This window comes from Petaurus breviceps, unplaced genomic scaffold, assembly GCF_028583685.1.
Source record: "Petaurus breviceps papuanus isolate PSGF00001 unplaced genomic scaffold, PetGlider_PUasm1.0 151, whole genome shotgun sequence".
Lineage (NCBI taxonomy): Eukaryota > Metazoa > Chordata > Mammalia > Diprotodontia > Petauridae > Petaurus > Petaurus breviceps.
Genome location: NW_027185712.1, coordinates 8,168,022 through 8,240,110, shown reverse-complemented (window position 1 = coordinate 8,240,110; position 72,089 = coordinate 8,168,022).

The following is a 72,089-nucleotide window of genomic DNA, read 5'->3' as shown; positions in this document are numbered from 1 at the left end:
CAGCACAGTAGCATAGAATGGTAGAGGGAAAGCTGTTCTCAAATCAAAGAGGATCTTGGTTCAAGATGCACCTGTGTGACCCTGCAAAAGTCATCTAAATGCTCACTGCTCTAAACAAATTACTAAACTTAAAATGTGCTAAATACAAATTGTAAATAGAACATCCTCACCTGAGAGTTACCAACATCAATGAAATCCATTCCAGTTTCTATCTCTATTGGCCAGAGACTAAAGTACTAAGTCCAGAGAAGGAGACTAATAAGAAAATATGAGAGAGAGACAGAGAGAAAAAAGATAGATGAACATTTGATATGGCAGTTTTTTTTCATTTATTAACAGTCTTGATTTGGAAGAATTCTTACAAAAACAGATTTTATGTTCTTCTTAAGTTCCTCTCTGAAAAGCTTTGAATCAGAAGCTTAAGGTGAAGAGAGAAGGAAAAAAGAAAGAGAAGAGAAGGAAGCAAAGAAACATGAAGAGATAAAGAATAAAAAAGAAAAGATTCCTTTTCATATATCCAACCAAACTACAATGAGATATTTAAGAGGTTCAAAAAGGAAAGTCACAGATTAAGATGACATCAAGTATAATTATGATAATTTAATATAATAAAAGTCAAAAGAAATTTACAGTATCTTGAAAATTAGGGATATCAAGTTGATAATTGTGGTTTCTATCCAAATGCATTTCAGGAGAGATTTTTCCACTCAGAATGAGAAAGAAGGTCAGAAAAGAGAAGCAGATGCTTTCATGTTTTTATTTTATTCATCTTGAAATGGTACCATGTAAATGAGAATTTGCATAGGCAATGTAAGGCAGGGCACATACTCCTTTCCTATGATATATATTTGTTGTTATTCTCTGATTCCTTGTCCTTCTGGGAATAGAAAGCTTTATGGAGATATAGTAGAAAGAAAAGCTGCTTAATGGGGCACACTACAGCAAACATTATTGATCAATTTTGTTTTACTTGTAAGAATGATTGAATGCACGAGTAATTGAGATGTCATTTTGTAGCTGGAGCATTTTATTTTCCAAAATGTGTATTTTCTTGGAGTGACTTTATCCAAGAGAAAATAAAGAACACGTTGATCTCTGCCCAGGGAAAGGATATCAATTGATAAACAAATTTGTCTGGACCACCGTCTTGACACCCCCATTTTCTATTACCAATGGGATCAAGAGTTAAAGACCCTTTCTCAGGGCAAAATTATGACGTCCATAAAGTTTGTCTTTCACTTATGCTAGTTATAGCTACTTTTACCCATTCATATGGAACAGTCTCTACCCCTACCACATCCCAAATCCACATAACCAGAAACCCTCATGCTCTTTCCCTTCCATCAAAATATGTTATCTTGAGAGAGTATGCTCAAATTATACATATTGATGAATAATCAGCCTTTTGCAATATCTTCTAGAGGGATATGGGCATTTATACGCAATAAGAGGAATGTATGCATTTATGTGGTCATAATGGAAGAGAAAGAATCACATAATTCCAGAATTTGTACACATGAGTACATGGAAGTCCAGATAAGTTAAATGCCTTGAATGAAGTAATAAAATAATTTGTGACAAGATTAAAATAAACATCTTCTTCATCTCAAGCTAATATCATTTCTAGTACATAGCACAGAAGGGATGATTCTGATATTTTAAGCCTACATAATGTGGAAAATTGTGGTGCCATTAGCAGATCTTCAGGATATAGGAGGAGTAACACATTCAGGAGTAGACATTATAGAATTATCTGATAATATACTTAAAGTAGTATGGGATACTATAGACCATTGAGTCCCAATCATTATATTATTTGTGGAAAAACTGAGTCTCAAAGAAATTATGTAAATTGCCCACTATGATACAGCAGATATGTACCTCTGATAATCTGAATTTAGTGTGTGGGGGGCGCGGGGGGCAGAGTCAAGATAGCAGAGTAGAAACAGGACTTCCATGGGGCTTGTGATAGTAATGGCAATTAAAGATTCCCCTGTATTGGCTTGGTTTTCAAATTGATGGTGTTAAAACCCAGAGCTTGTTAATCCCACCTGTGGGATGGACTTGTTGATGTGAAAAGAGAGTCCTGAACTGGGAGGAGCTGGTGATGTAGATTTGGAGAGACAAGAGAGAGGCAGAAGAACTTTTTGGAAGCAGCACCCACGTGGAGGCAGAGAGAGAGACTGAGAAGGATTGCTGGGGCCACTTTGAATCGCCCTGGACTTTTGAGACCTGCCCCCTGAGCTGCCAAGGCCTGAGGAGACATGGCTGTTTTGCTGGTACTTTGTCTGTCTGTTTTGATGTTGTTTTGCCAGATTTGTCCACTGGTGAAAGACTGTCCTGTTGAAGAAGTCCTGGAACCTGGCTTTTGGTTAAGAAGCCCTGAGACTGTCCTGCAGACGGAGAGTGAATACTGTCCACTGGTGAAGGACAGTGCTCTTGTTGCAGGGGTCTGGAGACTGTCCTGCAGACAGAGTGACTACTGTCCACTGGTGAAGGACAGTGCTGTTGTTGCAGGGGTCTGGAGACTGTCCTGCAGACAGAGTGAATACTGTCCACTGGGAAGGGCAGTGCTGTTGTTGCAGGGGTCTGGGAACCTTTCTGTTGGTTCAGAAGCCCTGAAGAAGGATTTTCTTGTTGTATGTTTACAGAAATCCTGGGAGAGGGTTTTGCTAATGTTTTCAGGGGTTCTAGGACTGTTCTACAGACAGAGGATGAATTAATAAAGGGACTGGCAATGTATCTTGTGGCCTTGCTGAGCCTTGTCTCCCCAGGAACTAAGATTGCTGAGAACTTGCCTCTTGTCAAGATGAAGAAAAGACCTCCATTTGGGTAATAAGTGCTGTGCTTAAACTTGATGTAACTCTGGGGTAGATTCAATTGTGATCCAGGGGTGGGGAACTTTTGACCTTTTTGTGTTCTATGGTTGAGCAAATGAATGTACTTTACTTATGTTTGGAAACTAATCTCCATTTGAGAAGAGGGGTTTTGTGATGGACTAAATGAAGGTACAGCGTAGGGGTGGAGTAGTATTTAGAACAGGGACTTTGTAATTGATTGAATGATTGGAAGGTCCTGGGGTGGGGTAGTACTTGGAGATTATTTAATCACACTTAGTAAATGCTGTATTTTGAATGATGTCATGTTTTGATCTTCTCTGTTCTTGGTTTGTCACTGAATAAAATGGAGAGCACCTATGCTGGTATTCTGAACCTTGGGAAGTTGCCTTTCCTTGGCATTATATTACAGGGCTCTGGCTCTCACCAACTCCAATTCATGTAAAAGTTGATTCTGAAGAAAATTTGGAGCTACAGAACCCACAAAATGACACAGAGAATCAAATTCCCACTCAGGACAGCCGGGTCAGCTGGCAGCAAGCAGCCAGTGCAGCGCTCTGGGAGCTGACCCCAGCCCCTTGTGAGCCCGAGGTTTTGGCCCCAGGGCAGGCCTGACCAGCCTTAGGCTTGAGGGACTTCAGATCACCAGCAGCTGTTGCAGTTTCCAGAATTATCAACACATAGATGCTAAGGACACAGTGAGAGGTCAGTGTAGTGTGGACTTTGGTATCCAGTAGTTGGGAGTAAGGTCGGCCTCTGCCCCTGGGGCAAGAAGCCACTGAGGAGCCATAGCCATGCAGCTGCATCCACATGGCAGCTTCAGCTCATAGTCTGCAGTGTGTAGGGGGACCAAGAAACCAGTCTGAGGGGTAATCTCTCTTGCTTTAACCTGCTTGGATATGGATTGTGGTCTAGGTTAGAGGTCCTGGGATGTGTGACTAGCTTGGCAGAGTGTGTGGAGACTTTAGAGAGGGCACCCAACTAATACCTCAGGCAGCTGAGAAAGCTCCAATGTTTGGTACAAATCTCCCCTGTCTGGTAGCAGAGTCCTATTGTGGCAAAAAGACCAAAAGTCAAGTAATTGAGTGGCAACATGAGCAAACAAGGAAAGCAAAGAAAACAGACCAACCCAACTTTACATTCCTGTTTGGGGACAAAAAGGATCAAAGCATAGAACAGGAGGATGACAGTGAAGTCAGAACTCCTGCACCAAAAGCTTCCAAGGAAAATATGAGCTGGTTACAGGCCATAGAGCACCTTAAGAAGGATTTTGAGATGCTGCCCCTCATGGGCCACAGTACTTAACCGGGGCCTGCTCCCTGAGCTCAGCACCAGCACCAAGATGGTGGCCCTGGGCTCGCTGGCCCGCATGTGTAGGCCCTTTTGTGGGAGCTGAGGTACTTGAGCGTGGCCACAGACCAGCCCTACAAGGACATGACAATCTGTTGGTACCTTGTGGAAGGCACCAGGTCACCAGTGAGAAGTTCTGCAGAGCTCAACATGAGCTACATTTTCAAGCTGCTACCTATCTTTCTCTCCTTTGAAGTACTTGGAACCAGGTGACCCTTCACCAGGAATTTCATGGCAAGGGTGAGTGTTCTGTGGAAGAGGCTGCAGGTGTGGTGGCTCTTGAGTAGCCCCAGCAGCCTGGAGGGAAGGGCTGGGAGTCTTGAGAATTCAAAGATTCACTGGATGATGCTTTCATACAAGAACTCACAATTATCCCTGTTTTTCAACTTCTATTGATGATTAAATTTAGAAATGTGTTCACAACAAAAAGAAAAAAACAGAAGGATTATGAAAATCAAATAAGAGAAGTGGAGGAAAAATTGGAAAGAGAAAAGGGAACTATACAAGAACATTATGAAATGAGAGTCAACAACCTGACAAAATAGACTAACTCAAATGGCAAAAGAGGCTCAAAAAGGCAATGAGGAGAAGAATGCCTTAAAAAACAGAATTGGCCAGATGAAAAAAGAATCTCAAATGCTCACTGAAGAGAATCATTCCTTCAGAATTAGATTGGAACAAATGGAAACTAGTAACTTTATGAGAAATCAAGATATTATTAAACAGATACAAACAAATGAAAAAATAGAAGGCAATGTGAAATATCTCATTGGGAAAACTATTGACTTGGAAAATAGATCCAGGAGAGATAATTTTAAAATTATTGGACTACCTGAAAGCCATGATCAAATAAAGAACCTAGAAATCATCCTTCAAGAAATTCTCAAGGAAAATTGCCCTGTTTTATAATCAGAGGGCAAAATAGAGGCTGAAAGAATCCACCAATCACCTCCTGAAAAAGATCCCAAAAACAAAACTCTTAGGAATATTATAGCCAGGTTCCGGAATTCCCAGATTGAGGAGAGAATATTACAAGCAGCCAGGAAGAAACAATTTGAATATTGTGGAAACACAATCAGGATAACCCAGGATCTGGCAGCTTCTACACTGAGGGATTGAAGGGCTTGGAATATGAAATTCCAGAGGTCAAAGGAGCTGGGATTAAAACCAAGAACCACCTACCCAGAAAAATTGAGTATCATGTTTCAGGAGAAAATATTGTCATTTAGTGGAATACAGAAATTTCAAGCATTCTTGATGAAAAAAACAGAGTTGAATAGAAAATTTGACATTCAGATACAAGAAGCAAGAGAAGCACGGGAAGGTAAACAAGGAAAAGAAATCATAAGGAACTTATCAAAGTTGAACTATTTACATTCCTACATGGAAAAATGATAATTGTAACTAGTGAAACTTGTCTCAGTATGAGAAAAATTGAAGGGAATAGAAATATATATATATATGTGTGTGTGTGTGTGTGTGTGTGTGTGTATACACACACACATACATATGTATGTCTATATAGGAGGGTATATGGGCATATGAATACATATGTGAATGTGTGTATATATGTGTACAGGTATACATAGATAGAGGTCACAGGACCAATTGAATAGGAAGAGATGATGCTTAAAGGGTGATATTAAGAGGTGAGAAAGGAATATAATGAGAGGAGATGGGGACAGACAGAATGGGGTAAACTATCTCATATAGAAGAGTCAAGGGAAAATGATTACATTGAAGGGGAAGAATAGGAAGGCAAAAGGGAATGAGTCCACCTTATTCTCATTGAATTTGGCTCAGGGAGGGAATGATATACAGACTAAATAGGGTATCTCAGTCTATAGGAGAGTAGGGGGGAAGTGGATAAGAGGGGGTATGATGGAAGGGAAAGTAGGCTGGGGGGGGTGTAAATTGGAAGCACCCACTTTTGAAAAGGGACAGGATCAAAGTAGAGAATAGAATAAGTGGAGTTGGGATAGGAGGGAGAGAAATATAGTCAGTCTTTTGCAATGTATCCACTATGGAAATGTTTTGCATAGCTATACATGTACAACCTATACTGAAAGTTTTAAAATCAAATGTTTAAAATATACACAAACATATATATATATATATACACTATTATTAATATTATTTTACATGTAACTGGGAAACAAGACATACAGGCACTGGGGCATAGAGATCCACCATGCCCTACTGGAAAGTCAGAGGGTGTATGGGAGAAGATATGGGGGAGAGTAGATTAGAGGAGGAGATTTTTTGGGGTGGTGGGTAGGAGAAAAACAAGGAGAATATTTGTAACTCAAAATATCGTAGAAATGAATGATGTAAACTAGAAGTTAATAAAGCATTTGATTTAAAAAAAAAAGATAATCTGAATTTAGGTCTTCTAACTCCAGTACTTAAGTACTAACAGAATTTGCAAATTCTTTGCAAAGGAGGTTAAAAATATAGGTCTGCAGTTCAAAAGAGAGGCCATGGTTTGAAAAGCATGATTAAATAATCTAAATAAATTTAGACAAAAGAATAAACTCTTTTGGAGTTAGAAAAAAATATTTTTCCTAATATAAAGAAGGGTAATATTCTACTGTTTCAAGTTCCATGGAAAATGAGGAGTTAATGTCCAGCTATTGTAGCCTAGGGGACTAGACTGAGGTTCAGTGGAAGCAATAAGATTGAGAGATGTTTTGGAAAGTAAAAAAAAAAAAAGCCAAATTCAAGGGAATAGGCAGAAATGGAAATTAAGAAATATACAAAGTGGAAATGAAGTGAATTGCTTGCTTTTATTAATGTACAACTCTTTCTGACCCCATTTGGGGTTTTCCTGGCAAAGAAACTGAAACTTGGCAAAGATAATTAAGTAGTTTGCCATTTCCTTCTCCACTTCATGTTACAGATGAAGAAACAGAGGCAAACAGGGGTAAGTAACTTGCCCAGGGTCACATAGCTAGTAAGTGAGTGAGGCCACATTTGAACTCAGGAAAATCTTCCTGACACTAGACCCAAATTCATTAAAAAAAAAGAAAAGAAAAGAAAATCTCTATTCACTGTGCCACCTAGTGGTCCCATAAAGTAAATAGAGCAGTCAAAATGCAAATAGAAGAGAAAACACAATATTCAAACTAGAAACTAGTTATCAAGAAACTAGAAAAGAGGCATGCATGCATGAAACAAGTGATCACAGGTAAAGTGAGTTGTATGACAAAGAATCTCTCTGACTGTGAATCAGGATGGAAGTGTGTTGTTTTGTAGGGAGGGAGGGAGTCAGAGATTTCATATGGTACACAGAGCTCCCAATGAAGAACTTTATTATCCTTTATCCTTTCTCTGAAACTTTAGAGTTTTATAATTACCTAAGTCACTGAGAAGTTGTGGTTTGCTTTTGGTCAATCCCATTGCACCTCTAAGGAGTAACTATGTTGGGCTATCAGAGCCAAATATCCACGGGCCCAGAGAGTTAACTAGTACCAGCAGAGGAATGTCACAAGCACATTGATTAATGTTCATTAGAAGAAAACCCTTTTTAACACTGAGAGCTAACCAAGAAATTAATGAGGTACCTGAAGGAGCAGCAAAATCTTTCACACAGATATTCAAGAAATGGGGCTGGACAACTAGAAAGTAAAAGGAATTAAGGTTGAATTGCAGTTAACTTGGTTGTAGCAGAAAAACATATTACATACAACTAGGTGAAAACCCTAACTCAGTAACTGCTCATTCATTCCAATCGATCTAAGCTCTACCTTTCCAGGGTGACATTTCTTTTCTTAAAACTTTAATGATGTGCATATTCGCTTTATCTCGTCCTCTGCCACATTCTTCATAAACTTTTTCTTTAGCATTACCACCACTATTACAATCACTACCACCATCACCACTTACTCCACGTATTTCTGTCCTTCCAGAACATTGTCCATATTCTGAGTTCATTTTTCTCCCTTTTAAACATTGACTCTATGGTTAAACATTTCAGCTTTGTACTTTACTCATACAGCCCTTAGAGCCTTGTTCCATACCAGGATAGTTTTACCATTTATTTTCACTTCTAGAACCTAACTCCCAGGCTTGTTGTGAGGATAAATTGAGATATTTTTAAAGCCCTTTATATAGTGTTTGGCACACAGTATAAATGTTGTGAATGGTGATATTGTTGCTGTTGTTACTATTATTTTTGATATTTTATTAAGGTGTTGTTGAGTACTGCTAGGGAATATTAGACAACTACATTGAATTGTTCCACTATACATTTCTTCTAGGAACATATGGACTCATTATCTTTCCCCCTAAACCTTCCTACATCCTACATTCCCTATTACTATCTTGGTTTTGTTGTTGTCGCTGTTGTTTTGTTATATTTATCTGGTTCTGAGAGAGGAAAGTTGTCACCCACTAGTATACTTTTGCTGTCAATCTCCTACTGTAACTCAATTAACTTTTCCTTTAAGAATTTGGATGCTATACCATTTGGATCATATATGTTTAATATTTATATTACTTCATTGTCTATGGCACCTAATAGCAAATGTAGCCTCCCTACATATCTCTTTAAATTAGCTCTATTTTTTCTCTTTCTTTGTCTGAGATCATGATTGCTACATTAGATTCTTCTCTAGCTTCTTGTCTTTACTCTATTTGTCTCTCTCTCAAGTGTCTTTTTCATAAAGAACATATTGTAGGATTCTGGTTTTTAATCTACTCTATCTGCTTCCATTTCATGGGTGAGCTCATCCCATTTACATTCTCAGTTGTGATTACTGTGTTTCCCTCCATTCTATTTTTTCTGCGGTTTATCCTTCTCTGTATATCTTTCTTTTCATACTATATCTCCTCAAAAATCTGTTTTACTTCTGATCATTGCCTTCCTTAATCTTTCCTCTCTTCCATGAGGCCCTCTTCTCTTCTCTTTCTCTCATTCTACTTCTCTGCAGAGCAAGAGAGATTACTATACTAGTTGAGTGTATATGCTATTTCCTTTTTCGTCCAATTCCAATCAGAGAAAGGTTCAAGTGTTGCCTACCAAACCCATTTTTCCCTCTATTGTGAAAATTCTTCCTCTCCTGTTTCTTTTTTATGAAATAATGTACCTCCATTCTACCTCTCCCTCCCCTTTCTCTGAATGCATCCTTCTTTCTCACCCCTCAATTTTATTTTTTTTAAATTATCCCATTTTATTTTATCTCTCATTCTAGGATATCAGAGTAGTTTTCCATGATAACTTCTTGAAATATGATGTCTAGGCTTTTTTTTAATCATAGCGTTCATATAGTCCAATATTTCTTAAATTATCTCTCATCCATTTTCAAGGTCAGTTTTTTTAGTGAGATGTTTCACATTTTCTTCTATTTTTATTCTTTTGATTGTGTGTTATTTTTTTCTTAGTCTCTCCTAGATTCACGAGCTTCCACTTGCCCAGTTCTAATTTTTAAGAATTATTTGCTTCACTGGTTTTTTTTTTTTTTTACCTTCCTTCCCATTTTGCCAATTCTCCTTTTTCAGGAATTCTATTTAGTGGATTTCTGTACCTCTTTTACCATTAGGCCTATTCTATTTTTTTAGATATTAATATTTTTGTGCTTCCTTTACCAAGCTATTGACTTTTTTTCCAAAACAAAAAAATTATTGTATTACCCTTGTTTGTTTTTTTCCATCTTTTCCTCTACTTCTCTTATTTGATTTTTAAAACATTTTTGAGTTCTTCCAGGAATTCATTTTTTTTTTTGCTTCTGACCAATTTACATTTTTCTTGAAACTTGTCACATAGCAATTTTTACTTTATTGTCTTCTTCTGAGTTTGTGTCTTGATCTTTTCTATAACCATATTAACTCTCTATGATCATATTATTTTTGTTATTGCTCATTTCCCAGACTATTTCTTGAATTTTAACTTTATGTTACAGTTAGGTTCTGTTCCCAGGGCCTAGGTAGAAATATCCTAAGCTTCAGCCCTTTCTCACTTCTGTTTTCAGATCTAGTTATGGGAGTTTAGGTTTTTAGTGTTTCCAAAGAGGTATGACTTAAGGAGAGGTATAGTTGCTGCTCTCCTGGCCTGTATTCTGATCTTTGAGTGACTACAAGCACTCTTCTCAACCCTGCAACTGCGACCAAGGGCCTTGCTCCCATGTGGCCACAAGGGCAAATATTCTAGTGTTCCTCATCTCCTTATCTCTTCTCCAATCTTATAGATTGTTCCATTAGCAATGCTCCATCTCTTGCTTCTAGAAATTTTCTCTGATTTTCCACATACCTTTTTTTAACAGAGATTATTCCTAACATCTCTTAATTCTTGTGGCTTTCCTCATCTGTCAATTATTTCCTAGTTAACTTGCATATAGTCTGTCTTTACATTTTTTTACTTGTCATGCTCCCCATTAGATTGTGAGCCCCCAAGGAACTCCCTTGGGGCAGAGAGTCCCTTGTGCTTCTTGTTTTTGGGTTTTTTTTTTTTTGCCTTTTGTAGGGCAATTGGGGTTAAGTAACTTGCCCAAGGTCACACGGATACGTGTGTGTGTGTGTGTGTGTGTGTGTGTGTGTGTGTTAAGTGTCTGAGGCTGGAACTGAACTCCAGTCTTCCTGACTCCGGGGCTGGTGCTTTACTCACTGCGCCATCTAGCCGCCCCTTCTTTCTGTATCGCCAGTACTTAGCATACTATCTGGCACATGATAGGCTCTTAATAAATGATCATTTGCTAAATGACTACACAGTCTCTGTTGAAGAGTTGGAGCTTTTCATTAGCACAGACAATTCTCACTTATGCCCTTGATCTCATCCCACTGTTTCCTCAAGAAAGTTGCCTTCTCAAATATCATATCTCTTTCTAGTCTTCAATCTCATTTTACCCCCAGTTCCTTCCCTGATGCCCACAAACATCCTCATATCTCCACAAAAACAAAACCAAAAAGTCTTTCATTGGACTTTCCATTCCATTCAGCTATCATATTTTAACTCTCCTCCCTTTTCCATGCATGTCCTTAGAAGAGAAAAAAAAAAACTGCTTTCACTCACTGCCTTCACTCTCTTATTTCTCAGTCTCTTAAACTGTGTTTCCTAGCCATAAAACTTGAATAAAGGGGCTCTCTCCTATGATAACAGTGATATCTCATTCAGCAAATCAATGACCTTTTCTGACCTTTCATACTTGTTGACCTGTCTGCAGATTTTTATGTCTTTGACCATGTTCTCCTCCTAAATATCTTCTCTTGCTTATGCTCTCTCCAATTTCTTCTACTTTTCTCCACTCTCTCTCTATGATCTCATTAGCTTCCATGTTTTCAATTATCATCTGCAAGTATATAATATCCCAATCTATCTGCTAGACATTGTTCATTATTTCTCTCCTGGGCTTTAATCCCACATTACTATGTGATAAAGACATGTCAGCATATAAAATGGGCATATATAATCCAATGTGACTACACCAGAATTTATTTTCTTTCTGCTAAATATGCCACATCATCTTAAATTTTCTGGATACTCAGAGTCACAGCCTTGCAGTTATCAATGATTTTTTATTCTCTTGTTTCTACATACAAAGCATAGCCTATATGTGTTCTTTGCCCACAATGTTTACTAGGAGGGAGTAAATTCTTTATTCTACTGTAGTATATTATCCATTCAAAGGAGCACAACTCTAGTTTAGGCCTTCAACGTTTTTTTAAACTTTTTTTGAATTTTTTTTTAATTGTCTAAAACTACAGTAAGTTTTAATTGGTCTCTTTGTTTCTAATGCCCTTTCTCTCTAATTCACACTCTACAAATCTGCCAAATTATGTTCTGTAGCACAAGTATGACCATATTACCTTCAAGAGTTATTAGCGATTTCCTATTGTTTCTATGATAAGATACTAAGTTCTTTGTAATTTACAGAATTTCACAATCTGGCTCCAACATAGGAACTATACTTATTTCACATTATTCCCCTTCATATTCTTTCCAAACATTTCAGCCAAAGTGATCTACCTATTACTCCTTTAATATGACATTCTATCTTTTGGCCCAGTTGGTAACTTTATATACCCTGGCCCCTGTGTCTGGAATAGTTTCCATATTTATATCTGGCTCTTGGAATCCCCACTTCCCTTCAAGGTTCAAGTTCAGGTGGCCCTTCCTACATGAGGCTTTTTCTGATACGCCCCCATTACCCATGCAAAAAAGAAAAAAAATACCTCATATGTATTTTGTGTTTATCTAAGCTTATGTTCCATGCTTTCCCCCAAAGAATCTTAGCTCCTTAAAGTGACTTTTTTCTTTTTTTCTTTGTATTTCAAATGCCTAGAATAGATTCCATGTGCATAAAAGATGATTAGTTCATAATTTGAAAATTAAACTGAATTCCCAAAATGGAAGGAATTATTTTTAAAAAGTATCTAATTGACTTCTTTTTTTTTTTTTAAAGCAATTGGGGTAAAATAACTTGCTCAAGGTTACACGGCCACTTATTTCTGGGTGTGGTGCTAAGTATCTGAGCCCAGATTTGAACCCAGGTCATCCCGACACTAGAGCCAATGCTCTTACTTTCTGAGCCACCTGGCCACCCCTAAGCAATTGGGGTTAAGTAACTTGCTCAAGGTTATACAGCCAGGTGTTTCTGGGTGGGTGCTAAGTGTCTGAGCCCGGATTCAATCCACAAGTCATCCTGACAGTGGAGCCAGTGCTCTTACTTGCTGTCCTACCTGGCCGCCCCATCTAATTGACTTCTAAGGAATGATAACTTGGATCCACAAGTGTGTTAATATGACAGACCAAGAAGGGCACTAGGGTTAGAGACCTTGTGAAGATGTATCTATCAGACACTACCAACAGAGTATCAGACAGGGTGTTTAATTAGAAATTGATGAATTATTTCCAAAATCTGGCTAAATTTGATGGTTAATATCTAACTCTAGGGACTTAGAGGAGAAACAATAAAATTATCATCAGAAGGAATATAGAAAGTATTATGAAGGGTTATTAATTTGTTGATAATAAACTGAACACACTGGGACACATACCATTTTCATTGCTGCTAAAAGTCAAGGGTTTAAGTAGTGAAAGGCTGATGTTGCAATTAAGTGGTAAAGAATTTGGTTTATGAGTAGAGATTTGGCTTTTAAAATTGCCTTAAAAGTATAGAAATAGACTCCAAAAAGAGATGGAATGTACTTAAGTATAATTAAGTATAATAATTCTTATTTGCATAAGAAATGAAAAGTGGGGAAATCACCTACATATTTCATGTAAACAAGATACTACAAGGAATGCTTAAAATGCAGGAAGAATAGAATTATTGATGCCCAGTAATACATAGGATAAAAAATCCATGAAAGGTGCATATGATAAAATACATAACTTCCAATATTTAGAAACAAAAAGCTAAAATGTATGTAACAGCCAAGGCAAGCTATAGACCCTAATGCTTAAATAAATATCCTAAGTACAGATCCTAAGTATATTTGAACTTATGGGCATCTTTTGGTATGTTGTGAGCTATGTCTTGAATATGGCTTTGGAATTTAAAAGGTCTGTTGATTGAACCTTTGCTCCATGTCTTGAATACATCCCCTTCTCTCCTCTGATACTGCCACATCCCTAGTAGAAGCCTCTTCACCTTGAATCATTGCAATAATCTTCAGGTTGATCTGCCTGACAAAATGTTCCCCTACTTGATTCCATCTTCCACTCAGCCAACAACCAAAGTAATTTATTTTTTTTTCTTCAAAGCAAAGGTCGAACACATCACCTCTCTACTCAATAAACTCTAGTGGTTTCCTGTCAAATACAGAATCAAATGCATAATACTGTTTGGCATTCACAGCCCTTTATAACCTAGTCCCATACCTATGTTTTTAGCCTCTTTGCACCTTATGTCCCAGTACTCCCTGGTACTCTCAGACATGGTGGCAATAACCTCTTTGATATTCCTCCATCAAGGCACTCCAATGTCCCTACATTTTCACTTGCTGTCCCTCCACATCTGGAATGCTCTCCCTCCTCATCTCCACCTTCTGGATTTCCTAGTTTCCTTCAAATCCCAACTTAAATTCCATATTTTATTGGAGTCCTTTGACAATCCCTCTTAAATATAGTGCCTTCCCTTTGTAGATTGTTTCCTATATATCCTCTGTACAGCTTTTTTTTGCAGAATTTTAAGATGTTATTTCCTTTATTAGATTGTGAGCTGCTTGATACAAGGATAGTATTTCTGTTTCCTTTATATTCCTAGAGTTAAACACTGTGCCTGGAACAAAATTGGTGTTTAATATTTACTGTGTGACTGAAAGAACAAAATAGATCAACTATAGAATAGAGCTGATTTAAAAAAAAATTAAGAACTATATTTATGTGAGAAAATGTAGGACCTAGGAAACTAGAACACAGTGCAAAGAACTCAGGTGAAAATCAATGGAACTTTAAGTAGAGTTTGAGAATAATTGCCACCTGAGAATACTACAGATCACTTAGGCAGAAGGAGGAAATAGATGAGAATTTTAAGCAATTGAAAAAAATATAAATATGCACTTTCTCTGAAAAAAAAGTAGACATGTACTTTAAATCTATGAAGGATATGCTATAAAGAAAGAAAATAAATTGGAGCCACCTAGGCTCCAATTGAGCTAGATGGCTTAACAATATAAGGCCCAGGGACACAACAATCTCAAAAAAGATTGAGGCAAGAAGTGACAATAATAACTATTATTGATAAAGAGGTATAGATTAGTGATAATGAGGGGTTAAATGCCTATGAGTAAAAAAAATAGTGAGAATAGAAAAAGGAATTTTTTGATGTGTTTTACCTGTTATACTGTGAATTATTAAAATTTGAAGAATTGGCTTCTTATATTGTAAAATTAATGGGTTTGATATGATGAACTTTAAAATCTTTTATATCTCTAATCTATAATCCCGTGAAATTGAGGAAGGTCTTAGAAAAGCTCTTGATAGGTAAGACAGAAGGAAAAGAGGAAGAGCGTTATATGTAGGACCCCTAAGCTGTCTCCACTACATTTCCCTATCACTGTAGAGGGTCGCACATTCCTTCTAATCTCAGACTCACAGCCTAGAAGTTATGCTGGATACCTCGTCTTCACCAATCAACCCCCACCCATCAAATCCAATTTGTTGCAAAGTCCTGTTGATTTTACTCCAAACAACATTCCTTCTATATGACTCCTATCCTCTGACATTGTAATCATTTCAGTTTAGTATATCATCATGCCTAGATTATTACAATAACCTCCTGGTGGGTCTACCTGCCTCAAGTTTCACTTTCGTCCAATCCATACATCATTTTGCCACTAAAGTGATTTTCCTAAAGCTCAGATCTGACCATGTCATATACATCCCCACCTCCCCCAGTGAATTCCAGTGGCTTCAGATTGCCTTCAGGAGCAAATACAAAATGTTCTCTTCAGCATTCAAAGCCTTTCAAAACCTAGTTCCATCCTACTTCTCCCATCTCTTTATATTTTAAACCTGGACATGAGATGACACTGGTCATAGATTTAAAGTACATGTCTACTTTTTTTTCAGAGAAAGTGCATATTTATATTACAGCTGTAAATCTTGGAGGAGGAGGAAGAGGAGAAGGATGAGAAGGGGGAGGAGGAAGAGGAGGAATTTCATTTCTAGTTTTGTGGTAGATCGAGTTTTACTAATTCCTGTGACATAAAAGAACTATACAGGAAAGATCTTAACATCACCGATAACCATGATAATATAGTTACTGATCAAAAGCCAGATATCCAGGAAAATGAAGTCAAGTGGGATTTAGGAAGTATTGCTAACAGTAAAACTAATAGAGGTGATAGAATTCTAGCTAAGCTATTTGAAACCCTAAAAATGCACTATGAACAATGGTTCAGTAACTCATTTCACATGCCAACAAGGTGTAGCTTAAGATTCTGAGAGGTAGGCTTCAGCAATATGTGAACCAAGAACTACCAAAAGAGTAGAGTGGTTTTTAAAGAGGAAGAGGAAACAGAGACCAAATTGCCAGCATTTGCTGCATTATGGAGAAAGCAAGGGAGTTCCAGAAAAAAGTCTACTTCTTCATTAACTACACTAAAGTCTTTGACTGTGTGAATCACAATAAAATGTGGCGAGTCCTCAGAGAGATGGGAATACCAGATCATCTTATTGGTTTCCTGAAAAACTAGCATGCAGACCAAGAAGCAAGAGTTAGACCCGAACATGGAACAACTGATTGGTTTAAGATTAGAAAAGGAGTTATGACAAGACCATATATGGTCGCCTTTTTAGTTAGCTTATGTACAGAGCATATTATCTGAAATGCTGGGCTAGAGGAATCAAAAGCAAGACTTAAGGCAACTAGGAGAAATATTAATAATCTCAAATATTCAAGTGATAACACTTTTATGGCAGAAAGTGAAGAGGAATTAAGAAGCCTCTTGATGAGGGTAAAAGAAGAGAATATAAAAGCTGCCTCAAGCTTAACATAAAAAAAAAAAGATCTTAGAAACTAGTCCCATCATTTCCCAACAAATAAAGGGAGAAGAAATGGAAGCAATGTCAAATGTTATACTCTTGGTCTCAAAGATCACTGTAGATGGTGACTGCAGCCATGAAATTAAGACATTTGCTTCTTGAATGGGAACCTATGGCAAATGTGGACAGCATTCTAAAAAGCAGAGACATCACCATGCCTACAAAGGTACATATAGTAAAAGGTATGTTTTTTTTTTTTTTCTGGTAGCAATGTATGGCTGTGAGAGTCTTTAGCCATAGTAACAACACTTTTGAATTTGGTGCTGAGGATTTTTGAGAGTCCCTTGGTCAGCAAGGAGATCAAATCAGTCTATACTTAAAGACATTAATTCAGGCTATTTACTGGAAGGTTAAATACTGAAGCTAAAGCTTAAATATTTGGGTCACATAATGAGCAGACTGGACTCATTGGAAAAAACCTTGCTATCTGGAAAGACTTAAAGCAAAAGGAAAAGGGTTCAGCACAGGATGTGATAGATAGTATCATGCGAACAACAAAATGAACTTGAACAGATTTTAGGAGACAGTGGAGGATAGAAGGGTTTGGTGTGCTGTGGTTCATGGGGTCAAAAAGAGTCAGACACGACTGAACTAGTGAACAAAAACAATAACGTGCCTGAGATCTTGGTAATGTTGCTGCAGTACCCCTTATAGTAGACCCTTAAGATGTGTCGGGAAATTGATATATCACAGAGATGAACACAGGAAAAAAAAAGATCTTTCCACTTACAGAGTAACATGTTCCCCATATCTCACTGTTTTAAGGGAAAGCTGAGAAATGAAATGATTTTTTGTTTAGGTTGTTGTTAGTGATTAGGAATTCTATTTAGGAACTTTAGGAAGTACAAAGCTTGGTATACCTAATACCGAGAGGACTGTAAGCCAGTCAGATTGAGATATATACTAGAACACAGGAGAGGCTGTGAGTGAATATAATTTTGAGGTGCGCTTTTCTGTATTAATAGCTGATATTTATACCACATTTTAAGGTTTTCCATGTGCTTAATGTGTATTATCTCTTTAATTTTTATAATACTCAAAACAATATATGAAGTAAATGTTGTTACAATCTCCATTTTACAGATAAAGAAACCAGGGCACAGAAAAGTTAGGAAGTATGCCATTTTCTCACACAATTAAACAGTTTTAAGAGCAAAATTCAAATTCGGTTTTCTCCCGACAGCAAACACAGTGCTTTTAAGAATTACTTTACTCTGCCTTAGCATCAGAATAGAAAATGAGTGATTATGAATGAAAACAGAAGCTGGGAACTAAAAATATTTTTGTCTTCCCCTGTGTAAGAAAAACCTTTCTCTTATATAGTTATTTTTGTGTACACGGATGTGATAGCAGATGTCTCTCTTATTCAAGGCTTGTGACAGTTGCTAATACTCACTGTGCAATGTATACCAATATTGATGGTAGAAGGAGAACAGTAAGAACTGATTCTCTCCTAGACAACTTTATCTGAATCTTGGGCACTTCCCTATGAATTTCTGTTTCCAAAAGAAAATTCCTTGGAAGGAAGGGCATAAGATAGCCTAACATCATCGATGGCCCGTATGCATTAATGGGATTTTCTTACTTATCTTGATTCATAGTTCCTATATAAGAAACTTGGGAAATATCTATATGTATTGTACTCTTTAATTTCTTGTAACCAAATTCTTATTTACATGCATGTAGTTCATGATCTTAGAGAAGAAAAATAAAATTGTATTAAAGCAAAGAGAAAGAAAAAAACTTTTGAATCAATAACAATTATTCAAAAAGATATATTTGAATCCCCAAAGCCTTTTAAGCATTCCCAGTATGAAAGATCCTCTGGCAAAGCCTTCCCTAATAAATGTGGCTTTGTTTACTCCTCTATGTTGGGTGAAAGCAGACATAGTGGATTTTTTTCTCCTTCTCTAGTTTCCTGTCATTCATTATAAGTCTCACCAACTTCATAATATACTCACTTAGTCTACACATTTTCTCAGGTAAAGAGAAGAAAAACCTCTAGGGTGATGGTTCATCAACCTTTCAGTATTAGTCACCTATTAAAATGTGAGGGCAAAATCTCTGGTATCCTCCAATGCAAACTCTACCAGATGCCATATATAATGTTCATATAAAATGCATTTGCATAGAGTGTATGAAATACAGTATACAGTGTTCATTCACAGTAAATCCACATATAGTAAATTGTGCACACACTCCATCAAAAACTCACCATTCTTTCCAATATTCACTATTCAGCTTCGTGCCAGCAGGCAGGTGCATGCTATATGGTGACATCCTTACTCATTGCCCCCAGGGCATCATACATTAGTCTGGGCAGTGGCTGAATAATTCTAACATGTCTATGGTGGCTTACTGCCACTTTAAGATATTCAGTCTCTATTATTTCTGCAAAAGAATATGCTCCAGGCACACTGGCAAGAATTTGGGTTTCTGGGCCTATCTATACTTAAGGACTTTAGGGCTTCCTATTGCAGATACCTAAAATTACAGGTGAGTAGTTGTTGGAAATGCAAATACATATATCTGTGTGTGTGTGTGTGTGTGTGTGTGTGTGTGTATTTTTCATGAAACCTCTAACGATGGTGAATTTGTCTGTTCAGGATTTAGCTTCTCATTTTTCTCTTAGGAACTTTTCTACAGATTGAGATGGAATATATAATATTTTGTATTCCCTCACAGAGTTCACACAGATTTGCTTTTGTCTTCATTAGAATATTGACCCAATTCATATTGGATTTTTCTACATATAGCTATGTTGCAGTAACCTGTGAATTGAAGCTTTGCTAGGTTCAGTAACAGTTTTGTTCATTCAGTGGCCCCATTAGGCTGGCTATGGACACCAAGTAAATGCAATGCATTATCTTGGAAAAGACTTGAACATCATGATATTTTGCAGAATGGCAGAATTCCTAGGCTTGTGATTTCCTTATATTTTGTGGCTTTCCATCAATCACCTATCTTTTTTTTTCCAGTGTTCTGGGGTTGATTCATAGTTGATGTAATGTGGTATGATTGAGATGTTCCTGCTAGGGATCTGGTCAGGTGAGAGAAGATAGTTCTCCAACAATTAGAAATCTTCTCTTAATATTACTTGTACTTGCTTATAAGTAATATATATATATACACATAATATATTATATGATAATATATTATATATACATAATATATTATATTATGTGTTATATATACATAATATATATTATATATACATAATATATATTATATTATATGTTAGATATATACATAAGTATATATAGCAAACCCACCAGTAGTATGTAAGCAGACTGCAGTCAGGGACTATTTATTTTTGTCTATCTACAGTGCCCACCACATATGTACACAGTAGCATGCATATTGCAGAAATGTAATGTGTTCATTGAATTGAATTCTAAATTTCTTAATTCCTGACAAAGTCATTTTCTGAGCAATTTACTCTCAAAAATGTGATTATGATTAAACTGACAAGAAATCATACACTCAGAAATTCTTCTCTCATAATTCATTGACCAGCACAGAAACTCTGATACTGAATTGCATTTGTCTTTGTATATCTGAAAAAAGTCCCTACTGGAATGTGACAAGTTCTTTCATGTCCCCTCAAAAGGCTAGAAGTCCTTGTCTACAAATACAAATATAAAATCTCCAATTACTTCTACTGATTAATAATAATATATAGCACCTACTGTGTGCCATGCAATGTTCTACTTCCTTTACAAATACCTCATTTGATTCCTTCAACAACCCTAGTAGACATGTGCTATTATTCTCATTTTATAGTTGAGGAAATTGAAGCAAAGAGAGGCTAACTGACTTGCCCAAGGTCACACAACTAGTAAGTGAGGCCACTTAAGGTAACATTTGAACTAAGTTTTTTCTGACCCCAGGCCTAATTCTAATTCTAATTGATGCCTGATTATGGAGTTGAGGTAAGATACTTGGGTGGTCAATGCTATCCCCTGAAAACACATCAACCTGATTTCAAATTTGTGCACAAGGTGAAGGCAGAAGATTTAGGTTCAGATTTAACCAAAAGTTTCATTTTGCCAAAGCATCCAAAATAATTATGGATGGCTTTGTATAGAACTAATTGCATTCTTATATGAAATTTTAAAATATTACCATTTAATAAAATAATCAAATATGCAAAAGTTTATTGGTTTCATCAACGTAGAAAATTCCTACTGTGAAAATGCTAAACTGAAATAGATTTTAACTTCTTTTTGACTTAGTAGACAAATATGATGGTATAGCCTAAGGCACAGAGCAGTGCTAGAAATTTCCCAGAATCAAACAGCTAGTTAAGTGTCAATAAAAAAAAAATAAACCCAGTTCTTTTTGATAAGGAACTCAGAGGTACCCACTACACCACATTGGTGCAAATTTACCACTTTTGTGACTGTATTTTGCCTTCAAGTAAGCCAATTTTTTCAGCATTTTGGTCAATATTACAATTTCTTATCTGGTCATTCAATCGTGTCTGACGCTTCATGACCCTGAGGACTATATTTGTCAGTGGGGTTTTCTTAGTAAAAATACTGCAGTGGTTTGCCATTTCCTTCCCAGAGGTCATTTTCTTCTCCAGAGTATTACAGTGGATGTCATCAAATCTTGTATTTGAACCCAATGCAGGAAATCCCTCTTCAAAATGCATCTGGAAAACTGGATCAGGTTTATATATTTTGCTTCCATTTATGGGGATAAAAGTGTCTAGGAACAGTCCCAGATCATACAATCAGCATGACAGAAAAGTAGTTTTCTAAAAAAAAAAAAAGCAAAAAGCTTAAAACAAACAATATATATTTTATTGAAATATATGAAATATATTGAAATATATGTCAAATATGGATTAAAGTTGAAATCACAAAAAGACAGAAAATTTAAATGGTAAGACCTCATGAAATAAAATCACAAAATGGAAATATTTAAATATGTTATTCACTCTCCCCACCAGTCACTGCATACTGGATATTAGTCATAGTCAACACAAGCTATAAATATGTTTTAGGTTTCAGATATGGGGGTACCTAACTTGTTTCCTAATAGCAATAATTTAGCCTGTCTTTCTATTCCACAAAAAAATGGATTATTTGATTCTGCTATGCTAGCAAAATAAAAATATGCTTGCATGTAAATTTACTTGCATATAAATGTAAACATTTGGGTATGAGGCAAGAAAATGCTGTGTATCATGAGGAAAAGTCATATATGTTCAAGGGAAAGACCCCAGAAAACCTAACTGAGACTTGTTTTCTTCTGGAAGATTACTATTTTGCAAGGATACAATACTTGAACATCTCAAATTCAAGAGGTTGAGGGCACAGCCTGAGTCTCCATACAGAATCAGACAGGAAGGGCCAAAGAGGAAATAGTGAGGCCAGGAAAAAAATTTTTGCAAATATAGGAAAAAGTCTAAAAGACATAAAGTCAAAAGGGAAAAGGCTAAAGTATAAGACTAGCTCCCAAACAGAAAAATCAATAGTGAAACTAATAAAAATTGAGAGAAAAAAATAGTAAAACTTCATTAAGAGTCCAAAGCACTTTGAATAAGTATTGAACTATGAAAGAAAATGAACAAAGAAATCCCCCATAAAATAAAACAAAAAACATCAAAGAGCTATCAAAAGGGCAAGGAAAATGACTTAGATGAATTATAGGTAAATTCTACCAAACATTTAACAAGCAATTAATACCTCTGCTACATGAATTATTCTTGATAGGAGAGAGAGAGAGAGAGAGAGAGAGAGAGAGAGAGAGAGAGAGAGAGAGAGAGAGAGAGAGAGAGAGTTATATGAGAGAAATGTGCTTTTAAAACCTAAACCTTGGAGGGATAAATCAAAGATTGAAAACTATATATTGTTCTTACTGGTTAATATTGATTTCAATAATTTAACTAGAATACTAAAAATTAATAATTTTACTAAAAAAATCACTGTGTCTAAGATGTATTTTTTACAATAAATTAAAAAAAATTTCAACACTGGGAAAACAGTAACACATATTAAGAAGGCTAAACACCACCAACAACAACTAAAATCTTATGACTATCACTAGATAGAGAAAAAATCACTTGATCAATTATGAAAAATGTTTAAAATGTTCTAGGTCCTGCAGCATCAAATATTCTGTCAAGATTTAATTTTTGTGTAAAAATAAACAAGCCTATCTATTTCATTAGTAGGAGAATTTGCTTTCATTTTTAATAAATGGTAAAATTATGTATACCAAAGAATTGTTTTAAAATAAATTTCTTTATGGTTTATTATCAGCAAATGTTTGATTCATATACATATTTTACATACCTATATACCCAGGGTTACATAAAAATTTCTCAGGTGAAAAGGGGTCATGACTGGAAAAAGTTTAAGAAGCCCTATGAGATACAACAAAGAACATTTGAAATCTTCCCTATTGTAGTATAAAAGAATAATAACCTTTTCCTGCTATAACTTGACATAATCTGAGAAATGTTTATGCTCCCAAAAAGAAAATCAATCAATTAAATCAACCAATGAACAGACACTTACTTATTGTTATGTTTGGGCTAGTCACTGTGCACTGGAAATGAATTTTTTTTCTAATTGACACACACTCCCTCAGGGAACTTATGTTCTACTTGGGTAGACAACATACACTTTTGAAAATATAGACAAATTTCAAGTCCTGTATATCTAGTACTTTTGATTGGTAAAGCACTACTACTTTGGAGAAGCAAAGACTTCAGGTGGTAGTTGTGTTGAACTTAGATGGAAACTAAGGATTGAGATGAAGTATATTCCACGCAAAGGTATAGAGAAAGAAAATATGTGAGGAAGAGCAAGAAAATTAGTTTTATTGGACCATAAAGAGCAACAATGTGCATTAAGCCTGGAAAGATAAGTTAGAACCAGGTTGAGAAGGACTTTTAATGTCAAACAGAGGAGTTTGTATATGATCCCAGAGGTAATAGGGAGTCACTGGAGTTCATTGAGAAAGAAAAAAGGTCATTCATATTGATGAAGAAGAGTTGAAACTGACTAAAATACAATATAATCACCTGCTTAAAAAAAACAAAACAAGAAGTCAGCAATGAGACTAATTGATAAAATTCTGATTCCCTTTTCTATGACCCAGATTTTCCAAATATTCCTCATCATCCTCACCTATTCATCCCTTTGGCATTAAAGTAGCCAATTGTAAAACAAAATAGTTTAGAAGGTATCACTGAGATCTTTGTTGTATTTATCTACCTCTTCATTCTCTCTAAGTAATGTGGGTTCTTGTTTTTGTTTTTCAGGGGTGTTGGACTCTACGGTATCCTATGGACAATCCATGGGGTTTTCTTGGCAAAGATACTGAACTGGTTTGCCAATTCCTTCTCTAGTGCATCCTCCTTTTACATCTGAGAAACTGGGACAAATAGGTGTTAAGTTACTTGCCCAGGGTCTCAGAGTTAGTAGGTGTCAGCTTGGATTAGAAATCAGATCTTCCTGACTCTAGGCCAGTGTTCTATCTACTCCACCACATAGCTACCACAATAAATGTGGGCACATTAGGTAAATTATTTTCATGATGGTCCTTCTGCAATTACTTAAGAGATGTTTAATTCAAAATGGACAAATGGCACATAAAATCATGTTTATTGTTGCCCTTAGATTGCCTCTTGTTGCCAATAATACAAACTCAACCAATCCCTAGAGAACCTGAAGAAGCAGATAAGAGAAATGGAAGAAAAAATGGGAAGAGAAATGAGAACAATGCAAAAAAATTATGAAATGAGAGTCAACAGCCTGACTGAGGAAAATAACACTTTAAAAAACAGACTGACTCAAATGGCAAGAGAGGCTCAAAAATGCAATAAGGAGAAGAATGCCTTAAAAAGCTGAATTTGCCAGATGGAAAAAGAATCTCAAAAGCTCAATCAGGAGAATCATTGCTTCACTATCAGATTAGAGCAAATGGAAGCTAATGACTTAATGAGAAATCAAGATGCTGTTAAACAGATGCAAACAAATGAAAGAATAGAAGGCAATGTCAAATACCTTATGGGAAAAACCACTGACCTGGAAAATAGATCCAGGAGAGATAATTTAAAAATTATTGGACTACCTGAAAGCCATGACCAAAGTGAGAACCTAGAAATTATCCTCCAGGAAGTTCTCAAAAAAAAACTGCCCTGATGTTTTAGAACCACAGGGCAAAATAGAGGTTGAAAGAATCGACCGATCACCTCCTGAAAAAGATCCCAAAAAGAAAACTCCTAGGAATATTAGAGACAGGTTCTGGAATTCCCAGATTAAGGAGAGAATATTACAAGCAGCCAGGAAGAAACAATTTGAATATTGTGGAAACACAATCAGGATAACCCAGGATCCGGCAGCTTCTATACTGAGGGATCGAAGGGCTTGGAATATGATATTCCAGAGGTCAAAGGATCTGGGATTAAAATCAAGAGTCACCTACCCAGCAAAACTGAGTATCATGTCTCAGGGGAAAATATGTTTATTCAGTGGAATAGAGGATTTTCAAGCATTCTTGCTCAAAAAAACAGAGTTGAATAGAAAATTTGACATTCAGATACAAGAAGCAAGAGAAGCATGAGAAGGTAAATAGGGAAAAGAAATCATAAGGAACTTATCAAATTTGAACTATTAACTTTCCTACATGGAAAAACAATAATTGTAACTTATGAAACTTTTCTCAGTGGTTGAAGGGAAGAGAAATTATATATATATATATATATATATATATATATATATATATATATGAGGGTATATGGGAATATGAATACATATGTGAATGTATGTATATTTACAGGTATACATAGATAGAAGGCACAGGACCAACTTAACAGTAAGGGATGATACGTAAAAGGTGAACTTAAGAGGTGAGAGAGGAATATAATGAGAGGAGATGGGGAGAGACAGAATGGGGTAAACTATCTCATATAGAAGAGGCAAGGGAAAATGGTTACAATGGAGGGGAAGAATAGGAAGGCAAAAGGGAACCCATTGAATTTGGCTTGAGGAGGGAATGAAATACACACTAAATATGGTATCTCACCCTACAGGAGAGGGGGGATGAAGGAAGGGACAACAGGCTGGGGGGAAGGGAAGTTGCAAGCACCCACTTTTGAAAAGGGACGGGATCAAAGTAGAGAATACAATGAGTGGGAGCTGGGATAGGAAGGAGCAAAATATAGTCATTCTTTCACAATATATCTACTATGTTATTGTTTTGCATTAGTCACACATGTACAACCTATACTGAACTGCTTATCTTACCAGTAAGGGTGGGTGACAAGGGAGGAAGGGAATAAATCTGGAATTCAAAGTTTTAAAATCAAATATTCAAATATATATACTATCATTAATACTATTTCCCATGTAATTGGGAAATAAGTTATATAGGCACTGGGGCATAGAGATCCACTGGAAAAGTTGAAAGGGGTATGGGTGAAAATATGGGAGAGAGCAGATTGGAGGAGTGGATATCCTGTGGGAATGCTGTTTTGGGGGGATGGGTGGGGGAAAAACGGGGCGAAAATTTGTAACTCAAAATATGGCGGAAATGAATGATGTAAATCAGAAGTTAATAAAGCATTTGAAAAAAAAATATTAAAAAATATTTCTAAAAAAAAGGAATAAAAAATGAGGCTATCGAAAAAAATGTCAAGACAGATATGATTCAATTCCTCTAATAGCTTGTTCATCTGTTGATCATTAAATGAGGAACTCATATTTAGAATACCAATAGCAAAATAAAATATAGTAGAAGTTCTGAAAATGTTGTTATTCTTGGCACTCTCTTTCCTTTTTTCCCCTTATGGCCATGGTTATCAAAGAAGCAGAAGGGACTCCATGGGGCTGGGAGTCATTCTATATGTATTTTTTTTTAAATAATTTACCATGAAGCTTCACATAAGGCACTGTGGCACAGTAGATAAAGAACCATCCCAAAGCAAGGAAAATATAGGTCCAGGACTTTATGACCCTAGACAAGTCATTTAATTTCTCTATGTTCTTGGCACCTTTTAAGCATATTATAGCAGAGAAAATGTTAACCTGCGTTAATTAAAAGTTTCCTACTCAGGAGTTACCTATACCAATGAAATCATAGGTTTAGTTCCTATTCATCCTTAAGTGGCCAGTCTGCTAGAGATTGTTTCTTTTTATTTGTCTAGGATGATGATAGAAAACAGACTGCGTCAATAGTTAGAACCACACCTAAAGCTTTTCTAGCATAGCAGAACCTGCTATATATCACAAATCACTGACTTTCGAGAGTTAAGATCATCTTCAAATCACAGTAAAACATTCAAAATAGGATATTGTGGAAATAAAAAGCTTCAGCAAAACCAAAATAAATGCATCTTGTATAACAGGTGAAACTGTTGGGGGAGGGAGGGAATAAAACATTTTGATAACGTTATGCTATCCAAGATACGTAAAAAGTAAAACCAGAGCCATCTGCTACTATCTATGGTCAAAAATATCCTCAAACAATTCTGAAATAAAAGTTTCAAACTATTAGCAATCATATAAAGATAGCTCTAAATCACCAAAAAGATAAATGCAAATTAATTCTACTCTGAAATTTTAGTTAATAACTACCAAATTAGCAAAGATAACAGAAAACTGAGATTGTCAATGCTGAAGGGACTACAAAATGACAGTCACACTAATAAATTGTGTAAGGAGACATGAATTGATTCAGTCATTGCAGGAACAGTACAAGTTGTGCTAAAAAAAAGTTAATAAAATTTTCATACCCTTTGACTCGGAAATGTCTTGACTTGACATATATTACACTTATAGTACAAACAGAAAGAAAGCTTGTGTAAGTAATAAAATATTCATTTCAGCATTTTTTATGTAACAAATAAGGGGAAACAGTGATCATTGATTGAGAAATGATTAAGAAATATGTGTTATGAATATAATGAAATATTATTAACCATTAAGAAATAATTTTAAAAATCAAAAATTAAAGAAATATGGAAATAACTAACTGATGCAGAATCAGAATAATAGTATGTGAGATGACTGCAGTGATGTAAACCAAAAGAATTATAAAATCAAAATGAATGTAGAACAATTACAATGACCAAACTATGTCCACCACAAGAGAAATTTTATTTTCCTCTTTTCATTGAAGAGGTGGAAGACTATGGCCATATAATATTGTATATGCAGTCTGATATAATTCATTTATCAGTTGGCTTTGCTAAACTGATTTTGTTGTTTAATATGTGTTACCACAAAAAGACCATGGTGTAACAAAAGTAATTAAAACATAATAAAAGTAGTGAGAATATTCAGACTCTTACATATTTCCCCATTAGAGACAATGTTCTATTTCAGTCAAACAGTCTCTTGTAATTTGGAGGATTTCTTGTGCTCTATCATGCTGATGACACCAAATATCTCTCATCTACTTTTGTTGTAGTTCTTGTTCCAGCTCTATACTGAATTCTTGAACTAGACGCTGTATTCATTGTGGGTCAGGTCTATAATCCATTGAGAACTAGTAGCACCCAATTTAGAACTAATTACAATAAAGGAGTATGGTTTATTGTCTATTAGTATCTAGAACTATGCTCAGTACCTCATCTCAGCCCTTTTTTAGGTTACAGCATTTTTTACTCCAAAACTCCAATCTGTGAAGAGACTACATGTCTCACTTTTAATGGATTCTTAACTGGTAAATGTTAACAGGTTTCTGGCAGTAATCACTTTATTTATATAAAACTGCTCCCAAAGCATTCAGGCTGGCATGAATGTATAAGAAAAATGGATTGTTCATATAAACAAACGCCAACACCACCACTTCCTGTTGTAATTCAATTTAACTTCTCTCATATCAGTAATACTCAATTCGATTCATGTCAGTCAGTCAGTTCATTAAGCGCGTACTTTGTCCTACATAGTAAGAAAATTATGGGGAACAAAGTTAGCCAAAAACTTCCTTTGCTCTCCAGGAGCTTATGTTATAATGGAGGAGAAATGGATTAACTAATAGACAACTTTTATCTGTATACAACATATATTCAGAGTAGTTGAAAGGTAATCCCAGAAGGGAAGGCACAAAAATGTGGGAGAAACAGGAAAGTGCTAAGACTGAAGGTGAGATTTCATTTTAATACTGAAGAAAGCTGGAGAAGATAAAGGGGACAGCTAAGAAGGGAGAACATTTCAGGCATAGGAGATGACCAGTGCAAAGGCCAGTACAATAAGAAATGATGAGCTATGTTGAAGGAACAGAAAGAAAGCCTGAAAACCTGGATCACAGAATATAAGGAAGGGAGAAAATGGTGAGGAGACTGACAATGGAGGAAGAAGACAGGTTATGCAGAGCTTTAAATGCCAAACAGTGTACTTTATATTTGATCCAGGAGTTTATAGGAATCTACTGGAGTTTATTGAGTATGGGAATGACACAGTTAGAACTTTACTTTAAGAAAATAACTTAGGAAACTGAGTGGAGGATGGGTAGGAAAGAGGGGAAACTTCAGGTAGGGAGATTGTGTTGAAGTCTATTATATTAGTGGAAGACAGAGGGAATGAGGATTACAAGTACCATGGTGACTTTGGGAGTGAAAAGAAGGGAGTGCATAAGAGAGATGTTTTGAAGGGTAGCTAGGTGGTGCAGTGAATAGAGTGCTGACTCTGTAGTCAGGAAGATGAATCTTCCTGAGTTAAAATCTGGTCTCATATACTTACCAACTGTGCGACCCTATGCAAGTCTTTTAATCATTTTTGTGTCAAATTTTTTCATCTGTAAAATGAGTAAGAGAAGGAAATAGCAATGGAGTATCTTTGCCAAAACAAACAAACAAATCAACCCAAATAGGGTCATGAAGAATTAAATGTGACTGAAAAATGACTGAAGTGAAAATTAAAGGTAAAAACAACAGAATTACGCAATGAATTGGATATATGTCATGAGAGAGAAAATATTTGAGGATGACACTAAGATTACAACTCTACATTATGAGAAGATAGAGGTAACCTAAAATGTAATTTCAGAGAATTTCAGAAAAGGGGAAGTATATGGGGGAAAATAATGAATTCTGTGTATGATGTGTTTAGTTTGTAATGACTATTGGGCATGTTAATCCAATTATTCAAAAGTAGCTGGTAAGACAAGACAGCAGTGCAGATGAGAGACTGCAGCTGGATATATGGATCTTGGAATCACCTACATCGAGAAAATTCTTAAAACACATGGGACCTGATGAGATCATCAAATGAACTAGTGGATAATAGAAAGAAAAGACAAGCTGTAACAATAATGCAATATTCACAACACCTGTGGTGGTTATGAATATACTGGTATAGTTGTGAATCACAAAATGTAGCAGACTCTCCACATAGAGGTTGGAATCAAAGCCTTTATTCATATACCAGAAAACAGAGTCCCAGAACCAGAAAGCTGAGTCCCAGAGGTAGAAAGTCAAAATTATTACAGTAACCACGAAGTTGATACACATGGTTAATGCAGTGAACACTCATATTCCCAAGCCTTCACAACAGAACTGGCTCCCTCAAGCAGGGATCCTCCTCTCTCATTCACATTAGCTCCTCAGCCTAGTTCTTGGAAGTTCTTAGCAGAAATTCCCAAAGGAAAGATCTCAGCAGAAGTTCCCAGAAGAAAGGTCTCAGCCGAAGTTGCAGTCTCCAGATGCTCACTGAGAGAAAATTCTGACTGTCCTGCTGGTGCTCTTCGCTATATACAGTATAGCTCCTCCCCATTCCACCCCCTCCTGCTACATCAGCAACCTCCTTCCCAAGTGTTAACTACTTCTGTGTTAATTAAATAGCTTAAACAAGGTGTTAACTTGAAACAAGGTGTCAAGCACCGGCTTACTTGCCAATACAAAGGGGCGTGGGAGATCTTCAGATTCCATTAACATTACACAGCACAGAGCATTGGAAGATATCCACAGTTAGTTGAGGCATGACATGGATAAAGAACCAGCAAGAAGACTAAAGAGAAATGATCAGAGATATGAGAGGAGAAATAGGAGAGAGTCATATTATGAAAATGCAGACAGGAGAGTATATCCATGAAGAAAAAGTGATCAACATTGTCAAATGATACAGAGAGATTGAAATAAGGTGATTAGGGGCAGCTGGGTGGCGCAGTGAGTAGAACACCAACCCAGGAGTCAGGAGGACCTGAGTTCAAATCCAGCCTCAGACACTTTCACACACACACACACACACACACACACAAAATTAGCTGTGTGACCTTGGCCAAGTCACTTAAACCCAATTGCCCTCCAAAAAAGAAAAAAGAAAAAAAAAGAAAACTGTCTATGGGGGTGGCTAGGTGGCATAGTGAATTGAGCACCGTCCCTGGAGTCTGGAGGACCTGACTTCAAATCTGGCCTCAGACACTTAACACAAAAACTAGCCATGTGACCTTGGGCAAGTCACTTAAATTGACCTCTAAAAAAAAGCAAAAAAAGGTATAAAAAGCTCTGACAATAGAAATACTGGTAACTCATAGAGTGAAGTTTCACTTGAATGATGTAGTCAGAAGCTAGGCTGTGGATGTTTTCAGTGCCAAAAGATCAAAAGACTGAGAAAGGAAGATGCTTAAGGAGGGGAAGTGGCTTAATTATTAGGCAAATGTTTCAGAGGGCACAGGGGAAATAAAAGGTAAAACTGGAGAAGGGCATTTTAGGGGACACGTTTCATGATGATGTGGGCAAGGGATTGGGCATTTGGAGATGTAGGATAGACTTTGTGCAACAGTATCCTATGGTTCAGAATCAGAATCATTGTGATAAATAGATTATAAGGTGGTAGCAAAATCTCAACCACATATTGTTTTAACTATAACCATCTACCTCCTTCACTTCAATTTATCTGCTACTACTAAACCTAACTGGAGGATATCATATAAAGCCATGCCTACCAGGTCAAATACAAATGCTAATCTTTTTTTGTTGTTTGTTTTTTGCCTTTTTGGAGAGTAATTGGGGTTAAGTAATTTGCCCATGGTTACACAGCTAGTTGTTTGTGTGTGTGTGTGTGGGGGGGGGTGTTAAGTGTCTGAGGCTGGAACCAAACTCAGGTCCTCCTGACTCCAGGGCCAATGCTTTACTCACTGTACCACCTAGCTGCTCCAAAATGCTAACCTTTGAAAACAGAACTCTGATGAGGAGTTTTTGAGAGAGTTACCTAAAGTCTTCTCTCAAAGTTCAACTTTCAGACAGGAGTCCTTTCTGAATTCCTTCCTGAATCTTTGAATTTCTCCACAATTTCCCAGAAATTTCTCACCCTGAGAGATAGTTCCACCTCTGTTGTTCCATCCTTTGTTTCGTTATTTCTTTTAACAATCTCCATTTTAAGGAAGTATCCAAGTCAGCCATGTTCCCATGTTCACTTCTTCAGTCTTTTCTCAACTACATTCTTGAGCATTCCCCTCAACTAACTCCCACTTTTCAGTTCCTTTTTATGTGTTGTCTTTCCTTACTAAAATGTAAGGTTGTTGATAGCAGGTATTCTTTCTTTTTGCTTGACATATTTGTGGTACTAGTACTGAGCACATACAGTAACGACTTAATTATATTCTGTTGTTATACCTTTTAGGTCTCACAAAGACTGCATCATACAGTTAGATATCAGAAGAATTATGGAAGTTCAATGACCAGGCTATGGTAAGTAAGTAAATTGCATTGTAAAAGGTCTTGAGAGCTTTGTTCTGTGTTGGATAACACAAGGTAAGGCTGAGGAGACCATAATCCTTGGACCTAGTAGTATTTTATACTGTAGGACAAAATGTTAACCAATCCTATCTCATACTTACAGTAGAAGACTGGATTCTTGGAGACCAATGACGAGTTTTCACCTCAGGGTTCTAAGGGAATTTGTTGTACCTCTATTCAACATATCTCCCATTGATTATCCATCAATATTAATTAGATCTTTTTATAGTTGAGTAATTCACATACATTTTAATATTTCCTATTTCCCTTTCATACCACTAATGATGGAAATACATATGAATTATAAGAATGATTTATAATGGTATTGACAGACAGATATTCCAGAAAACTCTTTAGTTTCTCCATCTCAAAGAAGGCAATTCTTCAAGACCATCATCTTGACAATACTTAGGAATCACTGAGGTGAAAAGTGTGACAAATTCCATGAGTGTTTCCCACATCCCACTCATATGGTGAAAATAATATTTTGTTCTAAATTTCTTCATTGTTTCTGCTTCTACTAATAGGGGGCAATTAGCCATCACTTAAATAATACATCTGATGATCTGCTTGTTGTATCTGATAGTTCAAAGAACACATTTAAAGAGCCAGATTACCAAAAGCTTGTGTTTGGAAATACTACTCTCTTATCTTTTAAGTTTCTATACCAAAGCCATGATGGTAAAGGAGTTTACCGAAAGGGCTCATACTGATTACCTCCAGTGTTCAGTCATCACTCTTGAGTGGTACATTTTAATCAAAGCAGAAACTTCAGAAAGACTACTGGGACCTTGGTCCACAACTTTGCTTCTTATATCCATCAACTTCCTTGGAAATTACTAATATGCTACACTATATGTCTGGCATATACTGTCCTTTTTCACTATGTCCTTAAAGATTACATCTTCTCCATGGCTCTTAATATTGTAATGGAAAGTGCTATTTGTTTGTTTGCCCTCCTGCCCTTCTTTTGTTACTGTTGTTTGTTTTCTTCTGTGAATTTTAAAGATGTTTTATTGATGTTCTCCTGATCATTTTAAATATGTTTTATTAATGTCTTGACTTCTGTTCATAGAATGACTCATATCATGGTCAACTAATATCTGATGTCATGCTCAACTAAATTCTATTCCCTCAAACTTTATAGTCACTGAAGCCCAATATGCTTTGAATCATGGAGGAATAGCTCTAGAGAGAGTGGTTGGTTGGGGTACTTCTGTTCCCAGCCCTTTTGACCTTCACCATTTTCTTATGCTGGTCGAATAGACTACATAGTTTCTGTTATAACAAAGGTCGACTCTCCTCTTGTATCCACAGAGTACTCAAGTTTTCATCTTCCTCATTCTGACAACAAATATCTATCTGACCCCTCCAGTGGAATCCCCTGATATATGGTTTCAGTATGTGACCTCCTCAACCCCCAACTTTGAACATTCTCAGTTATAGCATAAGTAGGGAAATGAACAGAATCCTAAAGGATGGCTTCAAAAGGTTAGATTGTTTGGTCAGTTCCTCCCTCAGATTGACTGCTAATTCTCAGCCTGTAACATGGAGGTTTGTTTGACTTAAAATCACCTTCTAACAGTTTTCTTTCACACTTTACCCTTCCTTAACTTTTCTTTTTAATTATAAGTAGCTGAAAATCTGGTTCAGTGTTTCATAGGGCTATAATCAACTCACTAGCATTTCATCATCTTGGTTTCCCCTGAGCCTATGAGCAAGCCAAACATGGCTCATGGACTCAATTGTCATCGTGCATTTAATTGTGAATTTTGGTAGCACATTTTCAAAACTCTGGAAATTTTTTCACCCTTCTCTTGGGTTGTAGTTAGTAACTTGATATGAAGGTCCTAACACTCAGTATACCCTAAAGTGATTATACAGTGCCCTCAAGCATTCATGTAGTATAACAGACAGCTTTGCCATTTTTTTTTCTTATGCAGCACATCAAATGCCAGCCCTCTGAGCCTCCCTAGCAGTCATCTTCATTTTTCTGTACATTCTAGACATGACATTTGCCCCTCTTTATAGCACCTCAGTTGTGTGTCCAAGTCAAGCTTTGAATTCTCTTTCTCCTTTTAGGTCAAACTTACCTCTTGAGAATAATGGTAACAACTGACTCACTCAGGGTGTACGGTAATAACTCTCTCAGAGATGGCTCAAGGACCTGGACCTAAATTTATAATGATATGATGATATTCAAACAGCAGAGACACCTTCCAATTTTAATATTTTTTTTCTATATTTGATGTCCCCTAACCAGCCTCCCTTTGTTTTCTGTTTGTTTTTTAGGAATGAGATCAGTGCCTTCAGAAATTCAGTGCTGGTAGGCAAGGAGTTTTATATGAACCTACCTTTCTAAGTTTCTCTCTAGGAAATCTGAAAGGTTCTACCTATTAAAAATGTAACATAAGAGAATATTTGAAATTTATTCACTCCTGAACATATATAATCCAGTTTTTAATATTTCCTTCAACTCCAAATTAGTTTTCAAGGTTCTTCCTTTTACAGGTGCCCTCATCTAAGCTCCACTGTCATCTTCCCCAAATCAACAGCTTTTTGTAGGGGTCTATAGGAGGAATTATCCTGTTAATGAGTCCTTTGACAATTGAGAAGTCATATTTGTGAATGTCTCAGATTAAATTCAAATAAAGTACAAGGGACAAAAAACATGAAAGAGATGATCCTGGCTACATTAAATTTTGGGAGAAAATACTTTGGCACAAGCAAAATAAATTAAGTTTGGATAAGAAAGGATATTATTGATATGAGGAACTTTCTATTAAATGGGTCTGATTAAAGTCTGACAATTAAGATATAAGGGGATTAACAAAAGTATCCATTTTGGACCACTCTTTAGTAGATATTTGGTTAAAAGGTATGAACAATTTTTTTAAGAATAATTGGAAAGTACCAAGGACTATATTTTTATTGATTGCTCCAAATCAAAAATGATGATGATGATAAGAGAACTGCAAATTAAAACAAGCTTGATATTTCACCTGTTCATTTTTGTTTGTTTTCAATTATGCCCAACACTTTGTGACCCCATTTTTGTATTTTCTTGACAAAAATGGTAGAATAGTTTGCCATCTCCTTTTCTAGTTCATTTTTCTTTACAAATGAGGAACTGAGGCAAACAGTGTTAAGTGACTTGCCCATAGTCACATAGCTAGTAAGTGCCTGAAGCCAGATTTGAACTCAAGAAGATGACTCTTCCTGACTTTAGTGCTTGTATTCTATCATTGCACTTACCTAGATGCCCCTGAGATCTGACTTAACCCCAATAAATTGTCCAAGGTGGAAAAAAAGAGGGGGGAACTAGTCAACATGGGAGAGACTTTGGGAATACATCATATTAATATAATTCTTGGTGGATCTGTGAATTTGTCTACTTCTTATAGAAATTTATATAATTTTGAATTATGTAAGAAAAGTAACTAAGCTATTCATATATGCTGACCCCAGAGAATGCCTCCCCATTCTCCCAGGAAATAGCAGAAAGAAATCTCTTCATAACAGAATATTAATAGGAACTCTGTGAGTGTGTGTTAAAAAAAAACACTGGAAATAAAGCAGATCCCTTTCAAATGGGTGATGGTGGTAGCATTTAAACAAATTGTGGTATTAGAATGTTAAAGAATATCATTGTGCTATAAGAAACAATAAGTATGAGGAATTCAGAGAGTCAAGGGAATACATATAAACTGATGCAGATCAAAGGAGACAGAATTAGAACAATATATACAGTAACTACAATAAGATAGAGAGATGGCCCTGTAGTTAACAAGCTGGGTCTAGAGCCAGGATTCGTAAATTCCAATCCTGCACTAATTGTGTGACTATAGCCAAGTCATTCGAATTCTCAGTTTCTTCTAGTATTAAATGGGAATAGCACTTACCTAATACAGTTTTGAGGAATAAATAAATGAGAAGATGTTTGGAAAACATTTTACAAATCTTAGAGCATTATATAAATGCTAGCTAATATTATTAATGAAGCAAAAGAGCTGTGGAATGAAGCCTAACAGTAATTCAATTAACAAATCCTAGCTCCAAAAATTAGATGAACCAATATTCCTCCCTCTTTTTAGTATAGAAACAAGAAACTTGGGTTGTGGAATTCAATAAAAGCCATCAAACAAGATCATATTTGATTGGTTTTAACTGTTTCTCTTTGTTTTCTTTTTTTAATTTTATGTTTATTTTTAGTTTGCAACATTCATTTCCACAAGATTTTGAGTTACAAATTTTCTTCCCATCTTTCCCCTACCAACCACCCCAAAACAGCGATCTCACTGAATACCTCCTCCCTCAATCTGCTCTCTCCTATATCCTCCCTCATTCCCCCTCCAACTTTCCAATAGGGCAAAATGGATCTTCATACCCCAGTGCCTGTGTATCTTATTTCCCAGTGCATGTAAAATAATAATAATAATAATTTTTAAACTTTTATTTTAAAACTTTGAATTCCAGATTTTTTCCCTTCTTCCCTCATCATCCACCCTTACTGGGAAGAGAAGCAAATCAATATAGGTTGTACATGTGTAGTTATACAAAACATTTCCAGAGTGGATATATTGTAAAAGACTGGTCATATTTCCCTCCATTCTATCCCGTCCCCCCCCCCCTTGTTCTATTTTCTATTTTGACCCTGTCCCTTTTCAAAACTGTGTGCTTCTAACTAACCTCCCCTTCAATCTACCCTCCCTTCTATTATCCCCCTTCTTATTTCCTGTTTCTCTTTGTTATGAAAGTTCATTCATTGTGAGTTCATCCAGAAATTCCAATAGAGTAAATATAAAACATAGCATTAAAATTTATTAAATAATATTATATTTTTTAATATAAAGAAAATCTGTAGAAAGGGAATATGTGAAGAGAAAATCTCCCTCAGAGTTGGGAAGACCTGGGTTTGAGTCATAGACTTGTTCTTTCCATGCATAAAGATCTGTTCAGAATTTTGGATGAAGATGATTTTTGTTTGTACAAAAATGTACACCTTCCTATTTCCTGCAAATTTCACATGGGGAAATGTGTAACCCAAACTTCTCTGGGCAAGACCAGTCCTAACATGAAGCTGTCTTCAAGGGGATTTGGAACACATTCATATTGCCTAAAATTGAGGGCTCTTTGTCTCCTCCCATATGGAAGGGAGCAATCTCCTTTAAATGGTTGCCTTCATCGTTAAAACTGGTGACACTGAACTGATTGCCCTATTTAAGTTATGTTCTTTTCCACCACCAAATTTCTGCTGCATTCTTTTCTGAAACTCATACTTCTGACTCTTTTATTCTGGAATCTGAGAAATGAGCCTAAGGTTTTTTTGTTCCTATTCTATGTTATGTTTCTCTGTTGTCTGTTTTGTGTTCCAGTGCTGGAGTTATTTCAGCCAGGGACCCTGGAGTCAAGAATGAAGGAGGTCCAGTGCAGAAGACGTGAGAAGTCAGGGTGCCTGATGTTTTGTTCCAAAGGGTTTTGAACTTGGAAATGGGAATATACTGTGAAGGAAATGAGCTAAACTATGAACCTTCACCCCTTCCCTTCCCCAGAGAGTGAGGTGGTGTTGAAAGGAGTACTATTATGCCTCCCACCAGTTGGGAGAATAATTTAGTGTGTTTAGGAATATAATTTTGGAAGCAAACATTCTTTTGTAAAAGCCTTCCCTCTCACCAGTTAAATTCATGGCATCCAAACTAGGCCCTACAGATAAGAAGTACTAAAAAGAGAATAGTGAAAGGTTAGGTCGAGGTAGGGAGAAGAAAAGAAAACAGCCAGGAAAAAAAAAATAAAATGGCAGAACGAGTGTAACCCAAAGGGAGAAAAAAAAGATTATATGCTCGGTGGACAGTTTAATAGATTGAGGCAGAAAAACAATGGAAGCTGCTCTCTCCCGCATGGTAGGTGATGAAGAGGCCTATATTTTACATAACGTAGACATACTACAAACATATCCCAATGGCATCTATAGGCTAGAAATGGACATGCCCAGAGAAGCAGAGGTTACACATGCATATTAGTTTGCATTAATTTTATCTCCAAATCCCCTATTTCTTGCATAGTGCCTATTAAAATCAAAGGTGCTTAATAAATGTTTTCTTGATCTTTCCTAAAATAAGTTTTTTTCAATATTTTTATCAATTTTTAAATTTTTTATCAAATTTATTTTTTCATTTTATCAATTTTTTCAATTTTTATCAATATTTTCTGCTTCTTACATCAACATAATATCCCATGTATTCCTCCCCTTACTCTGAAAGCCATAGCTAATGACAGTAACTTTTAGAGAGGGGGAAAAAAAGCCAACACAACTGATCAATGCATTGAAAAAATCTGAAAACATGTACAATGTGTAACAACTATAGATCTTCCACTTCTATGAAGCAGTACATTGGGGGTGATGTCCTCTAATATCACCTCATTTGAGTTCCACTTGATCTTTATACTTTTGTTACATTTACATTGGACTTTTTTGGTTTGTCACTGTTCTTTCCATTTACATTGCCTTAGATAGTGTGTATATTGTTTCTTGACTGCTTACTTAACTGCATCAGCAAATCTTTCCATGTTTCTCTGTTTTCCTCACATACATCATTTCTTACATGTTAGTAATAGTCTATTACATTCATACACCACAATTTGTTTAGCTATGCCCCAATGGATGGGCATCTACTTTATTTCCCATTCTTAGCTATTACAGAAAGTGCTGCTTATAATTTTTAAACTATATTGGGATATATGTGTGTATGTTTGTGTATGTATGTATGTATGTATGAATTTTTTCTTTCTGAGGGCTTTCTTTAGGTATAAGCCCAATAATGAAGTCTCTTATTCAAAAAGCATGGATATTGTGGTCAGCTTATTTGCATAATTTAAAATTGCTTTCCAAAATGATTGTACCACTTCACAGCTCCATTAACACTGTATTAGCATGCTCATTTTCCCCACAAACTTACTGTCAATATTAGCTGTTGCCTTTTTTAAAATCATTTTTAGAAATCAATTTGCTGGGTATTACATGAAACTTCACTGTTGCTGTGATCTGCATTTTTCTTATTATTAATGATTTGTAGCAACTTCCATGTGTTTGTGAATACAATTCTTTTGAAAACTGAATAACCTTTTACAATCTTTTAACATGTATCTATTGGGGAATGTCCATTAGATAGATAGATATAGATATATCTATCACATATATACATATACATGCATATACATATATTTATGTGTGCTTGATAAACCCTTATCAGAGAAATTTGATACCAATATTTTCCCCATTCAATCACTTCGCTTTTTATCTTAGGTGCATTATTGTTATTATTTATGCAGAGGCTTTTGAGTTTCAAATAATCAAAGTTATCTGTTTTATCTTTCATAAATGCCTCTACCTCTTGCATGGTGAAGAATACTTCTGTTACCCATAGCTTTTCTATTTTTAATTTAAGTTTATACATCCATTTAGAAGGTATTGTGATATGTAGCATAAAAGGTTGGTATAAGTCTGATTTCTGACAGTTTTCCAGTTCACTTATCAAAAATTTTTTTTGGGGGGAGAGGGTTGTTTATTTGATCATTTGATTGTTTTTAACAAAAAGGGAGTTCTTTCCCTACATAACTTGCATTTTCCACTTTATCAAAGATTGGGGGATATTGAGTTATTTTGTTTCTGAATGTTCCTTGTCTAGACTTTTCCATTGATCTAATTTCTCTTTTCCTTAAACAATAGCAGATGGCTTTGTTTGTTTTTTGGAGGGCAATTGGGGTTAAGTGACTTGCCCAAGGTCACATGGCTAGTAATTGTTAAGTGTCTTAGGTCCTCCTGACTCCAGGGCTGGTGCTCTATTCACTGTGCCAACTAGCCACCTCCAATACTAGATGGTTTTAATGAATGCTGTGTTATAACATACTTTGAGGTCTGGAAGTGCTCATACCCATTTGTTCTACTTCTTTTCATCATTTCTAATGATATTCTAGATCTCTTGCTTTCCCAAATGAATTTTGTTATTAATTCATCATCTTGTATAAAAGTATTCCCTTGGTAATTTGATTGGTATTGCATTAAAAGTGATTATTAATGTTAACAGTATTATCATTTTTATTATATTGGAATGGCTTTGGCAAAAGCACTGAATATTCCCCCAGGTGTTTAGATTGTTCTTTACTTCTCTAAGGAATGTTTTGTAATTAAACCTACATGTTTTTTGAGTGCTTTGGGATGTTGATCCCCACACATTTTATGCATTTTGAGTTTATTAGGGATGGAATTTCCTTTTATATTATTGGTGGGCCTTTTTTGTTTGTTTTTTAAGTATTGTATAGAATTGTTGCTTTTTCTGAGGATTTCTTTTGCAGCATGCAATTTTGCTGAAACTATTATGTCTCGGTATCTTTGATGACACCCTGGGATTTTCCAAGTAAACTACCATATCATCAGCAAACAACAATTGGTTTATTTTCTCTTTATCTATGATTATACTTTTAATTCCTTTCTCTTGCTATTGCTATCATTTCCAGAACTATATCAAATAATAGTGGATTGAGTAGGCATCCTGGCTTTACTCCTATATTTACTGGAAAAGATTCTAGTATATCCCCACTGCATCTGATGATTACATTTGTTTTTCAAGAGATGTTTCTTATTAATACCTTTTTAAAAGGTTCTTCTATGTAGGGTTTTTAGTATAAAAGAGTATTGTACTTTGCCAAAGGCATTTTCTGCATTTATGGAGATAATCGTGTGATACTATGTTTTGGTTATTAACATAATTAATTATATGGATTGTTTTCCTAATGTTGAACCATCATTTTATCCTTGATATAACTCCTACTTGAACATAATGAATCATTGCTTAGAAAAATCCCTGGATTGTCTAATATTTTATATAAAATTTTCATCAGTATTTATTAATGATATTGGCATATATATATGTGCCTATATCAATGATATAGGCATTAGGACTATATTTGTCTCTTAAAAGGATTCTGGTGGGGGGGCAGCTAGGTGGTGCAGTGAATAGAGGACTGGCCCTGGAATCAGGAGGACCTGAGTTCAAATCTGGTCTCAGATACTTAACGCACAAAAAACTAGCCGTGTGACCTTGGGCAAGTCACTTAACCCTAATTGCCCTCCCCCCCCAAAAAAAAGGATTTTGGTGGGGTGCTATCTTTCTCAGTATTTAAGAATAATTTGTGATTTATGAGAACTGTCATTTAAATACTTGACAGAATTCTCTTAGGAATCCATCACATTGAGGTTGTTGTTTTGTTTGTTTGTTTGTTTCATTTGATACTTGCTTTATTGCTAGATCAATTTCTTTTTCTGAGATTGGATTATTTATGATTTCCATTAGATCATCTTGTATTTTCAGCATTTTAAATTTTGAAGCTATTCCTCTATTTCAACTGAGTTTTCAGTTTTGTTTGCATGTATTTGCCCATAATAGATTCTGAATACACTTTATTTCTTCTGTTTTTGCTGTTATTCCAGCAAATTTCAGTAATTTGCTGTATTAAAGATGTATATTATTTGCTTATTTTTTTATTAGTTTGTTTTATTTGCTATTTTATTTACTTGATTTTCTGCTCTCATTTTAATCAGATTAACTGAGTTTATAAATTTATTAATCTTTCCAAAAAACCAACTTCAGTTTTATTTATCCTTTCTATGAGATTTTTATTTTCAGTATTTTTCTTCTCTTCTTTTTTATTTTCCTTTTGTATTTAAGGTTATCATTTTTCTAATTTTAAAATGCATATTCAGCTCATGAATCTTCTCCCTTTTTCTGTTTTGTTATTGAAGAATATGTTTTTCCACTTCATGACTGCTTTATCTGAGTCTCAGATATTTTGCTATATTGTTTCTTCCTTTTCATGACTTTTATATAGTTATTAACTGTTTCTCTGTTTTGTTCTTTGACCCACTGATTAATACTTTCAAAAGTTTAATGGGGTTTTTATTGTGAGGTAATCAGTCACCAAAATCCATCTATTATGACTGGCAAAGAAGAACAAGAAAGAGGAATATAAAATAAACTGTGAACTGTTATGTATATTTTAATGTAACAAAATTGTTATTTACGTACACTTCTACATTTTGTTTTCTTTTGTGCAATTAAAATGTTTTGTTGATTTAAAAAAAAAACTCTATCACTACCCACTAACATAACCCAACTCATTCTGAATAGAAGCCCTTTCTAATAGCAAAAAGGCATAGTTAAAGAAATGAAAACAGTCACCATATTTGAGAAGGTATGTCTCATTTTGCATCTCCATTTCATCACTTCTCCATCGAGAGGTAGGGAATGTTTTATCATCAATTAATTGCAGTGAAGATTGACCAATTATTTAATTAATAATTAATTATATATAATTAATAATATAATAATTATATATAATTAAAACCCAGGCAACTATCTAAAAGTTTGAATTCATATACATATATATATATACATAGTCATTTAGACATATACATTTGTATACATGCAGATATACATACATATACATAATATGTATGCATGTGTGTGTGTGTGTGTATCCTACTCCCAGCATTCATGTGAATGCATCACGAAAAAAAAAATACTTGGCCAGTGCAAAAAGTTTTCATTTTCAAAAGGTTGGTAAGAAGGGACAGAAATTAATCAAACTTTGGAAAAAAGAAACAGTAGGAATTACTCCTATCCATGCCCAGATATAACCATGACCATGCACAAAGACCCAATGATAGCCTATCCACTAATTTATCAGTAACTGAGGTAAACATGGCTTGAAAAAATCTTAAGCAGATCAAATTGTTGAGTTACCAAGCAGAGGAATCTTTTTAAGTTCCCCCTAATTAAGCAGTAAGTGATTCATAACATCTTCTTGGGTAATATAGGTGAAATAGAGCATGAACATGGGCCTGGGCATGAAAGAACATACTTAGTCCTGCTTCCTTTACACTATGAAGCCTGTACTCCTTTCCAGCCCCTCTGAAAAAGTTTTGGAGGGGTGGCTAGGTGGTGCAGTGAATAGAGCACTGGTCCTGGAGTCAGGAGGACCTGAATTCAAATCTGGCCTCAGATCCTTAACACAAAAACTAACTGTGTGACCTTGGGCAAGTCACTTAACCCCAATTGTCCTCCAAAAAGAAAAATAAAAAGTTTGGGAGTCAAAGTTTTATGTAGACAGTAGTTTCAGAGTAAGGGAACCTACAATCTCTAGTCCACATGTGGCCTTCCAGGCCCTTGAGTATGGCCTTTTGACTGAGTCCAAGTTTTACAGAACAAATCCTTTTATTAAAGGGATCTGCTTTGTGAAGTTTGGATTCAGTCAAAGGTCCTCATTTGAAGAACTAGAAGGTGACATTTGACCTTGAGCCTACAGGTTCCTCAATCCTGGTTGATACCTTAATATGACTTAATCAGTGTTGGAGGAAGAATCATTTCACACTGGCCAGAGGCGGGGGGAGGGGGGGGGGTTGGGGGAAGGGAGGCAAGATGGAGAGAGAGAGACAGAGAAAGAGAGAGAGACAGAGAGAGAGATAGTGAGAGACAGTGTGTGCTCAGGGGAGAGTGTGGAAGAATCCTTCTTAGTGGAGGCAGGAATGGTTGAGTGAATATATATAATATTCTCCAAATCTTTGATGAGAATTTATTCCTATTACACAAGCCTGACCCTATTAGGCAATGTTAATTTGTGAATATTAGATGGCCAAAAGAGTGAAATTTTGTTGTGAAAAATACCAACTAATTAGAAAATGTAAATTTACATTACCTAATAGAACTTTATTCAGTAATAATCCCATATATCAAGAAAAGATGGGGAGAAGAAACCTGGCTATTCATTTAATCAAATTCTACCCCACAATATATTCTAGATCTTGTGGAAAATGATCTTCCATATCAAGACAAGAAAAGAATCCCCTCTTCAATACAGACCTACTGAAATCTTAATGATCATTGCTTATGGTAGATAAATATGCTTGGCTTACAAAAATCATTTTTTTCCTTTCCTTTTTTTTTATCTCTAAACAAATAAAAAAAAATCCTTGATGAATACAAATTACTTGGTAAAGTTGGACCAAATGCCACTTTTCGCCAAATTTCTTTCTGTTTAGAAATATATCCACTTTCCCTATGAGTTTAGTTGTGGTCAGATAAGGCATCAAATTGGTTTGGTTGAGTGACAATAATAAAAGCAAAATACATCCATTCAGTTTGATGCCCAATTTATTATATATCATGGCTATATGAACAGAAAAAGTCATCACTTAAACATTTCAATATGTACCAGTGGCCAAAATGAATAAAAGCCTTTCATACAAAAATAGATTTGCTATGCCAGCAAGTTTTGCTTCCCTGCTTCTGTGCTGAGCACAGTTGGGGAGAAGTGAAAACTAGAGTGTAAAATGTCCTTTCAAAATCGAGGTATAGGGGGGTGGAGCCAAGATGGCAGAGTAGAAGCATGACCTTCCCGCAGCTCCTGCTTCCACCTTCCCTAATCCATGAAAAAAGGGGACTCTAAACAAACTTTGGAGCTGCAGAACCCACAAAATAACACAGAGAAGCTAACCTCCTGCCGAGGACAGCCCAGCAGGCAAGCAGGATTCCAGCACAGCACTCTGGGAGCTGAGCCCAGCCCCACACCAAGGCTTTAGCCCCAGGGCAGGCCTGACCAGCCATGGGCTAGAGGAACTCCAGATCAGCAGCGACTGTGGCAGTTTCCAGATTTGTCAACACATAGACGTGAACGACAAAGTGAGAGGTCAGTGCAGTCTGGAATTTGGGACCAGTAAGTGGGAGTGCGTGGCTTTTGTGAGAAGCCACTGAGACGCCGGCACAGCCAGCCAGCACCATGTGGCAGCTTCAGCTCCTGGCCTGCAAAGTGTAAGGGGACCAAGCACCAGTCTGAGGGCTAATCGCTCTTGCGATATATACCTTCTTGGATATGGATTGCAGTCTAGGGTGGAGGTCCTGGGGTGTGTGTCCAGCTTGCCAGGGAATGTGGAGACCTCAGAGAGGGCACCCATCAAATAGCTCCAGCAGCTGAGAAAACCCCAGCATTTGGGACAAAAGTTCCCCTGTCAGGTGGCAGAGTCCTACTGTGGCAAAAAGCCCAGGGGTCAAGTGACTGAGGGGCAACATGACCAGGCAAAGGAAACAAAACAGACAGAAGATTCCAACATTAGACTCCTATTTTGGGGACAAAAAGGAGCAAGAAGGAAGACAGTGAAGTCAGAACTACTGCACCAAAAGCTTCAAAGGAAAATACAAGCTGGTTACAGACCATAGAGGACCTTAAGAAGCACATAAGAGAAGTGGAGGAAAAATTGGGAAGAGAAATGAGAACAATGCAAGGAAATTATGAAATGACGGTCAGCAGCCTGACTGAAGAAAATAATACTTTAAAAAACAGACTGACTCAAATGGCAAAAGAGGCTCAAAAAGACAATGAGGAGAAGAATGCCTTAAAAATCCAAATTTGCCAGATGGAAAAATAACCTCAAAAGCTCACTGAGGAGAATCATTGCTTCAGAATTAGATTGGAGCAAATGGAAGCTAATGATTTTATGAGAACTCAAGATGCTTTTAAAAAGATCCAGATAAATGAAAGAATAGAAGGCAATGTGAAATATCTCATGGGAAAAACCACTGACCTCGAAAATAGATCCAGGAGAGATAATTTAAAAATTATTGGACTACCTGAAAGCCATGACCAAAGTTAGAACCTAGAAATCATCCTCCAGGAAGTTCTCTTCATTCTCCAGGAAGAAAACTGCCCCAATGTTTTAGTACCAGAGGGCAAAATAGAGGTTGAAAGAATCCACTGATCACCTCCTGAAAAGATCACAAAAAGAAAACTCCTAGGAATATTATATCCAGGTTCCAGAATTCTCAGATTGAGGAGAGAATATTACAAGCATCCAGGAATAAAAACTTTGAATATTGTGGAAACACAATCAGGATTACCCAGGATCTGGCAGCTTCTACACTAAGGGATCGAAGGGCTTGGAATATGATATTCTGGAGGTCAAAGGAGCTAGGATTAAAACCAAGAGTCACCTACCCAGCAAAACTGAGTATCATGTTTCAGGGAAAAATATGGTCATTCAGTGGAATAGAGAACTTTCAAGAATTCTTGATGAAGAAACCAGAGTTGAATAGAAAATCTGACATTCAGATACAAGAAGCAAGAGAAGCATGAGAAAGTAAACAGGGAAAAGAAATCATAAGGAACTTATCAAAGTTGAACTATTAACATTCCTACATGGAAAAACAATAATTGTAACTTATGAACCTTTTTGCAGTAGTTGAAGGGATTAGAAATATGTATGTGTGTGTGTGTATATATATATATGTATACATATATACACACACACATATACATATGTATATATGAGGGTATATGGGCATATGAATACATATGTAAATGTGTGTATATTTGTTTACAGGTATACATAGAGGGAACAGGACCAATTTAACAGGAAGGTATACTACTTAAAAGGTGAAATTAAGAGGTGAGAGGAATATAATGAGAGGAAATGGGGAGAGACACATTGGGGTAAACTATCTCATACAGAAGAGCAACGGAAAATGGCTTCAGTGGAGGGGAAGAATAGGAAGGCAAAAGGGAATGGGTCAACCTTATTCCCATTGAATTTGGCTTGAGGAGGAAATGAAATACACACTAAATAGTGTATCTCACCCTAAAGGAGAGTAGGGGGGGAGGGGATGAGAGGGGGGAATGATGGAAGTGAGAGCAGGCTGGGGGGGGAGGGAAGTTGGAAGCACCCACTTTTGAAAAGGGACAGGATCAAAGTAGAGAATAGAACAAGTGGGAGGTGGGATAGAAGGGAAATATAGTCAGTCTTTTACAATATATCTACTATGTTATTGTTTTGCATTAGCCACACATGTACAATCTATACTGAACTGCTTATCTTCCCAGCAAGGGTGGGTGACAAGGAAGGAAGGGAATGAATCTGTAATTGAAAGTTTTAAAATCAAATTTTCAAATATATGTGTATATATATATATATATATATATTTGTATATATATATATATTATTAATACCATCTTACATGTAATTGGGAAATAAGATATACAGGAACTGAGGCATAGAGATTCACTGGAAAAATTGAAAGGTGTATGGAGAAAATATGGGAGAGAGCATATTGGAGGAGGGGGTGTCCTATGGGACTGCTATTTTGCAGCTGTGTATAGGGGAAAAATGGGAAGAAAATTTGTTACTCAAAATCTGGCAGAAATGAATGATGCAAATCAGAAGTTAATAAAGCACTAAAAATTTTATTTTAAATTGAGGTATAGTTGAAGATTTAAGATAGGACTATAAAGAAAAGGAAATTAAGCAGTTTAAGAAAAGTAACAATGAAATTGTGAATGGGATTTGTGGTAGCAGTAAATATGTGTGTGTGTGTGTAAGTATATAGACATACAAACTTTATTGATGGTGACATGAGAAGAAGATAGAGAAAACAAAATTATTGAAAGCCTTGCCTCATTAATTATCATAATGAAAATGTGGTTATCTGAATTATTTCTTGGTCAAAGTTCTCACCCTTTCAATAAAACTATTAAAAATTATAAATCCTCCATTGGAGGGGATCTAAGAAGTCATTTAGTGTAACCTCCTCATTTCACAGCTAAGAAAACTGAGGCCCAGAGAAATAAATCTTATGAAATCAAGATTACTATAGAAACTACTTCAGGTTTGAACTCACTCTCCCCAGATACCAAGGTGGTATAACATATCATCAAGATGTTTGGGGGGGGAGGGGGAGACAAAATGGCAGAATAGAGGTGGAAATTCACCTAAACCCTTCAAATTCCCCTCCAAACAACTCTAAAATAATGTCTCCAATTAAGTTCTGGAATGGCAGAGTGAACAAAAGTTGAAGGTGAAACAATTTCCAAACCCAAAACAACCTAGGATGTTGGCTAGAAAGGTCTGTCTCCCCAGAGTTATGGATAGGGCCCAGAGTGTAATTCAGACCATGCCTTAGCAGTGCCAGCAACAGGCCTTGGAAGCAGCTGCAACAGTGCCAGCAGCAGTTTGGGGAGCTGTCAGCCCATATACTAGTCAGAAAGAGAATGCAGGGACACTTTTCTAACACTGGCTTGCCCATACCCAGTTCCAGTTCATAGTTCCAGGGTAAAGAAGAGCAATGACATTCGTGACTACAAGAGAAAATGGGTCCTGGACACAGATCTAGAGCTCAGAAGAGTGTTTGTGGTCCTTCAAAAGGGAGTAAGAGCTATGATCTTGGTTGCAAAGCAGAAAAGAGCACCATCATTTGTGTCTACAAGGGAATAAGGTCCTTCCTGAGTAAAGACCAGAGAACAGGTCAGGAATAGAGTTACCACACCTCTCTTTAGACTATACCACCCTGGAAGCACTGAAAACTTACAAAACCCCAGAACTTATTATGAAAACAGCTGTACAAAAAACCTGAAGCCTGGGACAGTGTCCCTTCCATCCCAGAAGCTGAGCTCAATGTTAACATAAAGTTAAAAGTCAACAAAAAGACTGGAAAAAATGTGCAAACAACAATAACAACAAAACAACCTGAACATAAAATTTTACTACGGTAACAGGGAAGATCAAGACACTAATTCAGAAGAACACACTGATATAAAACCATCTATAGGCACAGTCTCATAAATTAAAAAAAAATAAAAACAGTGAATTGGACACAAGCCCCACAAGAATTACTAAAAGAGCTGAAAAGGGATTTTAAAAATCAAATAAGAGAGGAAGAGGAAATATCAGGAAAATAATAATGCAAGAAAATTATAAAAAATAAATGAGAGTCAACAGCTTGGTAATGGAGGGGTAAAATAAAAATTTAGAAGTCTTAAAAATAGAATTGGCCAAATAGAATAAGGGGCACTATTATTATACTACATATTATTCCATTAAATAGAAGAACCCCTTAAAAAGCAAAATTGGTTAAATGGAAAAAAAAAAGAGGAACAAAAATTCACTTTAGAAAAGAACTCTTTAAAAATTCAAATTGGCCAAACTGGGGTCGGGAAGGTGGGGGGAAGGTCTAAAAACTAACTGAGGAGAAGAATTCCTTAAAAATTAGAATTGTGTACATGTATACATACTTACACACCTACATACTTATATACACAAACATACATGCATGTGTAAAATAAAACAAGTCAAGAGAATGAAAAATTAGAAGAAAATGTGAACTATGTCACTGAAAAAATTGACCTGGAAAATAGACTGAAGAGAGATAATTTAAGAATTAGATGACTATAATAAAGGGGTGGAGTCACAATGGCGGAGTAGAAGCAGAACCTCCAAGCTGCTCCAGATTCCACCTTCCCCAATCAATGTAAAAAGGGGACTCTGGACAAACTTTGGAGCTGCAGAACTCACAAAATGACACAGAGAAGCTAAGCTCCTGCTGAGGACAGCCCGACAGGCCTGCAGGAATCAGCCAGCACAGTGGTCTGGGAGCCGAGCCCAGGCCTGCATGAGGCAGAGATTTTAGCCCCAGGGCAGGCCTGACCTGCCTGAGGGCCTCCAGATCAGAAGCAGCTGTGGCCCTTTCCAGAATTATCAAAACATAGATGTGAAGGAAAAAGTGAGAGGTCAGTGCAGTCTGGAATTTGGGACCCAGTAAGTGGGAGTACGTTGGCTTTTGTGAGAAGCCACTGAGACACCAGCACAGCCAGCCAGCACATGTGGCAGCTTCAGCTCCTGGCCTGCAGAGTGTAGGGGGACCAAGGACCAATCTGAGGGGTAATCGCTCTTGCTTTAACCTTCTTGGATCTGGATTGTAGTCCAGGGTGGAAGTACTGGGTTGTGTGTACAGCTTGCCAGAGTGTGTGGAGGCCTCAGAGAGGGCACGCATCTAATACCTACGGCAGCTGAGAAAACCCCAGCATTTGGGATGAGAGCTCCACTGTCTGGTGGCAGAGGCCTACTGTGGCAAAAAGCGCAGGGGTCAAGTGACTGAAGGGCAATATGACCAGGCAAAGGAAGCAAAGCAGACACAAGATTCCAACAATAGACTCCTATTTTGGGGACAAAAAGGAGCAAAGCATGGAACAGGAGGAAGACAGTGAACTCAGAATTCCTGCACCAAAAGCTTCAAAGGAAAATACGAGCTGGTTGCAGGCCATAGAGGACCTGAAGAAGAAGATAAGAGAAGTGGAAGGAAAATTGGGAAAAGAAATGAGAAAAATGCAAGAAAATTACGAAATGAGAGTCAACAATCTGACTGAGGAAAATCACACCTTTAAAAAATAGACTAACTCAAACGGCAAAAGAGCCTCAAAAGCAATGAGGAGAAGAATGCCTTAAAAAGCTGAATTTGCCAGGTAGAAAAAGAATCTCAAAAGCTTACTGAGGAGAATCATTGCTTCAGAATTAGATTGGAGAAAATGGAAGCTAATGACTTTATAAGAAATCAAGATTCTGTTAAACAGATGAAAACAAATGAAAGAATAAAAGGCAATGTGAAATATCTAATGGCAAAAACCACTGATCTGGAAAACAGATCCAGGAGAGATAATTTAAAAATTATTGGACTATCTGAAAGGCATGATCAAAGAAAGAACCTAGAAATCATTCTCCAGGAAGTTCTCAAAGAAAACTGCCCTGATGTTTTAAAACCAGAGGGCAAAATAGAGGTTAAAAGAAACCACCGGTCACCTCCCGAAAAAGATACCAAAAAGAAAACTCCTAGGAACATTATAGCCAGGTTCTGGAATTCCCAGATTAAGGAGAGAATATTACAAGCATTCAGGAATAAAAACTTTGAATATTGTGGAAACACAATCAGGATTACCCAGGATCTTGCAGCTTCTACACTGAGGGATCGAAGGGCTTGGAATATGATATTCCAGAGGTCAAAGGAGCTGGGATTAAAACCAAGAGTCACCTACCCAGCAAAACTGAGTATCATGTTTCAGGGGAAAATATGGTCATTCAGGGGAATATAGGACTTTCAAGCATTCTTGCTGAAAAAACCAGAGTTGAATGGAAAATTTGACATTCAGAGACAAGAAGCAAGAGAAGCATAAGAAGGTAAACACGGAAAAGAAATCATAAGGAACTTATCAAAGTTGAACTATTAACATTCCTACATGGAAAAACAATACTTTTAACTGATGAAACTTTTCTCAGCATGAAAATAGTTGAAGGGAATAGAAATATATATATATATATATACATATATATATATATACATATATATAATATATATGAGGGTATATGGGCATATGAATACATATGTGAATGTGTGTATATATGTTTACAGGTTGTAGCAGCAAGCACCCCAAGCGTCCTCAGGGTTGCTGCCACCACAGGTTCTTGGATCTCCTTTGATAAAGGAAAGCAACTCAAAATGGGTTAACAACCTTACTTTAATCAGTCAAATATTTATCGTTTACCTAGTTCAGGGGAAAAAGGTCAGCACCCCGAACTTCAAAGTATACAGACAGAATTATCAAGACAAAAACAGATCAAGTATACAGATTTCCAAACAACCATTACATCCATACCAAACAACATCTGGGTTTCAAAGCCAGGGGGCTCTGGACAACAGCTTTACAGAATCCAGATGAAATCACAGAACACTTTTCAAAGTGAGCCCCAAAACAGAGCTACACATCAGGGTTTATACAGCCTTCTCCTGGCTCAGTTAATGTAACAACCTTATTGACTCACTGGCCAATCAAGAAGTATCTACTGAAAAAACAAGCCTCCCACCCCAGGCTCCAGGTGCACTTTAGCCTAGGGGCAGGGAAGATTTTTAAATTTTCATTTCTATTACAAAGGTATACATAGATAGAGGGCACAGGACCAATTTAACAGGAAAGGATGATACTTAAAAGGTGAAATTAAGAAGTGAGAGAGGAAAATAATGAGAAGAGATGGGGAGAGACAGAATGGGATAACCTATCTCATACAGAAGAGCAAGGGAAAATGGCTTCAGTGGAGTGGAAGAATAGGAAGGCAAAAGGGAATGGGTCAACCTTATTCCCATTGAATTTGGCTTGAGGAGGGAATGAAATACACACTAAATAGTGTATCTCACCCTAAAGGAGAGTAGGGGGGAAGGGGATGAGAGGGGGGAATGATGGAAGTGAGAGCAGGCTGGGGGGGAGGGAAGTTGGAAGCACCCACTTTTGAAAAGGGACAGGATCAAAGTAGAGAATAGAACAAGTGGGAGGTGGGATAGGAGGGAGGGAAATATAGTCAGTCTTTTACTATATATCTACTCTGTTATTGTTTGCATTAGTCACACATGTACAACCTATACTGAACTGCTTATCTTCCCAGTAAGGGTGGTTGAGTAGGGAGGAAGGGAATGAATCTGGATTTCAAAATTTAAAAATCAAATGTTTAAATACACACACACACACATTAATAACAGTATATATATATATATATATGTATATATATATATATATACTATTATTAATACTATTTTACATGTAATTGAGAAATAAGATATACAGGCACTGGGGCATAGAGATCCACCATGCCCTACTGGAAAAGTCGAAAGGGGTATGGGAGAAAATATGGGAGAGAGCAGATTGGAGGAGGGATATCCTGTGGGACTGCTATTTTGGGGTGGTGAGTAGGGGAAAAATGGGAAAAAAAATTTGTAACTCAAAATCTGGCGGAAATGAATGATGTAAGTCAGAAATTAATAAAGCATTTGAAAAAGAAAAAAAAAGATAAAAAAAGAATTAGAGGACTACCTGAAAGTTTTGATTATAAAACGAGCTTAGATATGACATTTAAAGAAATTATCAAGGAAAAATTCCCTGGTAACCTACAATTTAAGGGAAAAACACAACTTGAAAGAATCCACTGATCACCTCCTGAAAGAGAACACAAAATTAAAACTCCTAGGAATTTTATGGTCAAATTCCAGTGCTCCCAGGTCAAGGTGAAAACACTGCAAGCAGCCAGTTTGGATTCACCATCAGAATCACACAAGATATAGCAGCTTACATAGTAAAGGACTGGGGGGCTTGGAATATCATCTTCTGGAAGACAAATAACCTAGGATGACAGCCAAGAATCACCTATCCAGAAAAACTGAGTATATAACCTTTAGGGGAAAATGCATATTTAAAGAAATATAAGACTTTCCAAAATTTCTGATGAAAAGACCAGAGCTAAATAGATAATTTGGCTTTCAAATAAAAGACTTAAGAGAAACTCCAAAATGTAAACAAGAAAGAGATACCATAAGGGATTCAATAAGGTTAAACTGTTTATATTGCTATATGGAAAATGATACTTTTAATTCCTAAATATTTTATCATTTGAGCAGTTAGAAGGAATATACATAGACAGAGGGAATGTATATAAGATAACAATGATGGGATGATTTAAAAAAATCAATTATTGGGTGAGAAAGAGTAATGCACTGGGAGAATTATGATGGTAAAGAAAAAATGAGTAAGTTATCTCACATAAAAGAAGCATGAAAGGAAGAGCTTTTAGAGAAAAATGGAAAATGTAAGGCATTGCACATAATGCTTGAATCTTCCTCTCATTTGAATTGGAGCAAAGAGGGAATAACATGCAAAGCATATATACACAGTCGGATGTAGAAATATTCCTTTCTCTAGAGAAAAGTAGGAGGGGAAGGGGATAATAGGAGGGGAGGGTATTGATAGAAGGAAGCGTTGACTAAGAGAGGCAGTAGTCAGAAACAAAACAGAATTTTGAGGAGGGCCATGGGAAAAGGAGAGAGAGAGACAGAGAGACAGACAGACAGACAGAGATAGACAGAGAGAGAAATGATAAACCAGGAAAATATAATAATAGAGGGATATACAGCGTCAACATAACTGTGAATATGAATTGGATACATTCACCTATAATATAGAAACAGCAGAAACAACAACAAAAAAGAAGATTCCAAGAATATGTCGCTTACAAGAAACATGCATGGAATAGAGAGACATACATGGAATTAAAAGAAAGGACTGGAGCGGAGCCTATTTTTCTTCATCTGAGGTTAAAAAAAAAGGGGGGGGATAGTAACCATGATCTCAGACAAAACAAAGGCAAAAAGAAGTAAAAGAGACAAGGAAAATATATTTTGCTAAAAGTTACCACAGACAATGAAGTAATACCAATGCCCTAAATCTCTATTGACTAGAGAAATGCAAATTAAAACAACTCTGAGGTACCACCTCAAACATATCAGATTGGCTAACATGACAGAAAAGTGAAATGATAAATATTGAAGGGGATGTAGAAAAATTGGGACACTAATGCATTGTTGGTAGATTTGTGAACTGATCCAACCATTCCTGAGAGTGATTTGAAACTGTCTAAAGAGCTATAAAATTATTCTTGCAATTTGAAACACCAAAGCACTACTACATCTTTATCCCAGAGAGATTAAAAAAAAAAGGAGGAAAGGACCAATATGTACAAAAAATATATATAGTATCTTTGTGGGGTGTGGGAAGGGGTGGGTGTGTGTTGGCAAAGAATTGGAAATTGACTGGGGAACAGCTGAATAAGTTGTGGTATATAATTCTGATGGAATATCATTGTGCTATAAGAAATGATGAACAGGATGATTTCAGAAAATCTGGGAAGACTTATATGAACTGATGCAAAGTGAAGTGAACTGAAACAGGAGAACAATGTACACAGTAACCACAATATTGTAGGATGATCAGCTGTGAATAACTTAGCTATTCTGAGCAACACAATGATATAAGACAATTCCAAAAGACTTAAAATGAAAAATGCTATCTACCTCCAAAGTCCAAAAGCAGACTGTGACATACTTTAAAATTTTCAGTTTCTTTTTTTGGTCTGTTTTCTTTTGCAACATGTCTAATATGGAAATATATTTTGTATGACTTCACATGTAAATTCAATTTGCTTGCCTTCTCAAGGAGGGCAAGGGGAGGGAGATTGGTTGACAATTTGGAAATCATTTTTTAATTATGCTTTAAATATTTTACATATAAATGAGAAAAATAACAGACAATAACAATAACAGAAAATAAACAGACAAATGATATCTTGGAGGGAGTTGTTTGCTCGTGTGTTCTTGCTATATCTTCAAAGTAATTGTCCTTTTATAAAATGCATTCATATTAATTGGTTAAATGGAACTGGGGTGCTAATCATTGGTATTGAAAAATGCAGGGAATATACCTGCATTGGGGCTTAGGTTTATAGATTAAAGAAGATTCACTTCAACCCCTGAAAGTTACTCCTAGAGCCTTGAAGGGAAGATGTACTCCTCTTTTACAGTGAGTCCTGAAAGTACTCACTATACCAGTTTGGGTGAGGGAGAATATTTCTGCAAAGTGATTATGGAGAGCTTTGCATGCCAGGCTAAAGAAATTGTACTTTTTTTCTATAGGTAGTAGTAAGGTCTTTGGGTAGTATCAAGATGCCGTTTTCATTTTAAGTCATTTTAAGCTATCATTGATGTTCTAGATCAAATGAATGAAGAGGAAACAAACCTAAAGATACCAATAGGAAACTGAAATTAAAGTCCAGGTAAATTCAGGGCTTCTTAAAGCTTTTCTACTTGTGACCCCTTTTCATGTTTCAGCAGCATTAGTTTGTGTTACATGGCCTGAGGGCATGTGCAGGGCAAAGTGTGCTTGGCTTTGTTTTCAGAACCAAGGTTGTAGTGATGCAAGGTGGGCAAGCACTGCCAGAAACACTTTGGATTCACTATATGTTTGATTTTGAATAAATTTTTGGTCATTGCATGTTCAGAAACCTTTTACTCTTACCAAATTTTTAGCAGCCCCATATGGGTTTGTGACCCACAGTTTAAGAAGCACTGCATATGGAAACTTGAAATGGAGTTGTTGTGGCAATAGAAAGGGAGGCATTTGGTGACTGAATGATAGATGGCCAGTTTGTTCTAACACTGCCTATATTTAGTAGCTTCTACTTTCAGAGCAGAGTCTATAAAGAAGATTACCTGATTGGTCCCTTTCCTTTGATCTTGGTGTACCTAGAAGCTGAGGAGAGTATTTTTCACTGCATTTCTTCCCATTGTTGACTTGTGACTAACTGAAATAGACCCAATTTAGTTTAAATCCTTCTGAGCTACATTTCCCCCCCCTTGTAAATGGATTTTTTGCTGTCCCACACTCTTACTTCTATGATTGCTGTTTTTAGTCATTCACTTTGTATATCACCAAGACTCTTGTCTTCATTTCACTAGTACTATTAACAATTCTAGACCTTTCCTTTATATCTACCCAAAGTGGGGGGGAGGGAGACAAGGAGGGAGAAGAAGGTAGGATCAATTAGTCTCCAAAACCTTTACTACTAGTCTTATCCATGAGTAGCGACCCAGTATGGCAGGACAAATGCAATTGAGATTCCACCCCCTGCCCCAACAAGATGGGTATGTAGATTCAGCACTGAAGATAATATGTAATTATTTATTTCTTGTTCCTTCTCTCCAAAAGAACATTATTTCCTTAAGATAAATGACAGCTGACACTCTAACATACTTAAAGATAAAGGGAACCACATAATAAATGCATTTTCACCTAGCTCTATTACTTGTCAATTTCCATATAAAATACTTGTCCAGTGTCCCACTTAGACTCTTTACAAAGCACAGGCCATGGCTCTGTATGACACACTTTCCATAACTCTTCCCATCTAGGTTAACCTATGCTAGGCAATAATTCAAGAATTTGCTGGATCTGTTATCTCATCATTGTGGTCCCTACCTCCAATGAACCTATCTGTCTTAAAATGTGTTGGCAAAAGTTGAGCAGATTATCCCCAATATTATGTGAACAAAGAAATTTAGAGGAATGTTTGGTGTTTAGCCTAAAAAAAACCTCATAATATGAAGGACTTTTGGCAGAAGAGGAAGTCAGTTTGTCTTATGGAAGCAAATTTTGACAAAATATAAGAACTTTTTATCACTACAGCTTTGCAAAAATGTAATGGATTATTGGTGATCTAATATTTCATTTATCAATATAATAGATTTGATTATCATTTTTGACATTAAAATGTAGGCTTGATTATTTGTGAGCTATGCTATAGACTGGCTTTTATATTGGGCAGTAGTCTGAACTAAATGTCTATATAAGTGATATAATGTGTTATGATTGTAAGAATTAATTATTAAATAAGTACCATACCATTACAGAGTTCTGTGGTAAGCAATACAAAGATATTTGGATAATATAAAAACACATAAGATACAACACCTACTCTTAATATACTTTTTCTTTAGTTGAACTAAACATATCAACCTTAAAGTGTAAATGACAACTTAAAAAGGTTTTATTATAAATAACTGAGAGAATATTGGGTTGGAAGGACTCTCAAAGGTCACCTAAACAACCCCTTATCCAAATCACTTATCCCATCGACAATTCCCTTAAAAAAATGTTCATTCAACTTGGATTTGAAGATCAGCATTGATGGAAAACTTCAAGAGAGGCAATTAAGAAAACTTCAGAAAATGATAGGCTGGATGCAATAACATAATATTCTATAGGGAATATTCACCCAAGAGGGGATCAGAGGCTTTCATGTATGAAATTCTGAAGATATTCTGTTGAAAATTTAAGGTCAAGAGAGTTAAAAGGGAATGTAATGATATAGGTGTGACCATAAAGGCTTTCATTGGTAAATCTGAATTAAAATACAAGACAACAAACAACAAAACAGATAAAAACTGTTGGGGTACAACAAATATCTCAAGTAATTAAGGATTAACCCAATGGCATTATCATTTTGTAATACTAGTGTCAAGGTACCAAAATCCCGCATAACTTAGGCAAGAATACTAAGATAAACAAAATTATGTATGTATTGTGTGTCTGCACACACGTGTATTTTTTTAATTAACTACAGATATTTTTCCTGGAAAAGAGAAATTTTAGGGAGGCATGATAGCAAATAAGTATGGGAAAGTCCTTTGTGTCCAAATAAGATTAAATCCAGTCCTTACTCCTGCCTCTAAGATTCCTAGGCTCCCTTTAGAACTGTTTAAGTACCCATCATTCACGACAATTTTCCTACCCTCTGCCCCAGGTACTAAACTTGCATTACTTCGAATTTAATTTGCTTACACATATTTCAGAATGTGTAATTTTTTTCAATATGATGAAACTCAAGTGCAGAGTTTGCATCATTTTTACAGATGTATCTCTAGTGCCAAACATGATGCCTCACACACTAATAAATGCTTTTTGATCACCTGTTAACTGATTGACTGTAGAACACAGAAATAAGAGCAATGGGTAGAAGTTGCAGAGAGAAATATTTTGAATTGAGATTTATCAACAATTAAACTTGCCTGAAAATAGCATAGTCTGTCTTAGGTGGTGGTGGATTCTTCCTCAAGAGAGATTTCTAAATAGAGACTGCATGAAAATTTTTCCATGGCTTTGTCAAAATAATTTTTGTTCTAATCTGGGTTGGATTAGATATTTTCTGAGTTTCCTTCCAACCCTGAGTTTCTGTGATTTTTTTTAACCTTCCAAAGCATCTCATTCCATGGTTGAATGATTATTGTTTAAAAAAAATCCATTGGATTGAGCCAAAAAAATCTTCCTAGCTACAAATCCTTTGGACTAAATTTTTTGTTCTGGGGACAAGAACAATCTTAAATACAATCCCTTCAAATGACAATCCTTCATATATTTAGAGACAGTTTTCCTATTCGCCTGCTCTCCCTACCCTAAGACTTCTCTAAATAAATAACAGTTCCTTTTAATCTCACCAACCCTTCTAGGAGGTTTCAGACTCTGTTTGCTTACCTGGTTTCCTGCCTTGGTATTCACTCTAGTTTGTCAATGAGTGCTACTATTAATAATATATATCTAAGTTTTTCCAAGAGTTTTCTTCATAACATTCTTATGACATATGTGTTACATGCTATTATCCCTGTTTTACGAAGGAGGTAACTGAGTCCCAGGGAGAATAAATGGCTTCTCTAAAGTCATGTTACTATTAAATAGCAAGGCCAGGACTTTAATATAAGGCATCTATCTCCAAGAACAGGATTTTCTGTTTTTTTTTTTTTGTTTTTTTTTTTTTTTTTTTTTTTGCATTGCAGATCATAGTATTAGAGTCTCATAGGAGAGTGGAGATGCTGGGAAGAATCCTCTGGTTTCAGAGGTCAAAATAGATTTTATAAAGTGGGAGTTGAATGGAGTCTTGAAAAATAGATAAGTTTCTGATAGTTGAGGAGTGGGGTAAAGACAGTCTAGGTCACAGATATTTCACATGAGAAAAATCAGGGTCAGGAACATGGATGGCATATTCGGGAGAAAATTATTAGATTAGTATATCTAGAACTGAAAGGTATATTAGAAGAATAGTTGAATATGACTTAGAAGTAGGTTGAAATCAAAATGTGAATGACCTTGAATGTTACTCTGATATGTTTGGACATTATGCTACAAGTAATATGTTGAAGGTTGGAATAGGAAAGTGATATGGTGAAAATAATGCTTTAGAAAGATTAATCAGGAATCTGTGTTCACAATGGATTAGATGGGGGAAAAGATAGAGTTAATAAACCCAGCTATAAGACTAGGTGCTATAATTGAGATTAAAGTGATTAGAAAGCCATTCTTTGTCTTTTTTCTTTAAAACATCTTATTTGGTAAGAGATATAGAAGTATGTTAGAGTCATTCATCTCAATTCGATTCAATAAGCATTAAATACCTACCATGTACCAGGCACTGTGCTCTGCACTGAGATAGAAAGAAAAAAAAATCCCTACACTTATTTAAGAAGCTTAAATTCTTTTGAGTGGAAACAACATGTACAGAGAAAATTAAATACAAAATATATTCAGAGTATAAGTTCTAGGGGGAGAGCACTACCAACCAAAGGGATTAGGACAGTTTTCTTTAGGTGACATTTGAGCTAGCTTTGAATGAAATCAGATCTTATTAGGTAGAAGTGAGACAGGAATGTGTTCTAGGCATGGGGGATAAACTGTAGAAAGTTATGGCTACATTAAAAAAAAGGTGAATTTAGGGTTAAATCAAAAAGCTGCATGAGGCATGCTGAGAAATTACTCCCTGCAAGGGACCCATTATCTCAGAACTTATTTTGTCCTTTTGTATGCAAGGGAATCATTTGACATTTATCTTTTGGATTAGTCCTAAACTGCTCCCCTCAGTTGGCCACACGATGATGCTTTTTTCTTAGAGCCCAATCTTCATTCATTTAATGCTCTCACTTTCATTCCTTCAAGAAACACTTGCTGAATATATGTTGTATACAATATACCATACAGAAGCAATGGATGACAAGGATGTAAGACATAGCCCCGGACTAGCTGGTGTTTATAGTTTAATAGGAACAGATAGAGCAAGGTACTGTAAATGCTATCCATATTGCTTAAAAAATACTATGGGAGTTTTGAGAAAGGAGCAATCTCTTTTGGCTGAGGTATTGAAAGGAAATTTCATGGAAGAAAATAAGTTAAGCTAGATGTTGAAGGTTTGTAATAGGTTTGGGTACTTAAAGGTTTAAGGTTTTTACAGATTTATTAGGTAGTAATGCTAAAAGGTTCTTAGCATCTTTGAACTTATATAAGGGAAGGTCTACATCTTAATGTTACACCTCAGTAATGAGAAGGGCAAGAGAAGATGGTTAGGGAAATGAATCCACCCAATTATAGTCCCTGTAGAAACGAAGATATAATGAAATATTTTTAACTCAGTCAATAGAGGGCATTCCCAGGTCTCTGGGAAGATGATCTTTGTGTGCTTGTGGCTGTGTGTTGTCCTTCGTTTTTGAAGACCATGACATCAGGAAGATGATGCTGTTACCTGCAAGTAAACTGGATTTCAGTGAGGAAGGAATGTGCAAAGTCACCACCTTCAATTTCTGCACTTTGCAAAGCCATCTGGGTCCAATGGCCAGAGATAGATCAGGACAATGGGAGACTACCCAGGATGCAGTGGAAGGACTTGGCCTTTTTTAGCTAAGGTCTTTCTGAGTTCTCATTTTGACTGAGGCAATGGCCCATTCAGTAATTAGGACTGTTTAAGACTTGAGCCAAGGGATGGCTCCTTTAATAAAAAAAAATCAGGCTGGGAGAGGAAGATCCTCAGGGTTTTCAGCCAAATGAGAAACAATTACTATTTACATTCACTCTGCTTGGGTAGGAACCTATTGTTCAACAATCAATGAGAGCCAGAAACCTCAGGATATTTATGTAGATTTCAGTCTTCAAAATTCACCTTCCTTTGGTCACAGCACCCTTAGGTGAGGGCATAATACCCTATGTGGAAAGAGGAGAGGGGGGAAGAGAGAGGAGAGGAAGAGAAGGGAGAAGAAAGACTATTACCACTTCTAGTTTAGTAAAGTAATTCTTAGGCTCTTTCTTATAACACAGAGCAATTCAGGAAAGAAAGAGGGAAGGAAGGAAGGAAGGAAGGAAGGAAGGAAGGAAGGAAGGAAGGAAGGAAGGAAGGAAGGGGAAAGAGGGAGAGAAGAAAGGAAGGAACAAAAGGAAAAAAAGAAGGAATGGGAAAAAAGGAAGGAGAGAAGGAAGGAAGGACAAAGGAAAGGAAACAAAAGAAAGAACTTCTTAAGAACTATGAGAAAAGCAGGTTGATGGAGTATCAGTGATTTTACTGGGAGGAGGAAAATTTTACTCAGACAATTCTGACTGGATTTCCATCTCAGTTGTCCCAGGAGGAAAAGGTGTTAATTAGTGAAATTGCATAAAAAGTACCAGGTATAGAGAAGAGATGAGGAAAAGGAAGTAGTGTTACACAAGAGAAGGAGGTATATCTAAAGCAAAGAGAGACTTTTGAAAAAAAGATTGTTTGAAAAATCAAAGAATGTTTTCCCACTAGTGAGAAGACATTCTAACCAAAGAGATCATGTGATCATAAATCTAGAGCTTTTGCAACCCTCAAGAGGGCCAAATAATCCACCCCATAATTTTACATACGAGGAAATGAAGGCCCAGGGAACTTATCTCACTTGACTAGAGTTGTCCCAGTAATAAATGTCAGAGGTCAGATTTTTTATGTAAGTCCTCTGACTTCCACAACACCACACTCAGGTGAGCAGAGAAAATACAAGGCATTTATAGGATTAGATATAGCCAACCCAATTTGACTAGAGCAGATGGCTGAGAGAAGGCCAGAAATGTAGAGTCTATCTGAAGATGGAACATTAGCAAGGAACAAGGTTGGGGGCCCAAAGAGCCCCCTGCACTGAACCTGTTTTATTAAAGTCAAAAGAAACACACAAAGGGAGTTCTTTTCTCCCTCCCTCGAGGTAGGATGTGCAGGGGGAAATGAGTTTTGACCATAATTGCCTTTGGCAGACTGGACTGCCTTCTGATGCCCCCTGTGACCCAGGGAAAAGCAACTTCCAATGAGTTTCTAGTACCGAGTTTAATAAGCACAAAAGGACCTTGAAATGTTTAATGTGCCAAACATAATTGTTGAATGAGCAAAAGTCATTGGGGGTTGTTAAAACTAGTTTGAAGGTGAGTATTTCTTTTAATATTATCTTTTTAGGGCTTTACAAGTAGTACATCACAGATGCAAACCCTTTCGCACAAAAGATGGCAGCCTCCAGCACCAGGCTGAGGAAAAATGCAATTAAATGAAAATCTAATTTTCAAGTACATCTCTCAGTTTATTCAAAGTGGAAAATAACTCTTGCATTATGAGCTTTTAGACTCCAGGGCTGAATAACACGGATGTCATTCCCCTTTAATAATACATTTCTAAAACCTCAGCTTTCAAAGGGGGTAAGGGGGTGGGGAGAACACACACAAACATGCCCAAAACAAGAAAGGAAGAAGCTTATAACTGATATAAGCACGTTTATCTCTTCACCAGAGATCGTGACAAGAATGGCATATCCACAACACCACTCCTGAGAGTGATAAATCTCCCCCTCCACTTTCCATACACAGTTCTCACCCTGATAGGATGAGACCGGATTTAAACACTGCCACTTTAAATCGGCTTTGAATCTTGCAGCTAACTCTTCTCCTGGGTTTTAGTGCCATATTGCAATGTTAAAGTGTAAAACTCTGCATCTGCCGAGGCATTTGGCTGGAAAAGCAAGTATGTCAATGGCTGTCCCTCGTTGCCATCACACATATGGAATTTCTGTGTTCAGCTATGCCATCTGGTAGTCAGACCTAGATTCACTCTTCATTGAATAAGGACTATCTACCATATCACTTCCTCATCCCTTTTCATCCAGTTATTTTGCATTTCTTCTCTTGTGATATTTTCTCTCCTTTCCAATCTTTTGGGGGTTTTGTTTGCAATTTTTTTTCAAACAAAACAAAATGAAACAAAACCCCAGTGCCATTTTTACAAATTCAGTCACAAGAAATGTTCTGAATGTAACTGCTGCATCAGTAATAGCATACTCCCATACTCTTGGAGTTGCAACAGTGCAAAGAATCTCATTACACAATATGAGACATCTTGTCTTTCCTGGGGACTGAGATGCTTACTTGAAAAGTCTATAAAATAGTCTATAAGCCTCTAGTAAGCCTCTTGGAGTTACAAAGAGGGCCCGTTTAATTATTCTTTTCCTTCCATTTTCCTGATTTGTATTGATAATCCTTGTCATGGGACTGCATGTGCTGAGTAGTATTTCCTTACCTTCACTCTGATTTCTATATTCTCTCATACATAAAGACAAAGCTTCAGTCTTAGGATGGCTCATCTCCTTTTTGCATGTTCTTGAGATGTGCCAGTCATCAAGACTTTGGGAGGATTGTGAAGACATTCTCCCCTAATGACTTCATTTTTTTTTCCTAGGAAAGAATGGGTAGAATGAAATGGTCAATACATATTTGTTTTAAGGGGGAAAAAAGGTTTCCCCAAATGCTTAAGAGCAAGGAATAACAATTTACATGACTATAAAGAAAACGATAATTGAAGAAATTCTTTAGTTCTACTGTGATGAAAAAATCGGGATGAAAGGTCTATTGTCAAGATTTCCTGGGCCTGGTAAAAAAGGGGGTTATACCTGATAGAAATCTGTGGCTCATTCAATCAATCAGCAAACATGCCCTAAGCTCCTACACATATGTAAGACACTGTACTAGGAAGTGTGGGAGCTTTGAATTATGTCATAAAAAGAATCAGGGTGATTATGAAGGTCCTAGAAGCAACTGACTCTCATTTCTTCGTGACATGCAATATCCTTAGGTAGCTTTTTCTTTGCCAAAGAAAAATATTAGTTTGGCTATATCACCTTAAAAACAATACAATAATTCTTTTCACCATATTCTTGTTTATATCTTTCATTGCCAAAATAAAATTCTTCAATCAATTGCTTTCAAATATCTGTTAGAAGCTCCAGTAATTGGTGATTAGGAAACTATTTCAAAAGCTGGGTGAGTTTGGACTCCATGCAAGGAGTGAGGAGCCAGGCATTACTCAATCCAGTGTCAACAGTGCACTTTCCCTCTTTGTGCAGGCAATTCTCTCTTTGAGGTCTTCCTATCAAGACTTCCGTCTGTTGCTTTTAAATATTCTTGACTTAAAAGCTTGTAACTCAAATGTGTTACCTTACTCTAGCCCTGTTAGTTCACAATTACCAAAAAAGAACTAATTTCCTTTTTTCTCTTAGGTAATGTTATGATATGCAACATGTCTATGAAACTGTATTCCTGGTTTGTTTGCTGTTGCAACTACTTCTTAATCTTTTTTTTTAATAATCCTCTGATTTTCTGCTTTTTCTAATTTATTCTTTAAATGTTTCCTGCCATTTTTCTGCCCCTTGTCTACCTTACCACCTTCAGTTGTTTTTTTTTAAAATTTCTTCTCCTTTTACTCTTCTTCCTTCTTCCCACTTTTGGCTTCTCTGCCCCCAAATTAAACTCTCCTCTATTCAACCTACTATAGATGCCCACCATTAGCCCCTGTGCATTGTAGTGCCTCATTTTCTAAATCAACATATCTGCTTAAGATTTATTTTTTATTTTTCATCTTGATCTTTGGTCACCCTTATCCCTAACCATCTTGTTCCAAATGCATGCTGATTCTTTTTCTTCTCCCTTTCTCCCGTCTTTTCCCACATCCCCCATCTGCAGTTATTCATCTCTCATGTAATTACAGTGCTCCATGGAGAGGCAAAATTGCTGGACCTTGAAACAGTTCTAGATTGCAAAGAAGACACTGCAGTAAATCCAGTTTTGAAGTACAGCCAAACCATATATTATTAGCCAATCTGTACCCAATTCCTCTAAGAGTTGACATTATGAAGTGAGTTTGCCACAATTTCCTTTGCATCATAAACAGGAATGTTTACTGCAAAATGCTCACTGACCTTTGGCTCTTTCTCAGTTTCTGCTATGTAGTTTATCTAGTAGCTACTGGTGAATCACTTCAATTATATCAGTTTGAAATTTTGAGCACAAGGGTTAGTTGCACATCAGGAATTTAATTTAGACATTTTAGATGATCAACAAAAATTCACCTGCTATATTAATACAATCTTTGCATCAACAGTCTCCCATGCTAACAAAGGCCCAGGGTATTTGCAGGGTTTTTTTTTGGGGGGGGAGGGGTGGTTGTTTGTTTGTTTGCTTTTTATTTCATACATGCACTCCAATACTCCACTGGAAAACACTATGTGCTTATCACAATGACACATTTTTTTTTAATTGAAAGAAGACAAAAACAAACTGTGAGCATTCAAACTATCCCCAATATAAATCTCTACTCATTTCAAAAGTTAAACTGGGGTGGGGAGGTGGAGAGGGATGTTATTGGAAAAGACCTTCATGGTTTCTTATCTTCCTACAAAGGTGTCCAGTATTGTCTCATCACATTTGCTGCTCTATTGAAATCATTCTTGACTCTATCTAATAAACACACTCTCTTTCCTCTTTTTGGCAATATTGTCCATGTGTCTTTTAGGAAGACAATACCAGACATAGGAGCTGATGGAGGTCAGAGCACTCTCCACCAACAATGCTATGCATAGTTCTTGATGGAAGGAGGCCTAGCTATCCATCCATACAGTGTGGTAGGGTTCTATTGATGCAATACCATACTTAGACATCACCTTTCAATGACACTGGCTTCCACTTTCACGAGACTTTCACTCCTAAATTCTAGATTCTGGTATGGGGAACTAAATTTCTGGCAACTCTGTCCCATCTACTATGATATATTATGCCAATTGTTTGGAAAACACTTTTCTATTTTTTCAGCTTGCATTCCCAGTGTATATCAAAGTGCATGGAACATACTAGGTGCTCAATAATGTCTGTCTGTCATATATGGGATAAATAGTACATTGGGTTGACTTGAAGCAACCAATGACCTCTTATTAAATAGCATCATGTATATTTGCCATGAATGTCAGGAATCTGTGGGTATATGTCCTATTCCAGGGATGGTTCCTTTTTTAAATATTATTTTCATGCATAGTTTTTAACATAATTTTCATTTCTGCATTTAAATTTTTATTGATGTATTTTTCTTTAACATTATAAACATTTCCAGATTACCCTCACTATGGGAAAGCTCTTGTAACCAAGTAACAGCATTAAGCAAAGCTAATATAACACAAGAACCATTATCTAAAAGTACTGGCAATATTTCACATCAGAACCATATTGTAAACTCTTCTTTTTTAAGTATTTTTTTAATCAACAGACAACTTTCTCTCTCTTCCACCCCCAATTAAAAAGAAAAGTAAAGGAAAATAAATTCATTGTAACAAATTCAGTCAAGCAAAAAAAAAAATAATTCCCACATGCATTCATTTTGCATTGCAAATCCATTACCTCTTTGTGCAGAGGTGAATGGCATTTCATGTTGATTCTTCTGGAATGGAGGATAGTCATTCTATAGATCATATTTCTCATAGCTTTCAAAGCTTTTATTTATTTATTTTGCTTTTTGGAAGGGGGAGGTGGGGCAATTGGAGTTAAGTGACTTGCCCAAGGTCACAGGGCTCTTTAGTTTTAAGTGTCTGAGGTCGTATATGAACTCAAGTCCTTCTGACTCCAGGGACAGTGTTTTGTTCACCGTGCTACGTAGCCACCCCAACTTTCAAAATTTTTAATTGTTGGTTTTTCTGGTCCTTGTTCACCTGGTTCTGTTTGCATTATTCATCAGTTTACAAAAGTCTTCAAAATTATTCATTTTCAAAATATTGATCTTATAGTACAAATTGTTCTTCTGGTTCTACTTCCATCACTTTTAATCCGTTCATGGAAATCCATTTCTCATTGAAATTATGCATTTCCTCATTTCTTATGGCACAACAGCATTCCATTACATTCATATAGCACAATTTATTTTTATCACTTGGGTGACAGACTTTCCTTAAGTTTCCAGTTTTTGTTGTTCTTTTCCCACCACAAAAAGCTGTATTTAGTTTTGTACATAGAGCACATTTTTCTAAACTTTTATCTTTAGGGGGTATAGGCCAAGTAGTAGTATAGTTGTGATAAAGGACATGAACTACTTACTAACATTTTTGTGTATAATTCCAAATTACTTTTTAGAATGGTTGTACCCATTTATTGGTTCATCCACTCAGAGGCCCACCAACTGTGTTTCTCTGATGGGCTTCCCATAGCCCATCGTTTTTTAAAAATTACTTTTGCTAATGATATGTATGTGAAATAAAATATCAGATTTTTCTTTACTTTAAATTTCTCCAAGTAGGAGTGGTATACAGCATTTTTTCTTATTTCTATAAACCAAGACTGAGTTTCTTCCCTTGAGAACTCTGTTCATTTCCTTAGAACCTATATAAATTGGGGAATGGTTCTTATTCTTATAAATTCGTACAAGTTAATTTTATAGTTTAAAAATGAGACCCATATGAGAGAAACTTATTGCAAAAAAAATTAGATGCAGACATATGGTGATTAGTGAATGGAATGAGAAAGTAACATACAAATTACTCAACTGTGTATGGCAGGTTTACAAAAATTTGTTCATTCCTTAAGACATAAAAAATTTCACCAATAAATTCAGAAAAGTAGAAATATTAGAGATATACTTTACTAGCCAAAATATGACATAAATTATATTAAATGAAAGGATGCGGGAACAGTTATGATAAATCAACTGGATAATAAAAACCTTTACCCTGGAGAATGAGGGCTTTTTTTTTTGCTTGTTTGTTTTGGTTGTTTTTGTTTTTGGAGGGGGGAAGGCAGGGCAATTGGGGTTAAGTGACTTGCCCAAGGTCCCACAGCTAGTTTTTGTGTTAAGTGGCTGAGGCTGAATTTGAACTCAGGTCCTCCTGACTCCAGGGCCAGTGCTCTATTCACTGTGCCACCTAGCCTCCCCTGAAAAACTATTTTAAAGAACAAAAATCATAGGAATGATCTCATTAAAGATAATGACAATAATGAGAAAATACATGAAATATCTGGCCTTGCAGTTAAATCAGTTCTTAGAGGGGAAACTTATAACCCTAAAAACTTTTGTGAAGAAGGAGGAAGAGGAGGAAGAAGAGGATGAGGAGAAATGAATTGAGAATTAAACTTAAAAATACTAGAAAACCAATAAATTAAAAATTAAACACTGAAATAGAAATCAAAGAAGATGTTAACAAAATAGAAAAAAGAAAAATATTTGAATCAAATGACTTTTTAAATGTCTTTGAATCAATAAATGAAATTTATTTAACTAATAAATGAAAATTTTTTAAAAATGTAAAATAGATGAACTTACATAAACTGATTTTTTTTTTAAAGTAGGATTGGAGAAAGCCAATATAGTAGAGTAAAGAGAGGGATTCAGCTGAGCTCTCCCAACTTCCCCTCAAAAAATGTTAAAATAATTCTTCAAAACAAATTCTAGAGGCACAGAACCAAAAAAGAAGATGGTGAAAAATTCTTCCAACCCAAGACAACTTAGAAAGTCTGCAGGAAAGATGTGTCTCACTGGAAAAAGTCTCGAATGCATTCCAGCACAAACCGCCCCTGTCAAGAGAGCAGCAGGCCTTGGAATGTCTGAATCAGCTGCTATGGCTTCCTGAGCTCTCAGTCCATCAACAATAAGTGGCTTGCACAAATGATCAAAAGAAGATTACAAGTGACCCTTTGCTGACACTGGGAACAGGACTCTGTTGCATTACCCATATACAGTTCAAGGTGGCAGTCTCAGGGCAAGGAGGAGCACTAGAAGGAGCAGAGACCTTGGTCACAGTTCCAGGGAGGAAAAAAGAAGAATTGTGGTTGCTCACAGACTAGAACACAGGCCAGAAGAGCAAGAGCAATGATCGAACTAAAAACTTACAGAAACCCATAACTAGTTCTTAAAATAGAAGGGAAAAAAATAACCACGAAGCTTGAGACAGTGCCCCTTAGAGCCAGGAAGCAAAGTCCAACATTAACATGAAGTTTTTTTAAATAATATTTTATTTTTTCAAAATTGCATGTAAAAATAATTTTAACATTCTTTTTTAAAATTTTGAGTTCAAAATTCTCTCCCTCTCTCCCTTACCTGACTCCTCGTTGAGAAGTTATTTGACATAGGTTATACATGTGGAATTATGCAATATATATTTCCATATATGTCATGCTGTGAAAGAAAACACTGACAAAAAGCAAACAAACAACAAGAACAAAAAACAACATCCACACACCATAACACACACAAAAATAAAGAGAAAAATAGTATGTTTTGATCAGCATTCACATAACATCAGTTCTTTCTCTGGATGTGGATAACATTTTCCTTTGAGTCCTTTGGAATTACTTTGAATCATTGTACTTCTGAGAATAACTAAGGCATTCACAGTTGATCATCATACAATATTGTTGTTTACTGTTTACAGTGTTCTCCTGGTTCTACTCACTATCCTTTGCATCAGTTCATTGTAAGTCTTTTCAGGTCTTTCTGAAATCACCCCACTCATCATTTCTTATAGCACAATAATATTCCATCACAATCATGTATGACAATTTGTTCAGCCATTTCCCTATTGATGAATGACCCTTAATTTTTGATGCTTTGACACCACAAAAAGAGCTGCTATAAATATTTTTGCATGTATAGGTCCCTTTTCCACTGCTCCAAAAATTCTTTCTTTTTCTTTCATCCTTCCACCCTTCCTTGCCTCCTCTATGTGTTATCTATTTTCTAATCTATTTATTTATATCTTTGGGATACAGACTTTGTAGAGGTATTGCTGGGTCAAAGAGTATATACAGTTTACTAGTTCTTTTGGCATAGTTCCAAAGTGCTCCCCCAAAGGGATGGATAGGTTAACAACTCCACCAACAATGCATTCATGTCTTGATTTTCACATATCACTTCCACTATTTATTATTTTCCTTTTCTGTCACATCATACAATCTGATAGCTGTGAGGCATTAACTGTGAGCTGACTATGATGAGATGATATCCAAAAAAGAAATAGAGAGGGGAGGAGAAGAAGAATTAGAAAAGGGGAAAGGAGCAGAATGGGGTCAACTATCTCACATAAAAGGGGTGCAAAGGAACTTTTACATTGCAGGGGAAGATGGGGAGTGGCAGGAAATGCTAGAATCTTATTATCACTGGAATTAGTCAAAGATGGACTAACATATACATTCATTTGGGTATAGAAAGTTATCTTACCTTATGGGGAAGTAGGAGCGGAGAGTAATAAGGGATAGGGGATTTTAGAAAGGAAGCCATATTGGGGGAGGTAGTGGTGAGAAGCAAAAAACTTTTCAAGAGGGACAGGGTAAAAGGAGAGAGAGATGGTTAAGCAGGAGTGGGGGAAGTAGGATGAAGGGAAATACATAGTATTTATAATTGTGAATATGAATGGGATGAACTCACCTATAAAATGGAAGCAGACAGCAGAGTGGATTTAAAACCAGAATCCTACAATATGTTATTTCCAAGAAAAACCATGATGCAATGCCACACACACAGAGTAAAGGCAAGGTCTGGAAAAGAATTTATTATGCTTCAGCTGAAGTAAAAAAAAAAGCAGCAGTAGCAATCATGATCTCAGACAAAGCAAAAGCAAAACTAGATCCAATTGAAAGAGATACACAGGGAAACCACATTTTGCAAAAAAAAAAATATTATTGGAAAAGAAGAAACATTAACAATAAACACATATGAAACAAATGGCATATCATCCAAATTATATTAAATTATAAAAAGGGGTTGCACAAACAAAATTGATGCAGCCAGGATTAGAAGGAAAACAAAAACTGGGATTGAGGAGGATTTATAGCCAGTTTCTCTGATGATGGGCTCATTTCCCAAATATTTAGAAATCTTTGTCAAATTTATAACAATAAAACAAATTCCCCATTAAATAAATGGTCAAAGGATATGAAGAGGCAGTTTTGAGATTCAACCATCCTGTGGAGTAATTTGGAACTATGCCCTATGAGCTATAAAACTGTCCCTACACTTTAACCTTAAAGAACCAGTACTAGGTCTATTTCCCTAAAAGACCAAAGTAAAAGGAAAAGGACTCTCTTTGTACAAAAATATTTATAACAGTTCTTTTTGTGATGGCAAAGAATTGGGAATTGAGAAGATGCTCTTCAATTGGGAAATGACTGAACAAATTCTGGTATAGGATTGTGCTGTGATTGTGCTGGAATTCTATTGTGTTCTAGGAAATGACAAGTTTTCAGATAAATATTGAAAGGTTTACATGAATTGATACAAAGTGAAGTGAGCAGAATAAGAAGAACATTGTACACAGTACCAACAATATTTCATGATCAACTGTAACTTAGCTATTCTCAGCAATATAATGAT